The sequence below is a fragment of the Camelus dromedarius genome, chromosome 33, assembly GCF_036321535.1.
Source record: "Camelus dromedarius isolate mCamDro1 chromosome 33, mCamDro1.pat, whole genome shotgun sequence".
In the NCBI taxonomy this organism is placed as follows: Eukaryota; Metazoa; Chordata; class Mammalia; order Artiodactyla; family Camelidae; genus Camelus; species Camelus dromedarius.
In genome coordinates, this window is record NC_087468.1 from 4,181,425 (window position 1) to 4,253,513 (window position 72,089).

The 72,089-nt window shown below is 37.1% G+C and overlaps 1 protein-coding gene across 1 annotated transcript; it reads left to right on the forward strand.

Moving 5' to 3' along the window:
• Window positions 1-15,629: 15,629 nt before the first annotated feature.
• On the forward strand, window positions 15,630-51,810 carry LOC116156436 (early endosome antigen 1-like). The gene is given in 10 exon segments (XM_064481702.1): window positions 15,630-15,776; window positions 27,080-27,204; window positions 30,753-30,807; window positions 30,901-30,966; window positions 32,894-32,933; window positions 33,835-33,948; window positions 34,602-34,723; window positions 35,622-35,777; window positions 42,813-42,929; window positions 51,459-51,810. Coding segments are annotated over 10 exon segments (1,014 nt in total). The 3' UTR covers window positions 51,531-51,810.
• Window positions 51,811-72,089: the final 20,279 nt, after the last annotated feature.

Consider the following 72,089-nt stretch of genomic DNA (forward strand, 5'->3'; position numbering starts at 1 on the left):
TCATAGGGAAAAATGGTTGGCTGGGAAGTAAGGAAATAGAAACAGGGAGCACACACTATTATTCTTCCAAGATATATGGAGAAGAGAAAACTAAAATATTTAATATATAAATGTAATCTGTCATCCTTGGACAGCATCTAACAAATGCTTTTTATTTTTAAGGATTATAAACTTCATTTAATCAGTTTAAGTTGAAAGGATTTATTGTAAGGTTTCAAAGTGATCTAAGAACAAGAACTGCTGTACAGTTGAGTCTCTGGACAGTAGGACCTAGAATGGTGTCAGGGACAGAGGCGGCACTCTTTGTCTCTACAGTCTCATAGACCACTGGCCTTTTGTCTTTGCATCTCCGTGTCCATCCTCCTCACTGCTGCTTACTCAGTGTGCCCAAGACCTCAAATGGCCATCTGACCACATGATTCTACTTGCTTTTCACCTTAGCTTTGCATAGTCTGCTGGCCCAGGGTCTCGATTCCCAAATCCCAAGAGAAGAATCTGAAATGCCCTCCTCATCTTTCCTTTTTAGATCATGTGTAGGTCTCTGGTTGGCCAATAAAAAGTTGTTTTCTCTGGGTCATATGTCCACTGCTGGTTTGATCAACTGAGATTGGGAGTGGAGTGGGGTCATTTGATACTTAGGATTCCTTCTTTTAGGAATTGTGACACATGAAAGACATCTTTTACAGATCATTCTTCTAGAAATAAGCTTTACGGTGGCTCTGAAATAGTGATAATAGCTCTGATTAGGTTCATTTGATTCTAGCTAATTTTCTTACACTGTAGTGTTTTCTTCATACCTTCTGCATGCTCAGAGTCTATAGTCTTTTGAAAGTTTTGCTGGGTTATAATTTTGATTTGCTCAAGCCCCTCCTGTACTCTTACTTTACCTCATGACTGCACTGTGTTTCTATTTAGTACCAGTTTGTGTGGCTAGTTAGTCACTTCTTTTCATAGTTTGCAATTCAGAGGCCTAAGCATGGAGCTCAGCAGTAGTTCATTCTTCACATTGGGGTTTGTTTTGCTACTGAACCATTTTATTGGTTGCTGGCTAGCTTGTAAATGGCTACTTTTGGGTCCAGGTGATCACATATGGTCAGTTGTCGATAGACATAGGGTCATACAACCTGGCTGTTTTGGATGAGGGGTCTCAACATGGGCTATGGTAGGGTATCTTACTTTAGGATGGATCCATGGCCATTGCATGCACTATGATTGATTGACATATTTCATACAATAACATGAATAACTTAGTTACATAGATATCTGGTTAAGTGCTCCATGGGCCATAGCGGTAGCTGAAATTGAATAAAAACCACATTTTCTTCATCTCAATTTTTAATATCATGCTATGGCTAAGTTTTACGTAAGTAAAAAAGTTTTTCCAAAGTCTCAGTGATACTTTATTTGGACTTTATTAGCTAATTATCTAAATAATACTTGGAAAATGTTTTAAGAATTCCTGTCTTTATATAGTTCTATGCCAAAATAGACTGTAGTGAGGAATGGATTAAGAGGTAAATCATATAAGTTAGATCTCTGATAAGGAAGTATGGATTTATTTTGTTTGGCAAGACATTTTTCTGATATAACTTTATTGTATCTGTTTTCAACTTCTAAATATTTTAAGCAATGATAAATATTTAAAAATAATAAAAGAATATATTTCTGGTTATGAAAATAAATCATGTACATCATGGAAATCTGAAAAGTTCAGAACAGGAAAATTGAGAAGAAACATAGGGCTTGTAGCATAGGGGGTAGTTTAACACTTTGGAATCAAGTAGAATCCCAGCTCTGTGCATTATTATATCTGTAATCTTAGCTAACAGTTTATGTTAATCTTAGCTTAACAACTTTAACCTTAGTTTTCCCCCTTGGCTAAATGGAAACAATCCCTTTGACTTTATTCAAAGAATTGTTTAATTCTTTGATTAAATAATATAATGTATATAAAGATCTTGATGTTGTACCTGTCATAGAGTTTGTATGTTAGCTATTGTTATTGTTAACAGAAAGACATATTTCATTTAGCAGACTACACATAGACATTTCTTTAGTATAAAACTAAGGTTTTTTTTTAATTCTTTTTTTTTTATTGAAGTGTAGTTGATTTACAATGTTAGTTTCAGGTGTATAGCAAAGTGATTCAGTTATACATGTACATACATATATTTTTTTCTAGATTCTTTTCCACTACAGCTCATTATAAGAAATTGAATATAGTTCTCTGTGCTATACTGTAGGTTCTTGTTTATTTTATGTATTGTAATGTATATTTATTAATTCCAAACTCCTCATCTATCCCCGCTCCTTCCCCCACTGGTAACCACAGTTTGTTTTCTAGGTCCGTGAGTCTAAAACTCAGGTTTCTAGTGTGCATGATTTTCAAAGTACAAATGATCTAGGAGAAGATATTCTGAGCTTTACAGTAAGATTCATGCCTTAGGGTTATTCTGGTTTTGTTAAATTTTTGAGTATAAAGGCACCAGAGCAAGTAGAGAAATCACTGAATTTGGAATCAAAAAACTTGAGTTCAAGTTCTGAATTCTGCTATCAATGTCATCTTAGGCAAATCATGAACTTCTTTTGGCTTTACTTTCCTTGTCTGTCCAATGAGGGTACCATCTAGATGATTTCTAAAGTGCTTTTCAGAGTGCAAAATATTAGTTGAAAATTATAAGTACCAGGATTTTGAGTCTGCAGATCATTTGCAACCCCAGAGTAGCATTTTAGGTGTTACTTAACAAATCCTGATCTCTTTTATCCTGTTTCCTAGCATCTTTGCTGAGAAGAAAGCAAGGATTCAGTGGTAAAATTTGATAGCTCATGCAAAGTGACTGTCACAGCACCTGCTACATAGTAGGCTCTAGAAGATAGTAGATCTCTTTTTCTACTGAGTTCCCTCCCCCACCCCCTTTCCCCAATATAAAGCACTTTATGGTTATCTCAAATGCAAATAAGTTACGTTTGTTGTAGTGGATAGATTTCCCCTCTTCAGGATGGAAACATGTTCTCTTAGTTGCTTGGAATCATGGCTGCCTCACCAAAGTTTATGTCACCTTCCTGGAAGCAGCCTATAATTCATTACTGGTTAATGTAGGGCATACAAAGATTCATCCTCTTGCCTCGATTAGAGACTAATATGAAGGGTCATTCTAGCTTCATGACTCTTAGTCAGACTAACTGAGGCTGCCGTTCCAACTGTGTTATTTGATCAATACTGTTCAGTTTCTCCCTTGGCCCAGTCATGCTCCCCATGTGCCTGCACATGTGTTCTTGAGAGCACTCCCCAATAAACGTTCTGCTTGCAGATTTTAGTCTCGGAATCTGTTTCCTTGGGAGCCTGAATTACGAGTCATCGGCTATTTGGATTGTCTTTCTCAGGGATTATTGTATCATAAAAGATGGTAATATTCAGGATGGATTTTAATTTTATGAATTTTGTTTGAAACTGATGTTTTACATATCTTTTATAAGAAGAATCCATAGCTAGTAGATTAGAATTTTTGTTAAAGATACTGGAGTATTACATGGTAGGTCTTCAAGCACATTCTGGGATTTTGAACATGGCCCGCAGATAGTCTGTTCAGGAAATTTTATCATTAGCACCTTTCCCAGTTCCTTCAAGTGATTTTTAGACTTGAAGAATGAAAAGTGGCATCTTCTTAGAACTAGACTGTGAATTCTTATTTTGATGTATTTCTGCATCTGTCTATCCATATTTATTGAATCAAAACACCCTATACTCTAAACTTGCTTAAAATATGTAGATCAATTCTAACTGTGTTAGATATTTTATTATATGTTAGATATTTAAAAATTGTTAGATATTAACAACTTTTATTCTTTTACTTAACATCAAGTTCATTGTATGATGTCTATAAACCCAATTTAGTTACTAGTAGCTTGTCTATAATTAGTTTTGTGTAGTCTCAGTGACTTGGCTGCCTTTCTTTTTCTTTTTCTGATTTAACTGCTTTGAGAGGTAAATTACTTCATGTAACTATTAGTAACCAATAACTAAGTTTGAGTTTTGAAAGTATCCATAAAAAAGCTAAGCATATATAGAGACTGGGAATATATTTGACTTTATTTCTGTGTGCATGCTTTTAAGTTAGCCAGGTTAGGGCCCACATGAATCATGGAATATGAATTTTGGAGGCAGAAGGAACCATGATCTTGTTCTGTCCCTGTAATGTGTCATTGAAGAAGCTGAGATTAGAAAGATAAAGTGTCTTGATGGATATCAGAGAGATGGCCAAGAAACATTTGAGATAGCAGAGAGAATATTGAATTAGGACTTGGGAAACCTAAGTTTTAATTGCAACTCTCTCATTAATTAGATAGCATAGTGATGTCAGGTAAGCCAGTTATACCTTCTAGGGCTTCATTTCTTCATCTAGGAAGTGTTACATTTAGAACATGATTTCTGAGATGTTTTCCAGGTTTTGAATTTTGAATCTAGGTCTTTTCTGAGAGAGGTGCACTTAATAATAATACATTTATCTACTATTTATAGTATATCGACCAAATGCCAGGCGCTGACTAAAACAGTTTACACATACTGTTTCATTTAATCCTCACAACAATTCTGTGAGGCTGACATTAACAGTTTCATTTTACAAATGGGAATTTGGGTCTTAGGTTAAATAAATTTATAAAGCTTCTAAGTGGGTAAACTGGAAGTTGATTTCAGGTCTGTGTGACTCCAACCACTATATTCTGAATCACTATTCCTAGATTTAGATGTACTTTTGTTTTTGGAACACTTGACAGGCCCTGCTGAAAATGAGAGCCAATTGCATTTAGATAAGTATATGCTTCTCGCCCCGTTCTCTGGCATAGTGTAGTGTGTCAGTAGGTTAGGCAGGAAAGACTTAGGATGCAGAAGTACATTGTGTGGTGGTGCTTGAGAAATTTTGGAGTGGGCTAGAATCAGGTACAACAGGGGGGGTATAGCCTTTTAGAAGCCACTTAAAAGACAAATTGAATAGGGATGGTACTTAATTCAGCATTAATACTTTAATAACATAGATGGCTATTTGCATACTCACTGAAGTTGTAGATGGCTCTAAGTTAGGTGGAATTGCTCACATTTCAAAAAAATAGGAATTGTTTTCAGTTGAAAGCTGATATAAGTGAGTTAGGGTTGCATGTGGTATATTTTTAGGGAAGCTTACTATTGTATACGATTTTATGATGGATAGGAAAGCATCTGTAGAGTTATAATGGTAGGTCAAGGTCATCTTATGGAAAAGTCTGAGTAAGCCTTCTACATCAGGATTTGATATAGATTGGGATATATTGAGTTTTAAGAAGAAAGTGGAGAAATGAGAAGGAACTCAGGACAAAAAATAATTAGCAAAAATGAATTATGAGACAAGTTTAAAGGTGTTAGAGTTACAATGGAGATTAGAATGAAGAATATTAGTGGCTATTTTCAAGATTGAAGAGAGAGCAAGCAGGAAAGGACAAGAGACAAATTTTATATGAAGTTTGAAGCTGACAGGAGTTAGGGATTAGGAGTACAGAAGCTATAATATGAAAAGTAGAAGGTCCTTCCCCAGTAATCGTTGCTGATGGTTTCTTGTGTATTTTTCCACAATTTTTATGCATATGTCCATTAACATTATACAGTATAATAATACTCTTCATATGAGTTGAGTTCTTTTTTCCACTTAATACAATTTGGAGCTCTTTCAGTATTAGCATTTTCAGAATTGTGTCTTATATTATTTGTTTATTTTTAATAACTACATTATACTTCGTTATATGGATTATCAAAATTTAATTATTTCCCTATTGAAGGACATTTCATTTGTTTCTAATCTTGCTATTATAAACAACACTGCAGTGAACATGCCTGTACACATAGATAGGTCTCCCTTTAATGAATTTGTCCGCTGCATAATTTCCTAGCAGTGAGCCAGAGAGTATGTACATTTTTTGTATATAGTTACACTCCCACAAATAATGTATGAGAGTGATGGTTTTCCAATACCCTTTCTACCAATGAGTATTGTCAAAGATTAAAAAAAAAAAACTTGGTTTTACTCAAATACCCTGAAAACCATATTGACAGTTGTCATTTAGTCTTCTAATCTCTGGTTTAATTTAAGAAGTTAAAAAAGAAACAATGGAAGTAGAATAATGTAAATCTTGGAGTAGTTATATTAATTATTTTTAATGTTTGAAAACTATTGTGTGTAAATTAAACTCAGGTGGACACTTTTATTGTATCCTTACTAGGAATTGTGATGAATACTCACTCTGTATCAGGCTCCTGCCCTCAGAAAGGTTCCTTTTCTCTTTTGAGGAGAAGGTATGACATTATATCTACTGTATCTAATTGTATCTGTTGCTGCATGATAAACCATCCCCAAACTTTGGCTTTGGTTTAAAATCACTACCATTTTGTTTGCTTTAGATTCTGTAGATCAGCATTTTGGGCTAGGCTAAGCTGAGTGATTCTTCTGCTGGTCTCTCTTGGAGTTACTCATACAGCTGGAGATATCTGTGGTTTTGATTGGGATCATAGTCTACTGTGGCTTCACTCAGACTGCTGATTATATTCATTGAGCCACATATGTCCAAGGGTAGTATGGGCTTATATGGTGGCAGAAGAGTTTCCAGCAAGGAGTGAGCAAATCCCATTGTGCAAGCACTTCTCAGATCTTTGCTTTTATCTCATTTGCTACTCTGTCAATAGCCAAGGCAAGTCTGGCCAGCCCAGAGCCCACGTGGGAGAGGATTACACATAAAAATTACAAGGGCATTAAAACATAGGCACAATTCATTGAGGGTCATTACTATAACAATCTACCAGCACTTTCTTCCTCCTTGTATTATGAGTAAGTGTTACAGGAGAAGTATAAATAAAAGATATAATAGTTTTAAGAACAGAAATATTTCTTATCTAAGGAAAGGTTGTATGATGTTACCAAAGTTGGAAAGACTGATTTCATCGACAGTTGCAAACTGTTGATTTTCTAGATTTTTAACTGACATTTTTCTGTATTAACTGACATTTTTCTGTAAAGAAGTTTTCAGTATCTTTCAGGGCTATTTGGTTGCTGTGAACTTCAGTGTATACTGGATGGGCAGGATAAACGCTTAATTCTTTTCCTTTAATTATGAATTTTCAGAGTAAGAGTTGATACACTACTCTAATAGTGATCAGTGAGGCTTGCTTATTTGTCTTTTGACTTTTTCTTTCTTCGAGAAAAGAGAACTCATGGATTTTTAACATATTTCACGAATTCATGGATTTATATATATTTAGTGGGTTTCAGTCATTTGAAGTCAGTGTGATTTTTTTTGATGTGCAGATTGTCCCAGCTGTGGCTAGTGGAAGTACCTTGAAGGTGACTTGTTATTTTGACTGGACCCTAACAGTGTTTGATAGTCTCTTTGCTTTGTGGCATAACAACATGTCCCAGGTTTATCTTATAAAATTTCTCCTCCAGGCTGGAATAATCCATTTCTCCAAAGAGTCCTGGCTCTTTTAAATGGAGAATGCTGTTTAGATAGCGCTGTCTGGACATTTAGAGTGCTCATTGCTTCTCTGTTTTCATTGCTTTTAAGCTTTTAAGATTAGAACTAGGTTATATATACACATATACATATTGATAGATTTGAAAAGCAAAACAAGAGTTCAAATTTAAGATTATAAAATGCTTTTTCCTTATTTGAGTTTATATTTTTAAATTTTATACTGAATATCTTGGTTCTTAACATTAACACAATTTTCATAAATATATACATAAAATAGCTTTAAAATAACAATGTTAATATTGTTAATAAGATTACTGAATATGAATTTTACTTTTTTTTTTAAAGCAATTCTGTTTATCTTTATACTATTGCTCACTAAGGCTATATAGTCAAAACACTGTTCTTAAAACGCTTGAAATAATTATTTTCTTTGTGTGGCTATACCACTAGCTTGAGATTCAGTTAGGTTTAAAATTTTTTTTAAAATTTAAAAATTGTGGCAACATAAAATTCAGCGTTTTTATTTTAAAGCATACAATTTAGTGGCATTATGTACATTCATATTGTTGTGCAACCATCACAACTATTTCCAGAATTTTTTAAAATCATTACCAAACTGAAATTCTGTATTATTAAACAGTAACTCCTTATTCCCCTTACCCCTGGCCTCTGGCAACCACTATTTTATTTTTTGTCTTTATGAATTTGATTATTCTAGGACCTCATATTAGTGGAGTCACATATATTGGTCGTTTTGTGTCTGGCTTATATCATTTAGCTTAATACTTCCTAGGTATGTCCATGTTGTAGCATGATTAGAATTTCCTTCCTTTGAAAGGCTGAATAATAATCTATCGTATGTATATATCACATTTTGTTTATCCACATATCTATCAGTGGACATTTGGGTTGTTACCACCTTTTTAGCTATTGTCAATAATGCTTCTATGAACAGTGATGTACAGATACCAATTTGTGTTTAGTTAGACTTTAGCTGAGGTTTTCAATAAATGAGGGTTATTAACTCAGCTAGAGAACATGGGAGGAAATGAACTTTTTCCCTAGGATGGTAGAACATTGAGATCAGTGGGTTTGATTTTGGATATGATTCATTTGAGGTGCTTTGGGAAATAAATTAGAAAGTAACTGGAATTGTGGTGTAGAGATAGAGTGCTAAATTAAGTCTTTTTTATAGTCTAGGTGAGAGATGATGACACCTTGAACTGAGTTAACGGCAAAGGAGATGGAGAAGGATAGATTCAAAATTAATGTAGATGATTGTCTATTCTACATTTTGAAATCCCAGTCTATCCCTTCCCACCCCCCACCCCCTTGGCAACCACAAGTTTGTATTCTATGTCTATGAGGCTGTTTCTGTTTTGTATTTATGATTTGTTTGTTTGTTTGTTTTTAGATTCCACATGTAAGCGATCTCATATGGTATTTTTCTCTCTTTCTGGCTTACTTCACTTAGAATGAAATTCTCCAGGAGCATCCATGTTGCTGCAAATGGCGTTATGTTGTCGGTTTTTATGGCTGAATAGTATTCCATTGTATAAATATACCACATCTTCTTTATCCAGTCATCTGTTGATGGACATTTAGGCTCTTTCCATGTCTTGGCTATTGTAAATAGTGCTACTATGAACATTGGGGTGCAGGTGTCATTTTGAAGTAGGGTTCCTTCTGGATATATGCCCAGGAGCAGGATTCTTGGGTCATATGGTAAGTCTATTCCTAGTCTTTTGAGGAATCTCCATACTGTTTTCCACAGTGGCTGTACCAAACTGCATTCCCACCAGCCTCTCCAGCATTTGTCATTTGTGGATTTTTGAATGATGGCCATTCTGACTGGTGTGAGGTGATACCTCATTGTAGTTTTGATTTGCATTTCTCTGATAATTAGTTATATTGAGCATTTTTTCATGTACCTATTGATCATTTGTATTTATTCCTTGGAGAATTGCTTGTTTAGGTCTTCTGCCCATTTTTGGATTGGGTTGTTTGTTTTTTTCTTATTAACTCGTATGAGCTGCTTATATGTTCTGGAGATCAAGCATTTGTCGGTTTCATTTGCAAAAATTTTCTCCCATTCCATAGGTTGTCTTTTTGTTTTACTTATGATTTCCTTTGCTGTGCAGAAGCTTGTAAGTTTAATTAGGTCCCATTTGTTTATTCTTCTATTTCTATTGCTTGGGTAGACTGTTCTAGGAGAACGTTTTTGAGATGTATGTCAGATAATGTAGATGATTGAATTAACTTGGGATTGGATGTGACATTTAAGGAAGAGAATAGTTAAGGGTAATGCTTTGGATTTAGGCAAGATGAGTATGTGACGTTTTTGTAATTTGAGATAGAGAATGCAGACAGGTAAAAGGTTTGTGGAAAAAGATAATGGATTTGGTTTTGAACAAAATGACTTAGGGGTGCTTCCAAGGCACTCTGGTAGAAATATTTAGCAGGACAGGAAAATATGAATTTGAAGTTCAGCAGAGATCTGGATTAGATTTAGCATTTTGTTTTTGTCTGCATTGGGGGTTATTAAAATTAAAGGAGTAAATGAGATCACTGAATAGTGTACAGTAAGCTAAGAGATTGAGCATGAAAACTCCCTGGGAAGCCCTGGAATGCTTTCCATGACATAAAAACAGTATCATTTGCAAATATACTTCTCAGTTCATCTGAATGTGGTAAGGTCTTAGCTCTTAATAGTAGTAAAGAGGTAGTGAGGGCCCTAAGAAATCTTCAATTATTCTTTTTAGTGCAAGGATCAGGTAATGTATTTAAAGCACCCTTCTTAGGGTCTGCATATAAGTAGGTGGCTTTTCACATTTTTTGAATTTGTGAAAATTTTCCTAATTGGTTTCTATGGTGGGCTGAGGGTGAAATAGTGTGACAAAATCAGTGCTGAAAGTTACATTTTATAAGAAATCCTAATAGATGTCTTTTAAGTCCCCAAGGTTTTGAGGTTATATGTCATTTAATTTCTAATACTTGTATCCTTTCCATTTTCAGAAATAATTTTGCTAAGCATAAGGTGTGTTTAGTAGCCTATAACAATTTTTTCAAATATTTTTTAAAAGTAATAATTCATTTTTTAGTCAAGTCACCTTTGTGTGTGTGTGTGTGTGTGTGGCAATTAGTCTATTATTAACTCAGCTTTTGCCTGTTTGTCTTATTTCCAGTCTAGTTTCAGAGTGTTATGGGTTGTTTATTTGCTTAGTAAGCGTTTACTATGTCTCTTTTGTGTACAAAGATTAGTTATCCTTTTAGTTAGTTTTAGTGCTTTGAAGCTAGGTAGAATTTAAAGATGAGGTTCTTTATTTCAGTAGCAATTAGGTTGTGAAACTGAGTTATTTTTCCAGTGAAATTCTTGTTCTCTTCCTGCTTGATCTTCTCTGGAGTAGAGTCATAAATAGTGGTAGGGGTGGGGAGATTATGTTGAGTTTGAAAGCTCTGACTCAGTATATCACCAGATATTAGAAAAACTTCTGTTCTTCTATAAAATAGTTGTTTTTTTTATATGCTACTAGGCGTTTGTTTTGATTCTGGTCTTCTTTGCTATCAGATTTTCAGTCACAATTAGAAGACTTAGCTATTGGTTGCTTTGGATTAGAGCAGTGCAGTTATCATTTTCACAAGCTGATTGTTTAGATCAACTGAAATAGATCAAATATGCATTTCAAAGAAATTTCATGTTGTTAAAACTTGTATGATAGTGATACTTCCTTTCAAGGTATTGCATACAGTAAACAATGATAACTTCCCCCCCTGTGAAGTACTGTTTTTTCTTCAAAAACTTGCATGTGATTCTTTGAAAGCAGTTTTTGCAGATATTAATACAACTTTATGTTGATCTTATAGTTGTTGGTAGTAGGAATGTATTTTTATATTATCAGCAACCTAGGGTAGCCAAATATATAGCAGGCACCTGTTCTTATTTGGTTGAAGTAAATACTTTGAATACCATATACATTTTTTTCCTCATACGATATAAACTTTTTTCCTTATATTTTCAAATTTTGATCTGTTTGGTGGAGGCCGCTAAGGAATAATGATAGGTGTTGGATAAATATAATCATCTAGATCTTTTTGCAAGCCCCAATTTTTTTACATTTAAAAAAGTCTGAAAATTAGAATAATATGACCATGCTAATAAAAAATTTTTGGGAGGAGGTAGGTGGGTGATTAACAAAATCATTAACACAAATCTCATCCTTTCAATAACATAGGGAAAAAATAGTAACAACAACAAAAATAACCCTAGCGTAAAATGCATCAATCTCCTATGACCTTTCGAACTCTGTTTATGTCTTTACATAATTGAAGTCATAATATATGCAAATTTTGTACTTTTTACCTCTTGTACAAATTCAACATCATATCACATGTGTTGTAAATTTTCTCCACAACCTTCACTCTTGGCACTTTTAATTGTCAGGTTTGTTGAGTGTGTTTGTTACAATTTTGTTAACCTATTCTTTGTTTTGAAGATAGTCCACTTAAGATTTTATTATGTAAGCTTGGGTGTGCAGCTTTATAATTTGACATATGTGTTTATTACAAAGTGGTCACCACCCCAGGTCTAGTTGCTGTCAATCACCATACAGTTGACCCTCTTTACCTATTTTCCCAACCTTCTTTACCTCTTGTAACTACTCATCTGTTCTCTGTATCTGAGTTTGTTTGTTTTTTTTAGGTTTCACATATGAGTGAAATCATGTAGTGTTTGTCTTTCTCCATCTGACTTATTTCATTTAGCATAGTCCATCATGCGCCAAGGTCCATCCATGTTATTGCAAATACTGCAGAATTTCATTTTTTATGGCTGACTAGTAGTCTAGTGTGTGTGTTTGTGTGTGTGTGTGTGTGTGTGTGTGTGTGTGTGTGTGTTTATCGCATCTTCTGTATCCATTCATCCATTGTTGGACACTTAGGTTGTTTTCATATCATGGCCATTGTAAGTAATGCTGTAATGAACATAGGGGTGCATATATCTTTATGAATTAGTGTTTCTGTATTTTTCAGATAAATACCCAGAAATGGAATAGCTGGGTCATATGGTAGTTCCATTCTTAATTTTTTGAGGACTCTCCATACTTTTTTTTTCATAGTGGCTACACCAGTTTATAGTCGAATCACCAGTTTTCAGGGTTCCTTTTTCTCCACACCCTTTCCAACATTTGTTGTTTCTTGTCTTTTCTGACAGGTGTGAGGTGATATCTCATTATGGTTTTGATTTCCATTCGTCTAATAATTAGTGATATTGAACATCTTTTCTTGTGCCTGTTGGCACATGTCTTTGGAAACATGTCTGTTCAGATCCTCTGCTCATTTTTTTAATTGAGTTGTTTTTTGGTTGTTGAGTTGTGAGTTCTTTGTATATTTGGATAATAACCCCTTATCGAGTATATAATTTGTAGATACATTCTTCCATTCAGTAGATTGCCTTTTTGTTTTGATGATAGTTTCCTTTGCTGTACAGAAGATTTTTAGTTTGATACAGTCCCATTTGTGTATTTTTGCTTTTATTTCCCTTACCTTTGGAGTCAGATCCACAGAAACTGATGTCAGTGAAGTTACTGCCCATGTTTTCTTCTAAAAATTTCATGGTTTCAGGTTTTACATTCAAATCTTTAATCCATTTTGAGTTGTTTCATTCTTTTGCACATGGCTGTCCACATATGTGTGGGTTTACATTGCTGGGCTCTCAATTCTGTTTCATTGACCTGTGTGTCTGTTTTTGTGCCAGTGCCACACTGTTTTGATTACTGTAGCTTCATAGTATTGTTTGAAATCAGGGAGCATGACACCTCCATTGTTTTCTTCTTAATATTATTTTGACTATTTGGGGTCTTTCATGGTTCCATACAAATTTTAGAATTATTCTAGTTCTGTGAAATATGCCGTTAGAACTTCAATAGGGATTGCATTGAATCTGTAGATTGCTGTGGGAAGTATGGACAATTTAAGAATATTAATTCTTCCAATCAGTGACTGTGGAATATCTTTCCATTTGTATCTTCCTCAGTTTCATTCATCATTGTCTTTTGGTTTTTCACTGTACAGGTCTTTTACCTCTTTGGTTAAATTTATTCTTAGTTATTTTATTCTTTTTGATGTAATTGTAACTGGGGTTGTTTTGTTAGTTTCTCTTTGTGATATTTGCTATTGGTGTAGAAATGCTACAGATTTCTGTATGTTGAGTTTATATCCTGTGACTTCACTGAATTCATTTATTAGTGCTAACTGTGTGTATGTGTGTGTAGTCTTTCTGGTCTTCTATATATAGTATCATGTCATCTGCAAAAATAGTGATGGTTTTACTTCTGTTTTTCAGATCTGGATGCTTTTTTCTTTCCTTATTTTATTTTAAATTAAATTAAATTAAATTAAATTAAATTTTATTTTATTTTACTTTGCCTACTTGCTTTGGCTAGGATTTCCAATGGTATGTTAAATAAAAGTGTCTATAGTGGGTATCCTTGTCTTATTTCCTGATCTTAGAGGAAATGCTTTCAGCTTTTCACTGTTGAGTGTGATATTAGCTGTGGATCTGTCCTATATGGCCTTTATTATGTTGAGGTACATTTCCTCTATACCTACTTTGTTGAGAGTTTTTGTCATAGATGGATGTTGAATTTTGTCAAATGCTTTTTCTGTATCTATTGAGATAACCGTATAATTTTTATCCTTCATTTTGTTAATATGTATCATGTTGATTGCTTTGTGGATGTTGAATGATCTTTGCATCTTGGAATAAATCCTACTTGATTATAGTGCATGCTCCTTTTAATGTATTGTTAGATTCAGTTTGCTAATATTTTGTTGAAGATTTTTGCATCTATGTTCATCAAAGAAATTGGCCTGTAATTTTCTTTTTTGATCTGATTTAGGTATCAGGTTAATGCTAGCTTCAGTGGGGGTGTGACCATTGGCGCTAACAGGTTGGATGGAGAATTCCAAAATGGTGCCAGCCAGCACTGGTATTAGCAGGGTAGCCTGAGATCACATAAATGGCTCCTGCCAGTGACTCAGTCCCTGGGGGTGTGCCAACTGGTTCCTGCCCCTCCAGCAGATGCTTCAAGGCTAGTAGGTGAGTCCCCTTTACCCATTGTTTATGCACTTCACAGCTTGGTGTTTTTGCACTGGTTTTCAGGTCAAATGAGTCTTTGTGCAAGTCCTTTAAGAGCAGATTTTCTATTCCCTATAGTTTTCTAGTTTTCCCAGGCATATTCCCCATTGGTTTTCAAACCCAGATGTTTTGGTTCTCATCTCTCGTGCAGGGTGTAGGCGTTGGGGAGCTTAATGTGATGCTTAAATCCCTTGCTTCTCAGGGGAAAGATCTATTCCTTTGTGATCCCTCCCAATTGTGGCTTGCTGTAGTTTTGGTTTTGTGACTGCCTCTCCTATCCATCTCATTGCTGTCCTTTTAACCTTTGCTGTGGAGGTTCTGTTCATTCAGTTTCCGGGTCCCTTTCTGGGAGAACTATTCCATAGGTAAGTGTATATTTGTTGTGTCTGTGGGTGGAGGTTCGTTCAGGATCTTTTTACACCATCATCTTGAACCCTCCAAACTGTCTCTGACAATGGAATATTAAGTATTGGAGATAGATTGGTAATGGTTAGTACGGTGGTAGATGGATGGGTGACTAGATAATGTGTGGTGTGTTGATCTTTTTAGCTCCCCTCAAATTATTGTAGTTTAGTTGGTGTAGTAGAGAGCAATGCAAGAGGAATTAAAATTTTAGCATTTTGGTTCTGCTTCCTTTTTTTTTTTTTTTTAACAGTACAATTTTGAGAAATCTTTTAGCTGCTTTGTGATGTCTATTTTCTCTCTTTTCTTATCTATAGAGATAACATTATCCCTGCCTCTCTCAGAGATGTCATTGTGATTAAATAAGATATTCTGTGAAAGTGAGATAAGGATGATAAAGCACTATATACAAAAATAAACTTTATTAGTTTCAAAAAAACTAAAACTGAGAGAATCCAGGTAGAGATCTTGATAAAATATTAGGTACAGTCGGTCTCCAGTAAAGGATAGCTTCTACTACTGTTTGTTATTATTGAGAGGATGTCTACTTTTATGTATAAGGCTAGCCTTGATTACTGTTTAGGTTATTAAATAGTTTATGAATATATTGTTAATATTTAATTTGATTTTCCCCCTTCTGCTTGTGTTTCAGACTCCTGGGAGAGTTGGCTCTCAAGGTTCTGATTTAGATTCATCAGCAGCTCCTGTAAACACTGTGGATGTCACTAATGAAAGCTCTTCAGAGGTATGAAAATAAAATTTTACAATAAAATTCAATATTTAAGGAAAAATAGCAAATATTTCAAGTAACAACTGGTAATTTAAACTTTTGTAGAAAAAGTTCTCAGAAATCTTTCTTACAAATTGAAAAGCACCTTTTGAATCATATTTATGGATAGCTATTTGTGCTTAGTTGAGACTGAGAAAGTGTATATTAAGACCGAAAAATAGTAGTACCAATTTGTCTTTAATGTTAATGTCATCTCAACTTAATGAAGATTTTTAAATCTGTGAAGAATTACAGTTGATTAGTATCTAATTATGTTTGTACTGTCATGAACTACTAAGCTAATGAAAGATTAGATTAGATATAAAGTTTATACATTATTTGTTGTCTTCATTTATGACTTTGTAAGAACTTTTATCTTTGATAACTTATTGAAAATTAATGGATAAAGTAAATAAGTCTAAAAAAAACCCTCATTTTTCCAAAAGTCAGCCTTAGTAGTTGCTTTATTGTTATTATTAGTTTTAACAAACAATATATGATCATCACAGAAAAAGGAGGTAAGATGAGAGAAGAACATAAAAACCACCCATAATACTGCCCCTAAGAGATTGATACACTTGTGTTTCTGCTCTGACAGTTTTTGTCAGTTGTCCCTTTCTGAATCTAACTGTGCTATCTACCCAGTCCCCTTTTCTCTACTCTTCCCCACCTCTTGGTTGGTGAGTCTATTTTTGTGTTTGTTTCTGGGTATGTCTCTATCCATTCATCTTTCTGTTTTGTCTCTTTCTGGCCATCTGTCTTCATGTATATGTGTATTAACTGTAATAAGATCTAACAAGACTGTGAAAGTGAGAAGGAAAGTATCAGTTGAACTTTATATTATGAGCAAGTTTAAGGAAATATATTCAAGGAAAACATTCCAAACTGTGTTCATGATGTGATGAGCTCAGAGTGCTCAGTTGTAACCCTGGAAAGGAGTTTAGTAGTAATTGCTGACCTCATTCAGACCAAAAACAACAAATAATCTCCAAAAGGTAGTGAGCAGTGGCTGGTAATCCTGCTGTGCTTTCTTATCAGGGTCCCTTTTCTGTTGTCTGTGATAGCCGTACTCTCTCTGTTATCCTTAAATCTTCCGTGTGTCTTACCTTATTCTCACCTTCCTTTGGTCACCCTCTACATCATTGACAAAATAGGAACCATTAGATGAATGTGCTCATTTTGTCACTAAAAGCTATACTTGCACCTCTGCTCTTTTTCTTACTTTTGTATGTGAAAGACAGGTCTCTTTTGCTATCAGACGTCAGTCATTTTGCTTTTGCTCTGGATTCCATTCTCTCTCATATTCTCAGCTTATCATCTTTCCCTCCTACGATTTTGATTTTTACCCATGCCACAAATTATTCCCATCAGCGTATAAATACTGCTTTAGAGGTGCCATTAACCTGAGACTCCCTTAAATTAAGTTTGGTGCTTGAAATTCTTCAGATTACTCACTAGCGTAAAATCCAACTACCCACCCAAGGGTTATTGGTGATTATGAATTCTCAGGAGATGTTGTTTTTTCCGTTAGCCCATGCTAAGGTACAGACTCGTTTAAGATGTTGGTCGATGTCTCTCCCCCTCCCTCAGTCTCTTTTTTTCTTAATCTTTCTCTCAGGTTATTTCCCTTTTACTCTGAAGTTGGCTTCCCACTTTGAACAATCTCTAGGTTTTAACATTGTTCCTTTAGCAGCCATCTAAATGAAATTTGAAATATGGCTTCCAGGATTTTAAAGAAATAGAAATAAAGCAATACCTTGCTTTAGTGCTCATTTTTCTCACATTTTATATATTATTATGTATAATAATATATATAACTATCTTAGTATAGGCTATTATAACAAAAGCACTGAGTAGCTTAAACAATAAACATTTATTTCTCACAGTTCTAGAGACTGGGATGTTCAAGATCAAAGATCGGCAGATTCTTTGTCTGATGGAGGCTTGCTTCTTGGTTTATAGATGGCTGTCCTCACATGGTAGAAGGGGTTTGAGAGCTCTCTGGGGTCTCTTTTATAAGGGTACTAATCTTACTCATGATGGCTCTACTCTAATGACTGAATTATCTCCCAAAGATCCCATCTCCTAGTACCATCGCATTGGGGATTAAGATTTCAACAAATGAATTTTGAGGGTAGATAAACATTCAGTCTATAACAAATATATAATACATATAATATATAATGTAATAAGTGATTTTTTATGCCAGTTGTTCTTGTCAGGGTAGTTGTTCAGACTATTTAGTATATCACATTGCAGAAGCAAATGTCTTTATTTACTCTTTAACCCTTTCCAGTCTGGTTTCCATCCTTAGTATTCACTGAAAGCACTCACTAATGACCACCATATTACCAAATCCAATCTTCGTTTTTCTGCTCCTTTGGCTAGGGAGAGCAGCCTTTTCTTGTGGTGCTGTCCACTGGTAAGTGGTAAGGGTCCACTGAAGTTTCCAGGTTGCCGGCTTCTCTAGCACCTAGTTTAGAATATATGATGCAAAAAGAAAATGCAGAGTACTCACCACTGTCTCAGTCCTTGGCTTCTGAGCTCCTTAGCTGGTCTGCGTTTCTCTCTTTATCTGTCAAAATTGTCTTATGTTTGTTTTATATATAATGCCTAGGGATTTTAGCTGTGTTTAGCTGGAAGAATAAAGAAGGGTATCTATTCCATTTTATCTGGAACTGGAAATCTGACCACTTAAAAAACTGAATTATCTTTTTATTAATGAATTGTAAGATGACTTTATCTATTCTGAGTACAAGTCCTTTGTCAGTGTTTTGATTGCCTCCTATTCACCCCGTTGCTAAGGGAAGCCCCTCCCTAGACTTATGGGGATGGCTCAACACATAATTAACCTGACACTAGATAAGTGAGATCAACAGCAGTTTATTATTCACATATACTCACAGCCCAGGTGAGGAGGACACTGTGTGCCAAGTAGGGCCACACAAGGATTGCACTTGGGGAAGAAACGAACACTCAGGGGCTGTGAGAAGCAGTCATTATAGTATCAGGAAGGTGAGGTGTCTGCTTCCTACAGGAGATGTGATTGGCTTGTTTGAATAATTCCAGGGACTGGTAGGAAACTGAAACCTGCTGCTCAGGCTTAAGCAGGCCCTGTGTCTGCTCCCAGTGAAGAGGAGGGTTTTTGGGCTAGAGGACCTTATCTGCTGGAGCAGAGTAAGGAGGGGAGCTTGTAGTTAGATCATTGAAGCTCTTCCAGTTTAACCAGTTGTCAAGGCAGCATATAATATTGGGCCTTAATTTTAGGCCTTATACCACAATCAGAAATATGTGATGTGTATATTTTTTTACAATCTGGCTTGTTTTTCATTTTGTTAATGATGTCTTTCAAAGAGAAGAAGATTTAAATTTTGGTGAAGTGCAGTTTGTCATCCTTTTCTTTTATGGTTAGTGCTTTTTGGGTTCTACAAAATTTTTTGCCTACCCCAAGACTGCAAAACTTTCTCCTGATTAAAAAAATAAAACCCAAGCTACAAGGATACAGTGTACAACACAGGGAATGTAGCCAATATTTTATAGTAACTATAAATGGAGTATAACCTTTAAAAATTGTGAATCATACTGTACACCTGTAACATATAATATTGTACATCAACTATATTTCAGAAAAAAAGACTGAAGGATGAAAAAATCATTTTAGCATTTACATTTAAGTCTGTGGTTTCTTTTAAATTATTATGTATGGTGTGAGGTACTGGTTGAGTTTCATTTTTTCCATGTGAATATGGAAATCACATTTCCCCCCATATGCCTGTCAGTACCATTTGTTGAAAATGTTACCTTTCCCCATGGCATTAAATTTTTACTTTTGTGGGAAATCAGTCAACCTTATATATGTGGGTTTTTTTTTTTTTAAATGTTCTTTGATCCAGGCATAATGAACTCCTAATTTTAAGGTGTTCCAAGTTTTTTCTTATCTTTGGACTTTTGAATATGCTGATCTCTATGCCTTACTTGTTCTTGGCTTTTCATTTTTCTTGGTTAACATCTGGTTATCCTTCAAGTCTCATCGCAGATAATTACTTTTTTTCAGTAAACTTTCCTTGGCTCACATGTAGGATGGAGACTTCTTCCATGTTCTTCTATGGAAAAGTATTCCTTATCCTTTTGGTAATGACTATTATTATGAGATTCAGTTCTTGGTCGAATATTTATTATTGCCAGACACTGTTCTGAATGCTGAAGATATGGCAGTGAGTGAAATAGTAAAAAGTTTTTATCTTGGTGAAACCTATATTCTAGTGGGTAGAAACAGGCAAAAAACCCAAATCACACTAAAATTGTACAGAAGGAGGCAGTGTTATTTTGAAAAATAAAAGCAGGGAAGGGGGCACAGAAAGTATTTTGGGTGGGTGCGATTTCAAATAGGATTGTCAGGGAAGATGTTTCTAAGAAAGCGGATAGCTCAGAAAGAACTAAAGGAAGTGAGGAAACGAGTCATGTGAACTTCTGGAACAAGCATGTTGCAGGCATGTGGAACAAGTAGACAGTCTCCGAGGTGGGAGCATGCCTGGCATGATGAAAAAGCCAGGAAGCTTGTGTGGCTCCAGCACAGTGAGTGTGAGGGGAGGCTGGGATAGTGAGGTAATGAGGCCCACCTCATAGGGCCATTTGGCTTTTGTAACGACTTAGGTGTTTTACTCTTGGTGAGATGGGAAGTCACTTGGGAGTTTTGCGCAGTGAAACGACAAAATTTATTTACGTTTTTGTAGGATACACTCTAGCTGCTCTGTGGAAAATAAAATTGTTAGTGGGGTAAGGGTAGAAGCAGAGAGACTGTTGGAAGTCTATTGCAGTGATCCATGTACACTGTGAGGGTGGTTTGGATCAAGCGATAACAGTAAAGGTCCTGAGATTCTGAATATATTTTGAAGGTAGTTTTAATAGGATTTTCTGATTAGTGGAGTGTAAAATGTGATTATTTTCTTTAGTAAATTTTTCAAGAAACCTGCAAGCTTATTGAGAGTAGGGACTTCATTTTATTTTACCATTGTGTTCTCGGCACGGTAGCATAATGACCTAGTAATCACACTCAGTAAATACTTTTTGAATGAATGATTGAATGATATGCGGATGCTTACAGTGAAGAAATGAGTAAAATGGTAGGCAGCATAAATATATTGTGGTAAAAAATGCAACAGTGCATTCTTTTGAAAAATTATTGTGTAGTTTTAGTACTCGGGACTGTGGTTGCCTGGAAGACAGCACTTTCATCAGTAAAAAGAAAAAAAGTGAATTCATGTTCCTTACTTTCATCCCCTAGCTAGTCCCATTTAAGGGTTGTTAACAAAAGGAACAATGTTATTAATGATAGCTAACATTTATTGAATGTTTTCTTTATATCAGATGCTGTGATAAGCACTTAGCATTTATTATTTCATTTAATTCTCATGCGACTCCCCCATATGAAGTAGGTGTTATTTTTACCTCCTTTAAGATGAAGAAATTGAAGGTCATACGTGCTACTAAGAGTGGTATGAATCCAGGTTTCAAGCCCAGGACTGGCTTTTAACTGCTACCCTGCCTTGCTTCTCACTTTGGAACATTTGTTTGCAGTCTTCTTGCTTGCTATGGTCCTAAGTGATGTTAGAGACTCAAGGAACATCTTAGCCTCCCAGTTCTTAATGTTATCAGTGCCAATGATCTTTATTACCTCTTTTCTAGTTACTCAAGCCCATGGTAGTACCTTCCATCTTCTTATCAGGTAGAATAGTTTCATCTGAAATGTTAAATAAAATCGTATCTCTGCATTCTTTACCTTAACCGCTTGTCCTCGCAAAAACTTTTTCTCTCCTCACTACTTAACTTCTTTGGCCTTACTGAGTATTTCAGGTTTTTAATTTCTATTTTTTCTTCTAGTCTCTCAGCCTTTCTTAGCTTCATTTCCTTTACTCTCTAACTGTACATCCAATGACAGTTAATATTTGTTTAGCACTTATAATGTCTCAGGCACTGTACTAAGCATTTTATATACTATACAGTAACTCTAGAAGAAGAACAGATACTAATATCAGCCCCATTTTATAGATGAGGAAATGATATTTAGCAAAATAAAGTGACTTTTAAAATTCATATAGTCAATATTGGTTGTGACTCAAAACCACATCTATTTTTGACACCAAACCCATAACATTATAAACTTTATAACCTATTGTCCTTCACCACTGTCTTCATTTAATTTACTTTCTCCTTGATCCTCTCAATTCCTCTATCCTCTTATCCTTTTACTGTTCCTGTCTGACAAAACCCCAAACCAAAGATAAGTGTAACATCTCACATTTAAAATATAGATATTGTTAGGTATAGGGATTTTGGGAAATTGTTTTTAAATGATTTTATTTGGCTCATAAAGTTAGAATAAAAGGTTACCTACTAGAAACCTACCTACTGGAACACATGGGTGTGGACAAGAATAGTATCTTAGGCTAGTGGAATATGGTGAAGACTAAAAATTGCTTTCATCATAAGAATTTTTTTTTGTTGAGAATGTTATCTTACATAAAGGTATTTGTTAAAACTGCCAGTCATTTCTTGATCTAAAATAAAAACTAGTTTGCCAATAATGGCTCTCAGATAAGCAAGAACGAAGTATTATAAACAAAAAGAGTAGTTATATTCCAACTGAAGCAGCTGGTTACTATAATACTGAACCAGAGGAAACTTGTAGCATGAGGATGGAAACTAATTTTCAAAGTCCTACTTTGGATAGGTCTTTCACCTTTCGTGCAGTTACTGCTTAAAAATTTCCTTTCTATATACTAAAAAGAGATATACTAATTATTTTCCTGTTATGTCTGTTTTTACTGTCTATATTTTGTTTCATAAATAACTTTATGTATATCCTCCTAAAAGTTGTTATTTCACAGGGTTTCATCTGTCCATTATGTAGGAAAAGATGTATAACTGCTATTGATTTGTCGGAGCATTACCAGAAAGTGCACGCTGAAAATGAGACAAGAGGACAGGAACTTCTTAATGACTCCAGTGTTACTGTGGGTCCTATATATTTTGTTTTAGCAGCTTGGTTATGGGTTGCTCAAAATAGCTTTGTTTTTCCTGGCCTTGGTGTTGCTTAATTTTTTATGCTACAAGGGAATATGGATTGCTTTAATTATGCATGCTTTAAAGAAGCTTCAATAAGGAAAAGAGGCTCTTGGGAAGTTGGCTTGGCTATTCTTTGTGAATCTGTAAACAAATATAAACATTTAAGTTAATATTTTTGCATAAATTTTGCCATGAAATTTGAAATATAAAGTGAGTTTTTTATTCAATAATTATATCTTTATTAGTTAATGTTTTATCAGTGAATATATTACAATGTTTTAGATTAATGCTTTACTCTTAAAGACGACTTTGCATGTGAACTGTCACTGTCTTTATTTGGGAAAATACACTGCATTAGAACCTGGGTCTACCACTGTTTCAACCTTTGTTTTGACTACCCAGACCTGATGGAAAGAATGAGGCATACTTACCATGAACAGTGGGTCACCCAAATGTTTCTCTGTAGTGTGTGGGGCTGATGCATATCTAAGGCTAGGGGTGGGAACCAGTGAGGGGAATTGTTGCCAATTTTTAGGCTGGAAACAGTTTCTCAGATGATCCTGCTATGTCTCTTCCTTTGAAAATGACTACAGTATTCTATAACCAAATAGAGGCATAGATTTTAAAAAATTCTTCTATAAGTTTTATAAAAGAATGAAACTTTTTTTTAACCATGAAAGACAAAAAAATCACACTTACTTTTTCCTATGAGATAATGACATATAAGGAAAACAATCTCACCAAACCTCCACTTATTTAACACATTAATAGAGTACCTCTTATGTTCCAGGTATTTTGGTAGATAAAGGGGATAAAAAAAAGGTAAATAAGATATGATCTCTATGCCAGGAAGTTTCTATGATACATATTTGCAAAAGAGTGCAATGTCTAATTCAACTTAAGGGAAACTGCAGAAAAACTTTGGTGGGGAACACTTAAACCAGACATTCTCTAGGGTGATGGGGGAACGGGTGCCTGTGGGAGGATACCAGTTAAACTAGCTGAAGCAGTGTGAACAAAGATAGAGGCATAAAAGTCTTGGAACTCTGCTTAGCATTTTACCAGTTGTCTTTCTTCCAGAACATATGGGTCAGCTTTTCTTTATGGGCTAGCCAGAATCAAAAGTGACAACCTGTTCTCCCTGTCACTTAATAAGAACTTTCCTTTTGCCTGAAAGGATACTTGGTACAACAGGGTATCATTAGTATCAAGTTAAGATAAGCTCTTAGCTACAGTGGATCTGAGAAAGGGTTGCAGATAACTGAAAGCTAAGAGTAAGGTATTTAATTGCTTTTAACCTGTGTGTAAGTGTGTGTGTAAGTTGGTGAGAAATTTGGAATGATTAAGGGAAATAAATGTAGCTAGCTATTTTGAGTATTTTATTATTTGGTGTTTTATGCTATCTAGCAACTTCAGTCCCCTTGACAATATTTTAGAAAAAATAGAGGAATCTCTTAATATCCAGAATTAGTATCACAAAGTCCCATTCATGGGACATCTCTCAGATATTCATTCTGAGCTTATTTTACTTTTATTTTAAATCAGTGATATAGTTTTAATAGACTCCCCCCCCCCCAGTATACCCTTCCGATTCATATGAGGCTAGCATTGCTAGAAATAGCACGTGAATAATTTTTAGAAATGATTGTTGAAAGACAAAACAGGGTTTAGAAAAAACTGAAATGTGGTTACAGGAATTAAAGATGCTTGCCAGAATTAACAGAGTGGAAGATACTCATTCAGTGATTAATATTTATGCTGCTTAGACATTAAGCAAAGGTTTAATATCATCTATTTAAGAAGGTGAGAAAGTGCATATATGTACTTTAGGAAGATTTATTTTTATCAGAAATGTCCCCAAACTGAAGTTTTATTTAAACATCCATGAAAGCTCTAATCACATGGAAAATTTACTTAGGTGGAATATTTCTATAACTAAATATTTATTACTGAATTTCTAAAATTTCTCTTTAGGGATGAATCAGTTCATTCTGGAATATTAATCTGGTAATATTTAGAAGCTTTAAGAGGGTATGACATACTTTAATGTGATCACTAGCTTTTTGGCATACTTAGGTATCTAAAGCCAAAACCTGGAAGTAGAGACAATAGTCAAGAAGCCAAAGTTGTGAAGATTAAATAATGTAACGGGGTGTGGATTCCCTGAGGAACACTGTAATTTGCCTTCTAGTTACTAGAAGAAGCTGAGACGCAAAAGAGAGATGACAAGCTAAATATTATAGGGGTTTATGTGCTGTTGCACCAAAAGCATGTTAACTTGTGTGATACAGCAGTTACTGGGCAGAAGTTTGCAAGAATGCCAAATAAAGCATAATATAGAGCGGTTATGAAACATGATGGTAGATAATAGGTGGCTTTAAAAAAAGAGCATAACATCAGCTAGATTAACTCATAGATTGGGAGCATTCATTCATTCAGAAGACATCAAATTCAGCAGAGCATCAAATATCTGTGGATCCTGATGCGTTATTCTGATGTCCAAATGCACAGCCTCAGTACTACTGTCTTTGCTTATTTTAGGAGTTTCTTGGAGATCATTGCATTCATTCACCTATAGTGCCCCTGCCCTTCACTCTTGCTCTATAATCAGAACAGACCTCTGCTTCCTGAATGCAGCACGACTGTATTTCATACCATTTCCTTCATCTTTGTTCATGCTCCTCCATTTGCTTAGAATGCCTTTATTTCTGACAAGTAAACTTCTATTTAGTCTCTTTCCTCCTACTTATTCTTTAGTACCTAATTCTAATGTCTCATATATACATATCTCTACATATATGTATATATACATATATAGACAATATGTATGTGTATCTGTATTTTTTGTAAAGCATTAACTGCTACCACAGGCAAAGTTGGATACCTCTTCTCCTGTGTTCCTATAATCCTTTATATATACTTGTTACACCATTGTCTGGTAATGTTATGCTCAGTGAGCCTTGATTTTGCCATATAATATGCACAAATGATAAGTAAGGGTATATTACTTGTGTAACATCCAACAAAAGAGCACAAATTATTTATTTATTTTTAGTTTTTATGTATCCAGAGTTTTTATTAGTTAGCTCAATCTGTCCCTTGGAAGCTTTGTGATCTGCAAACTATTGAAGCTCTTCTGTCCCTGCCCCCCAAATTCTTCCCTGCTGGGTTTATTCATATTTCACTGAATAAATACACAGTATAGAAATACATGGTATGTTCAAAATACTACACTAGCCATTAGGGAAACATAGATTAAAATCTTTTTTGTGTTGTGTGTCGCAGTGAATGTAGAAACTTGACACACTAATAATAATGCTGGAGGAAAATAGCAATATACATACAAAAGGATAAAAATGTGAGATACCATGGTGTGTTCAGAGAAGCACAGGTACTTCAGTATAGTTGAGCCATGTTGTATAGAGTAAGGAAGGGTGTCCAGACATCAGACTGGTAGGTCACTCGGGTAATACACATGAAGGACCTTGTATGCCATAACCATATAGTCATTCTGGGATTATTTGTAAGTTTTTATTATTTTACAGGACTATATATATATAGACTATATATATATATTTTTTTAAGGTAATTCAAGAAACTTAATTTTTGAAGAGACAAATTACAGAAGTATAAATGGGGTATGGAGGAACCACAAGTTCTTAGAAGAGCAGTACAGGACTATATGTTAATTTAAAATTTTTATGTTAGTCTTCGGTTAGCATTACTGACTAGAATACTTCTCAACCATTGTAGATAACTCTGTGGTAATTATGAGTTATTTACATTACCTTTTTTCTCAATGATCAGAGTACTTCATGTTCTTAGTTTTTTGGTTATCATTCCTTTGAAGTAGATTGGAGCAGGTATTATCTACGAAGAGGATTATCTAGAGAGATGGAGGATATGAAGGCAAATCTTCTCAACTAGACTTCGAGATTAGAATTGACTTTTCAGGATAAAACTCTCTTACCATTAATTTACTCAACCTAAAAGAAGGTTGTAAGGGTTTTCTTTGTATCTTGTAAACTGCATCCAGGATAAGCAGTGACGTACCTTTGCGCAATACCAGAATTTGGACTTAACACCATAAATTAGAGTTTACTTAATGGTACCATTGGTGTGAATAATACATTTGACTGTATTTCATAACATACAAACGGTTATTCTGCAATACTAAAATACTATTTTGAAACCTTTTTCTATCTCTTTCTTAGGGTTTCATATGTCCCCAGTGTATGAAATCTCTTGGATCTGCTGATGAACTTTTCAAACACTATGAGGCAGTTCATGATGCTGGCAATGATTCAGGTCATGGAGGAGAAGCTCTTGCTCTGAAGCGGTGCAGTATAATAGTTTTGAAGTGTAATGTAGTGAATGTGTGTGATACCATTGTTTCATTGTGAATACTTAGTTTTTGAAAATAGTGTTTTTATATTATTTAATTTAAATCTGTCTTCATTTATTGTGGCTTCCTCGTTTATCATTTTTTTTTTCTTCCTCCTTTATTGTTATAACTTATTCTATCCTTGACCAATAACTATATCAGCATCTACAACATGGTTCAGAGGTTATGTTTTGAAAGAAGGTTGTGATTTATCAAAAGGTTAAATTATATTTAGCATACTCTGCTTAATAAAACATGATATACTTTATTTAGAAGATTTTATAGTAAGTTATTAAAATAATTAATTTAGCCAAGAGTTAAATTTAATAATTATTTTTAAAAATTTCTTTTGTAATCACCAATATAATAAGAAGCACACATACACATTCTGCTTCTTGGCAATTTTGCCTGACCATTTTAAAATTAAATCAAGCTAAAATATAATTACTTAGAAAGGCATTCAACAATATAACTTTCCTTTTCTTCTGCTATTGGTGAAAACTCTTTATCTTATATTCCCACTAAGGGAGAAATCTTGATTTTATTCTACTTGTAAAAAATTTGTTTCATGTTTTTCTTTAAAAAATGGCTCATAGTTGGTTATGACCACATTATGGTTGATAATAAAGAACTATAAAATATGGTTGTTTTAATTTGTTAAAATATGTGGGAAAACCAGTGCTTTTGGGATGTGTGAATCTTTCCTTTTCATGTGACTATTAATGCTCTTTAAGATTTTTGTGTATGAGTTAATAATTTTGGTACCATTCTTTTGTCATTTGTTAGGAAATAGATATAAAATATATATTTATATTAAATCATGTATAAGTGCCTTTATATTTAGTGTCAATTTAACAGAGCTGCTTTTCATCTACGAATTAGTGCCTAGTACGTGAATTTTCATTCAGTCTACCCTTAACTTTTCATCCAATGTTTAGCTCACTGAAACCTGGTTTCTGCCCTACCATGCTCTGAAACTATTCCCTCAAAGCCCAACAGTTAAAAAAAAAAAAAAAAGGATTATTTTCAGTTTTTATCTTAGTAGACCTTTGTTTTGGTTACGTATTACTGTGTAACAATCCACTCAAAACCTAATGGTTTAAAACGTTAACAGTGTATTACTTCTCATGATTCTTTGATTTGACTGGGTGGTTCTGCTTTAAGTTATGTAGACTTGGGTTTTGAAAAGGCCAGAAGGGCCAAAATGGCCTCACATTCATGACTGGGGGATATAACTGGATACTGGCTGGCAGCTCAGCTGGGGCTATATGTCAGGGGGCTCAGTTCTCCTTTATATGGACCTGTGTATGTGGCTGCTTTGACTTGCCCACAGGATAGCAGTTAGGTCCTAATAAAGAGCATTCCAAGAGGAAAGGAGCAGAAGCTGTCAGTCTTCTTAAGGTTTGGGTTCAGAAGTGTCAGAATGTCACTTCTGCCCTATTCTATTGGTTAAAGTAGCCACAAGACTGCTCAACGCCCGTTACGATTCAAGAGGCCAAGAAGTAAACTGTCTTTCAGTGAAGGGGTGGCTTTTACATATAAGAAGGGAAGAACTTGATGGCAGCCATCTTTGTAGACCATATGTCACAGTCTCTGCAAATTTGGTTTACTGGCTGTCTTTCGTTCTGCTCTTTTGAGACAACATACCATTGTTATCATTCTTTTTTGATCTGTTTAATGTATTCCTCTTCCTCTATATGTGTGATGATATCTACATCTATGACTTCCTCCTAAACTACATTCCCAACCTAGAATTATCTCCCAAGTTGCCTACTAGGTATCTTTTGATGTTCCAAAGGAACATCTCACTGTTGACATTTTGAAAACAGAGTTCATTATATTTCCTTCTAAACACTGATAGGCAAATTACTCTCACAAATTTGTTGAAGTGGCACTTTTTAAAAGATTAATTGGAATAACTAAGTTCACCCAATTAGAAACTGAATTGGATTATCTTCTTTGCAATTTGATTCAATTTAGTATGAGCCATTCAAGTATATTGTTATTAATTCCTTTCTTCATCATTTTAGTTTATACATGGATTTGGAAGATTAATAAAGAGTAGGGAAAACTTAAAACACACCCACAATTGTCCGTATGCATGTAAAGACTAAGTCTTCTCCAGTTGGCTTGTGGTCTCTACAAATAGATATGTTCCTAGGGCCAATTGGGAGAGAGGGAGGGATGGGGACGCACACACACGCACACACACACAACAGAGAAATGAAAATTAGTGAAAGTGTCAGATAAAGATAAATTTTAAGAGTCAACAAAAGACACAGGAATCTATTATCTAATTTTACTTCTGTTTTCAGAGATTAAAGACTTTACCTCAGAGTTTATCTCCATCATGAAGTGCTTTTAGGTAGAAGTGATCACTGTCTTTATGCCTCTGCTTTTATTTCTATCATAGAACTGATGATCATCTATTGCTTTTACTTGTTTACATGTTTACTTCCCCTGTTAAACTGAACAGCTTGAGAGTCTGGAGTAGACAAATTCTGTGGAACAATGAGTTAATTCTTTACTTATGAATGAGTACAAAAAATAGAGGACTCAATTCTCCATCTTTTACATTTTTCTTTGTTGGCAATTTCCTTCCTTTCCTATCATTAACTATGTTTCACAGATGAAGCTGATTCTGTCCCTTTACTCTCTACCCCCACCCCCATCCTAGAGAATAATTCTTCCACCAGTATTGTCCCGTTATCTTTTACCTTTCTCTTATGCTTGTGCTGTAGTGGACTTGGTCTTCCCCATCATTAGAACTGATCCTGTTCTCCTATTCCTTTTGTACTAGAATGAATTCATTTGAGTATTTTCAGTCTACTCATTTCAGTTATTGTGTCTTCTACCATGGCAGCATTGCAGTGGCATGGAGCAAGGAGGGTCCCTTTATCTGCTGTTTACAATCCAACAGGGGAAGATACATGTTTCTTATACCCCGAATAATAATCCCAAATGTGTTTTCTCATGGAATCTCTCCTGCATTAGGACTTCGGGTGGTCTCTCACTATTCTGTATCAGACTGACTCTTAGATGAAGGGAACAAAATGTGAAGTTTTGCCAGGAAATAGCATTTCAGACTCAAAGAACAGAAAGAAGCCAGTAATGCTGGAGCTAGATGAGTGAGGGGGAGAGTGGTAAGGCAGGGACTAGACTGTACAGATTTTATAGTCCTTATTAGTGAGTTTAGATTTTATACTAACTGCAGTAGGAAGCCATGGATACTTCTTGCTGGTAAATTAATGGTATTTTGTTTCTGGCTCAGGCATTTGACAGTTCTATCATTTCCGTGATAAAATGTTCTTCCATTTATAAATAACATACTCTAGGAATACAATTATTCTCCTAAGGGATTTATATGTATATTCCACTATGCATAAAATGTACAGTAGTTTTTTTAAGAATTGAGAAAACTAGAATACTAATATACAGTCACTAGCCATGACTTGTTAAAGAACATTAACTATTAATTCCTGTTTTTCCCAATGTATGTTTAGAGATGACATAACACTACTTAGACAAGAGGTCCAAGACCTACAAGCTTCACTTAAGGTAAGAATAAAAATGATTTTATGTGTTTATTTTCAATGTTTCAGATAAAAAAGTCTTAAAATTTACTAATTAAAAGGCATTTTTTCCCTTTAGGAAGAAAAATGGTACTCAGAAGAATGAAAGAAAGAATTAGAAAAGTTTCAAGGGCTACAGCAGCAAGTAATTGCTTTTAAATACTTGAAGTGTGTTTTTAGTTGTTTATTTTCATTGCTGAAAATTAAGCATAATATTTTTTTGTAAGCAGGTGGCCTGATATGAATAACTTCCTAATTTGTTTCTATGTGTTTAATATCCTGCATGTATACCCGTTTTAACATTAATGAATGCAAATGAATATAACCAAAATATGGGAATCTAAGATACAACTCTTTAAAGGTGTTCCACTAAGCATCATTTACCTATGTGTTGGTTTTTTTTTATATCAGGCTACATTATTCTTATTTTCTGACAATATATCTAAATGTTTAAAAAGTATAAATAAGTTCAGACAACAGTGAAACTCTTCAAAGAATTGGTGACAAATTGGAAATCACTAAAATGTCTGTTAGGAGGGAAAGAACTATTAACTGCGGATAGTTTATATTAGTGGAGATCGTTTGAAAGCATGGGAAAGCTCTTGTATTAATGTTAGATTTTAAAAAACTCAATAAAAATTTTTATGTGTCCTTGTACACACACAGATACATATGCTATACAACTTTACAAAAAAAAAATACATGAGGAAAAGAAAAGTCACTGTGGTAACAGAAGCGGTTATTTTTAGTGATTTCGTTTGATATCCTAGATTCTATATATATAAGTATATATATATATTTCATAATCTTTATAGTTTAATATATTTTCTAAGGAAATGTCTTAATCCAATTACGAGTTTTACACTAAAATTATCTTGACTTTTATACGAAAATTACATAAAGAACCCTAGAATAATTTTACCTAATGCATATATAGTTTTCATTTATAAGAATAAAGTGGATACCCTTTGACAGTAGCTTTAATATTTTTATAAAGGAATTAATAATCCTTTTGCACATTATCTTAGCACATTGTGACTCTTAGTCTTTTTGCCTTTTTTATCTTTTCATCAAAAATCGTCATTCGGACTAGAGAAGAAAAACAAATGGATAAAAAGATATGAGTCTTATTACTATTCAGCTTCTGTAATTGAGGATACATTAAAGAGGTTTTTAGTAATCTAAAATACTTATAGTTTACTTACTCATGTTTTATGTAGATGTTATTAACAATCAGAAATGGGCTATATTGTTTTCTGTACCTGAAAACACAGAGGAAATTGTTTCCTCATTTGAGACAACTGTTTTACATTTAATACATTAAATACATCTTCCACAGTGCAATTGCCTTAATAAGAAATTTACCATTGGGGAAAGTGTATTTTAAATATTGATGATTATTAATAGTCAATATGCTTAAATCAATGTGTAGGAAAATAAAAAGTCAGATACACTGTGAGAAGCCTTATTAAACTCTTCTAGATATATATAATTTTTAGAATATGGAAATAATGACCAGGTGGTATATTTTATTCCTAATGCATGTGGTAAATTAAATCTTATGGAATATATTCTTTATTTCTGCTTCTTTTAAAGACAGTTTATGATCCTGAATTAAAAATTTATGTTTTAAAAGCCATTTTTTAGTAGTGATTGCTTCATGGCCTATTTTAGCTTATGAAAATTTTCAAATATTATAGGACTGAATCTTACTTGCTAACTTGAGTATTTGCTTTAGAATCTATATTTATAATTGTAATAATTTATCTTATTTATCTGTTATTGGATTTATGGGATTTAAGATGCCATCTATTGCAAGACCTAAAAATCTAATAATATGTTAACATACAAAAAGTCTTAGAGGAACTGAGCTGTATTTAGATCTTTATGCCAGTCTGCTTAGTGTTACCTTAGTGATCTTGAAGAATGTAAGCAGGCCAAAATTTAATTTTCGTCAAAATCTTGCTACTTACCTGACAGATTGTGGCTTTCAGAGATTTTTTTTTTCACATTGGCAATTGTAACAGCATTGTCTTTTCCTTTTAATGCATTTGTCTTTTGTTTTCATTGAGGAGTCTAAACCTGATGGATTAGTAGCTGATTCACCAGCAGGTAACTTTACTTGAAGCTATTGTTTTTTCCATTTTTATTTTTCGTCTTTCTCATTCTTTCTTATTTCTTTTTCTCTGATGCCTGCTACGTGAATTTGTTTTGTGGATACTTCATGGCTCTAAAACAGTGAAGATTAACAGTCATATTCTAGGCTGAGCAGCATGTTTGTTGCCTGTGAACTTCATAATTTAATCAGTTAACGAAAATCTTAGTGTCTCCTTAGATCATTATATTCTGAAGTTATAAACAAACTTCTGGAATATTACATTAATATGGTTGTTTAGTGAAAATTTAAATCTATATTAAAGAGATGCACTCTTTTTCTCTTGAAATGAAGGAAAGATGAAACTAGCATCTTTGTAATGGACTTTAACTGGAGAAATGCTCAATGAATTAATCAGAATTATATTTTGAGGTTAGCTGTTGTATTTAATGTCCCTCTGATATCTCTTTTCTTTGTTAGAATGAAATAGTAGAAGTTTACTGCATATTTTAGTTGATTATTTTACATAAGGCCTTGATTGTTCTTAAAACATTTCTAATTACATTTCATATTATAGTACATTTTATCAGAGGAGAGAATGTATTCCTTTTTGGTCAGTTGACAGATTTAGGACAATAACTGAAATATGAAATCAAAATAATCTTTAAACAAACATTTATGTCATTTGGGTGTGATGCTGAATATTCCTTTCATTTGTTTTATATGTTTGTAAATTATGACTTTGACCTTAAATGAAACATATGCTTAATTTTTGAAATGTGAAGATACTCTGCTTGTAATTGGATAGTAGACTCATGTTGATTGTCTTTAATTACTACAATGATTAAAATATAAGTAATAACAATTTAGGAAATGTAATTAATATTGTGTTTCAATAGCTACTGTACTTTTTTGTAGAACTACAGTCTTTGGAACGACAATTAGAAGAAGCTCAAACAGAAAATTTTAATAGTAAGCAAATGAAAGACTTATTTGAACAGAAAGCAGCCCAACTTGCCACTGAAATTGCAGGTAAAATGAATCAGAATTTTTTTTTAGCCAATAAATCAGTCTCATTACCTTTTTACCATTGTATGTTTGAGAAATAAACATCGTATTTTAGTGTGATAAAGCATTTGTTAGACTTAATATGGTGATGATTAATGGAATTTAATGGTAAGAGAGTTGCTATAATGATAATAGAGTGCTCTATAAATTGTTTCATTTGTCCTCTCATCTCTGCCTTTCAAAAGACTCACTTTACAGAAGATGAATTTTCTTTTGGGGTATGCTTAAAGATTAACAAGTAACATTTTGAAGAAGTTAAATAATATAGAGTTAGTATTTGTTTATGCTATCAATTACATGTAATTTTTTCAACTACATGCTTTTGGGTAAAATATTATGTATGATTAAGTATACATTAAAATGCTAATTAGTAATTTAGTGTGTGGAATTTACGTAGACAAAGACATTTGATCATTTTAAATTTATCATTTACTGTAATTAGAAGCACAATTTTATTGTATATATTTATAGTTATCTAAGGAATGTGAATTTGAATTAGAGTGATATATATATATATAGATACAGATATAGCTATGTACTGGAATATAATTTATAAAACTGTTCTTCTCTAAAGTTAATGTCATGAAACTAATATTTATATAACTATCCTTAGTTAGATATAAAGTCAATATATGATGAAGAAAAGAGTCTTCGAGAAGCTGCTGAACAAAAAGTGACACATCTGACAGACCAATTAAATAAAGAGGCGACTGTAATTCAAGATCTGAAGACTGAACTGGTAATTTAGAAACCATTATTAGACTATAAACCTTATTTGAAATTGAAAATTAAAATATGTACTCTGATGAAACTTTTTAGAAATACAGCTTGAGTAAAATGGAGGAAATAAATTCTCCATAGTTTTACCACCTACATATATGATTTTTAAAGTAAAAATTGAAGTTTACAATACATAATTTATGATGTTAACATTCTTATTGTTTCTGTCTTAATATTATCTGTCTTACTTAGTAGTTTTCATATCTGCATCTCTGATCTTACCGTCCTTTGAACTTTGTTTTATAAATCCACCTACTTTTAGGATACTTTTCTAGCTTCGATTTCAGATTGGACAAGTGTAACATCAAGTCATCATATTTCCTCCATAACTATATTTCTGTCACTGGTACTACCCATTTTCAGCACTCTCCCCAGGCTTAACAACCTGGGATCTGTTCTTGCCTCCTTCCTGTCCTTTATTTAGTACTTAATAGATATATGAATAAATGAATCAACTATATTGAACCTGCAGCAGACTCTAATTATGCTTATATTTGCTCCTCCTTCATTTTATTACCAGTTTCCTAAGATAGAAAATGAAAGAATTTAGCATTTATCAAGTGATTGTTATTACCAGTGAGTGTACTTTGCGAAGGAAGGGAAAGCAATTAAAGCACTGAGGACAACTGTGAATTTGCTAGTTTGCACGTTGAGTGGTAATACTATTAAATATGAGGCAGAGCGGGAAAAGGAGAGGACTGTTGAAGGGAAGACATTAGTGTTTGATGTTCGGAATCTAATAATTGACATTAAAGATTATTTTTATTTTGATTTCTTTGTAGTAAAATTATTTTAAAAATATGTTATTTTAGTTTCACTGTAATTTTTAATTGAAATGGAAATGTGTTGCTTCATAGCTTCAGAGACCTGGTATAGAAGATGTTGCTGTGCTAAAGAAAGAACTGGTCCAAGTTCAAACGCTAATGGATAACATGACCTTGGAACGTGAGAAAGAATCTGAAAAACTCAAAGATGAATGCAAAAAGTTACAAACAGAGTATGCTAACTCAGAGGTAAGGAAGTTCACTGCACTTAAATGAGATTATTGTTAACTTGTTTAGTGTATACTGTTGAGTAAAGCCAGGATTTGAGATTTTTTTCTGAAGACCTATCAAACAGTATTTGCCTTTCTTTCATTTGGTCTGAGTAATATTTGTATATAGTCAGTATGGTTTGATAGTATTTTTTATTTTTGTTTTATGAAGCTAGAAACTTAGAGACGAATGTTTGCATTAAAGAGTATTATTCTATTTAACAAATGGTATATTGTGGAGAAATGATATTTAAAGTTAAATTTGCTCCAGGCTAGTTAATAAGTTTTAATTGAATTTACCTAAATTCAGTTTGGGTAAAGGAAGTGTGATTTAATTTTCTTCAATTGTATTACCAATATTTAGAAAAAAATATTCAAGAAAGGCTTATTTTCTAGTAGACTTGTTTTTTGTTTATCAATTATTGAATTATGTGGTTGAAAGGAGTCTTAAAAATCATCCAGTCTAACACTGCATCCAAGAATCCCCTTTATAGCATCTCTGATAAGTGATTTACAACTCTTGCTGGGTGATACATTTCTTCATAAGTCAACCATTCCATTGAGTTGACATTTGTTTCCCTGTAATTTGCATGCACAGGTTCAGTTTTCAGCAATTACACAGAATAAATTGTTCTTTTTTTCCACATGAAATATTTGAAGACTATTCATATTTACTCTGAGTTTTCTGTCTTCCAAGATAAACATTCTCAGTTTCTTCTATTGCTCACGTGACTTTGGCCTGTAAATCCCTTATGTAATTATGTCAGTGTATGACAAGCTCTGGGATATGTAGTAAATATTTCTCTTAAAAATCCTAGCCTTTGTTCTTTTTTTACTGTATTATAGGAGATATTTTATTATAACTACTACTATGTGCAGTTCTTAAGCTCCCTTATGTGATGTGGATGTTTGTTTTTCATGTTTTCAGTTTAAAAAGTTAAGTTGTAGTGATATTTTAATTTGCATCTCTTAGAGTTTTTCAGCTTGTGATCTAAAAGCCACTCTACTCATAATTGGTAACATATTAATAAGCCAATGAAGTATAAATATTATAGATAACGTATGTCACTCTTTAGTTTACTTCCTCCTATATCTTATCAATGGGGGAATGGTAAAAGTTTATGGTATAACACATATAGGCATGTGAGAATTTATGATGCTTAACACGTCAGACTTCATGAACCTCAGGTGTAGATTTCCCAAAAGTGATCTTTGTAGCCCAGTGACATTTAATCTCACAACTTTTCAAACAATTTCAGGGAGTTCATGAATTTATCAAAGCCAGATGAAAGCTCCCAATGTATAATTAAGGAGAGTCTGAATCAAAGAATCTCATGAGGAAAAGCCTGATTCAAACAATGCTAAAGTAGAAATACTTGAACCTAGGTGAATCTAGTCATTTATTTCTGTGGTTCAATAAGAATTACTTTTAATTAAATCTGCCTGATTACTAGTATTTCTCAAATACTAGTAAAAAAAAGTTACACTCTTTTGATTAAAAAATTCCTTTAATGTTATTTGAAATTTCAAAATAAGTGTAATAGGGTGACTAAAATTGAATCACAGTAATGGTAGTTTTAGAATACATCTATTTTAATGTGCAATCCTCTTTGACCTTTTCCAACTGAGAATTATGGAGTTATACATACACATCTTATATAAGTAGAGTTTGACCAAAGAGAAGAAACTTACATATTTTGGGAAAAATATATGTGGGAAAATATATCTAAGTAATATTTTACTTAAGGATTACTCTATATGGGACGGTGTAGTTCAGTGGTAGAGTGCATGCTTAGCATGCCTAAGATCCTGGGTTCAATCCTTAGGCCCTCCATTTAAATAAAAAAATAAACCTAATTACCCCCCCCGCAAAAGAATTACTCTAAGTTTAATATGGAGGATTTTTATAAATTTGTTTTTATTCTTGTAGATTAAAATATGTTTATATATAATGAGAATAGGTCATTAGAGATGAGAAAGTTTTAACTAGACATAAAAGATTTGAGGTGAAAGGGTTTAGTATCTTCCCACATTGTCCACCTGTCAACATGGGTGATGAAACAATGATTTGTTTTAATTTAATTTTTTTTTTTTAAATATAGTCAGTTTACAGTGTGGTGTCAAAGTCTGGCATGATGTTCAGTCGTACACATACATACATATGTTCCTTTTCAAATTTTTCATTATAGGTTACTATAAGATACTGAATATAGTTCCCTGTGTTACACAGTATATATTTGTTTATCTATTTTATATGTAGTAGTTAGTATCTGCAAATCTTGAAATCTCAATTTATACCCCTTGGTAATCATAAGTTTGTTTTCTATGTCTCTGGATCTGTGTCTGTTTGGAAACAATGATTTATTTTTTTCTCTAGAAAAGATATTTCTGAGAAAGAAGAAAAGTGGCTTAGAAATCCATTCTTCACATTTTAATTTCTTTTAAGTTTTCCTAAAATGTATCTTTCCAAGTGTTTTGAAATAAATTTTAAAATACAGGGATTTGTTCTTTCAGAGTAATTGTTGATTTAATATTTCAGCATATTTTTAATAAAACAAGGATACTATTTACTCGCTGTTCAGTTAATAAATATGTAGTGATCAAGACCTCAGATTATGCTGAAATATTTTGAATAGCTTTAGGAAATGGTAGCTTGAGAGTCAGAGCAGTATATTGTTATTAGAAACAAACTCTTTTTGAGCACTTAGGTTTTGGACACTATGCTAGGCACTTTAAATATGTGGTTTCATTTGTTTCTTTTATCCCTGTAAGTTAAGTATTAAGTTTGTTTTAACCATGTAAGTTAAGTACTAAGTTTGTTTTATGTGTAGGGAATTTGGGCTCATTGAAGTTAAATAACTCATTCAAGGCCATGTACCTAATATAAAGAAGGTAGCATTAGATCCCAGGTTGTATACAAAGCCCGTGTTCTTTTTGTATCATGTTATCTCCCATTTTAGGTGATCTGATGATTGCCTTGTAAGTAAATTTGTGCTATTAATCTTTACTTAATACTTATTATTATTACTTTTTAAATTTTGACATATTGTATTGAATATAGCTTAAATACCTTTGAGTTGTGTCTCATACCATTTCCATATGAAAAAAATTACCATCTTAATCTTCCATCTCATTTATTTGTTTATAACTCTTTTAGCTTCTGCTTACTCTTTAAATATATGACATGTATTTTATTAATTTATTAAAATTCCATTCTATTTATTCTCAGTTAAACATGCTAATAAATTATAGCACTGAAGGAACTTAATAGAAAAAATTTTTATTTTTTATATTGCTGCTTTAACTGAACCTAAATATTGACATCAGAAACAAAACACATTAAAAGAATTAAAGAAGTGAAAAATGCAGTGGTTTATTTGATATTTCTAGTTTAGGCTGAAGATATATAATCTGGTGTACATTGTTAAATATGTTCCATTACTGTCATTGAAAATATACCTTATGCATTTGTAGACAGTTCATTTTTTTGGTCCAGATATTTTAAAAGGCATATAGAAAAATAACTCATTTTAAAGCATTTAAAAGGGCTTTATAAATAATTAGCTATTCTTTAGATCAGAAATTAAGGCTTTAAAGGTTAATAAAAGTATTATTTCCAAAAATCTGCATTTTTGAAAATATCAAAATGGTAATCAGCTTATTTGGTGTGGTCTTTAATGAAATGATTCTTTAAAAATTTTATTTCTATTCCAAATATACTCATTTGAGTCCTAATTTTTAAAGCTAAAAAGTTTAAAAAGATACGAAATAAGTAATATTACACTCATGCATAGTTATGAAAGAGCATTTGAATATCTTTTAAAAGTATGCTAGTGTAAGAGATCAGAGATTAGTAGTGTGTTTGGACTTTTTATCGTGTGTTCAATGTGTACTTTTGTCAGTCTTGTCTTCCACCTTTCATCCATCATTTTTTTTTTTTTTCTGCTTTCTAATGGAGATGCTTAAACTTGAGGTAATGTGTTTTTGGAAGGCTTTGAATAATAGTAATACTTCTAATATAGCACCTTCTTTCATTGTATGGCAAATTTTGTGTTTCAAGGCAATATAAGAACTTCAAAGATATACTCATTTTTGTTTTATTAACCAAGCAAACTTTTAACCATCTTTAAAATAATTATTTGCTAAGAGTAGTAGAATTTGAGCACAATAATTATAATCCTAAAGCACTAGCAGGATGTTTGCTTGAAATATCATTCTTTAATTCTTTTGTAATTTATAGTTTTCTAGTAAAATTTGATGTTAAATTCAATAACATGGCTTCAAGGGAATGCAGGCTATTTTATAGGATCTTATATACTGTTTTCATGGGAACAAATATTTGTTAACTTCTAGGATATAGAGTCACTCATCCCTTTAGTGAGTATTTTTTGAATGCCTGAGTGCCAGCAACTATTTTAGGTGTGGGGAGTACAAGAGTGAATTAAACAGAGTGCCTGCTCTCATAAAGCTTATCTTCCTTTAGCCAAATAATATGTAAGTAAACCAAATCATGATAGAAAGTCGGTTCATGCAAAGTGCTATAAAGAAAAACAAAGCAAGATACAGGCAGTAGTGGGGCTGGAAGTAATATGGGACAGTTTTAGAATGATCAAGGAAGATATCCTCAACGAGGTTACATGGGAAAGAATGAAGTAAGCAAATAGTATGGTGAGTAACTGGGAGCAGCATTCTCAGGAAGAGCGAATGCAAGTGTTACAGCCTCCGGGCACAGATGAGCTTCGCCTGTTAACTAGTAAGGAGTGTCAGTGTGGCTTGAATCTTCTTTGTTTGAATTTCACCATAGTGATAACTAAATAGTGAATGTATTTATTTTCTTTGAAAATTTTGTCTTTCTTCAATCTGTATTTTTTCTTAACTAGAAACATAATACATGATCATTGTAAAAAATTAAAATGACTCATATTGTGCAGTGGAGAAAGTGAAAGTTACCTGTAATTCACTCCCGTTTCTCCTCTTCCCCACAACTAAAATGTACCTTTAGGTATATACTCTTCCCACATCTTTCTTTTTTCCCTCTTTGAGTAAATTAAATTTAAAAAAATTCTTGCTTTTATATTTTTAAAAATATGAATTATAATTTTAAAAAATACATATTTAGTGTACAAAGGATACATTATAAAATTATGTATAAGAACATATCTAAAAGCTATAAAAATAACAAAATTGGGATATGTTTTCTTTGTTTAGTTTCTTCTGCATGTTGGAATTTATCAGCAAGATAGACATGTTACATCTTACAGACTTTAAAGTGGAATCAGGGTATTTTAATGAAATATACTCAAAATTTGCACTTTAGTACATACTGTTTATTATTTCTGTTTATTATGTGCGAGATACTCTAGTCATTCCTTTGATAGGATATTTACAAGTAGGGATTTAAATATAATTTCTTTTCTTGTGTGATAAGTAGGCATTTGTGTTACATGATTAAAACATAGTAATTTGAAATAGCCAGGTTGTTTTAATGTTTTTATTAATATCCATAGTGTTGCTAATAGAAAATGATTCTGAGATTCAGAGTTGTTAGATACAGCAATTTGAAGTAAACTCTTAATACCTATAACCATGTGAAGGATGCATGACCATTTTAAGACAGAAGGTGTTAGGATATACTTTAAATTGAACACAGTTAAAAAGACATGAATATTTAAACATTCCCTTTTTTGAAATATATGATATATATATATATATATATTTTTTTATACATATATTTTCCATAAAAGGTAAGGCCATGAACATATCTCAGACATGCTGCCATTCCCCAAAACATTTTCAGACCTCTTTTAGTTGACTTTAAACCAGTTGGGAAAACACTCAGAAAACTAGTTTCATTAATTTATGGTTATTAAATAAGATAAACCCAAGTGTTTGATCATTCAGTTCACCTACCTTGTTTACTAGTTTGTTTCTAAAACTTATATATTCATCCATTTATAGTGGATTTGGTTTTGTCACTAGTGAGAATCTTTAAAAAGAAAAAAGGTGCCATGCATTCTGGAAGGGTTTCCAAAAGAAATAGCAAAAGATCTTTTGGCATTATTTTTATAATAAATTAGTAGCCTTCTAAGGTTTCCCCCTTGATGATGAAAGTACTCATTTGTAATATATAATATAGTAACTGCTGATGTATTTGTTAAAATTTTTAAAAAAGTTTACCATATTCATATTATAAAGTTTATTTACTAACAATGTAAACAATGAATTAGAAATACAAAGTTCTTTTCAGTTGTAGGAAACCATACTTTAAAAACAGTACTTAGTCTCTGTAGTGGTTAAAACTTTCATGTATAGAAAGTTTGTATTTCCAAGATCTTTGCTTATCTTCCTCTTATATTATTTACTAAATGATCAAATCATTGTTTCAATAATAGACATTAATTTTATTTAAAAATGTTAAAATGTATTAAAGCAAATTCATGTCCAGCTATTATCCATGATCATAGTGTGATCCAGGTTAGTGAAACTACATATAATTTCTGTTTGATAACTTCTATAGACAGGTACTTTCAATTACAGTGAAAAAGATGATTCACCACCTTTAAAGGTGTTTCTGTGTTGGTTGTTTGCATTTAACGTGATTTTGAAGTAAAAAGAAAAGGCTATGCTATAGAAGTTGGGAGAAAATACAGGCATGACTTGCATATCCTTTTTAAATTCAGGATTAAAGTATAGAATTTAAAGCCAGTAAATTCAAGTTTGCAGTTTGATGCTTACTTCAGACACATAAAATAGGATGTCAACTTTTCACTTACTGTATTATTAAATAAAGTTGTTCATTTTGGATAAATTTTAAAAATTAATTTTCAGTCAAAGAAGTTGTGGGGTGGCAGTAGAGGGTGGTAAGATAAAGAACCAAGTTGAAATTTCTAAGGATTATTTCAATTTAACAACAACAATGACAAAAATCTATGGAATCTTAAAACCTCTGGATGCTTTCATTTCCTTTTTCATTTTAGTTTGCTCTAATTTTTTCTTTTCTTTTTTTTCTTTTTAGGCCACAGTAAGCCAGCTGAGAAGTGAACTTGCCAAACGCCCCCAGGAAGTTGCTGTATATGTGCAGGAACTACAGAAACTTAAAAGTTCAGTTAATGAATTAACACAAAAAAATCAGGTGAGAATTTAAAAACTATATATAATGGGGAAGTGATTTTGTATATCTTAAATTTTAATCTTGTGTATGTTATTTATATATTGGCACAGTACAGTGGGAGTTAAGTTTTTTGTTGTTTTTTTTTTTTTAATGTTACGTACATTCACACTGTTACGCAACCTGTCTCCAGAACTCTTTTCATCTTGGAAAACTAAAACTATACTCATTAAACAGTATTAAACAATTCCCCATTCACTGTCTCCCCTGACCCAAACCTTTTTTACTTTCTATATCTATGAATTTACTATTCTAAGTAACTCATATGAGTGGAATCACAGTATTTGTCTTTTTGTGCCTAGTTTAGTTCACATGGGATAATGTCCTCAAGGTTCATCCATGTTGTAGCCTGTGTCAGATTCTCCTACCTTTTTAAGGATAAATAATATTACATTGTACGTGTGTTATCATATTATCTATTCATCTGTTGATGGATACTTGGATTGCTTCCTTCTTTGGGCTATTGTGAATAGCGCTGCTTTGAACATGGGTATACAAATATCTGTTTGAGACCCTGCTTTCAGTTCTTTTGGGTATATACCCAGAAGTGGAATTGCTGGATCAGATGGTAATTGTTTTCAATTTTTTGAGGATTTCACCGTACTGTTTTCTATAGTGGCTGTATCCTTTTAAATTCCTATCAGCAGTGTACAAGGATTCAACAGTTTCTCCATATCCTTGCCAAAATTTGTTATTTTCTGTGTTTGTTTTTGTTTTTGTTTTTTTTATAGTAGCCATCTTAATGAGTGTTAAGGTGGTATCTCATCATGGTTGATTTGCATTTCCCTAGTGATTAGGTTGATGAGCATCTTTTCATATGCTTGTTGGCCATATAATTTTAGTTGGGTTGTTTGTGTTTTTGTTGAGTTGTAGGAGTCCTTTATATGCTTTCGATATTAATCCCTTATTGGATACATGATTTTGCAAATATTTTCTCTCATTCTTTAGGTTGCCTTTTCACTCTGTTCATTGTGTCTTTTTGTAAAGGAAAAACACTCCTGTGTGTCTCCTCTACTCTCAGTACTGTACTTCAACTTCACATCTGACATCAGATGTGTGGGTGTTCTGTATATCAACAATTCTGCGACACCAGCTGGGTGTCTGACAGTTTAACTCAATTCTTACACTATTTACCTGGAGCTGGCATCAGATTAAGGGTGCAGTCCCACCAGACTGTGCCTGAACACCCGTACCTTCCCCACACCCCAATTCAGACACCAGTTCAAAGTCCATCTTGTTACTTGTACTTCTGAGCAACTGGCTATAAATGGGAGGTTCCCAGGCCTCTGCCTCTGGTTCAATTAATTTGCTAGAGTGACTCACAGAACTTGGGAAAACATTTTACTTATTACATGACTGGTTTGTTATAAATGACTATAACTCAAGAACAGCCAGATGGAAGAGATGCATAGGGCAAGATACGTGGGAAAGTATATGAAGCTTCCATGCTTTCTCTGGGAGCTCTCCACACGTTCATCAACCTGAAATCTCTCACATTTCTTTCCTTCTTTACATAGGCACAGATGATCAAATCACTGGCCATTGGTGATTAAATCAACCTTTAGCCCCCTCTTCTCTCCCTGGGGAGCAGGTAGGGCTAAAAGTTCAACCCTTCCTTCAAGTTTGGTGCCCCTAGCACCCGCCCCCATCCTTAGAGCTTTCTAAAGAATCACCTCATTATTAAAAACTCATAGGTGGCTGAAGGGGGCTTGTTATGAATAGCAAAGGATATCTTTATTGCTCTTATCACATAGGAAATTCCTAGGGTTTTAGGAGCCCAGTTCCAGAAATGGGGACCAGGACCAAATGTATATTTTACAGTATCGCACCTTGGATGCACAGAAGTTTTAGATCTAATCCAATTTGTCTGTTTTTACTTTTCTTGCCATGTTTTTGGTGTCATATCCAAGAAATCATTGCCAAATTTTGTCATGAAGCTTTTCACCTGTTTTCTTCTAATAGTTTTGTAGTTTTAGATCTTTGATCCATTTTGGAAAAATTTTTTACAGCATAAGGTAAGGGTTCAGTTTCTTTCTTTTGTATTTGGATATCCAGTGTTCCTAGCACCAGTTGTTGAAAGGACTGTCCTTTTTTCTATTGAATGGTCTTGGCACCCTTGTTGAAAATCATTTGACCATGTGTGAGTATTTATTTCTGGGTTCTCTATTCTTATTCTGTTGGTTTAGATGTCTTTTTAAATGTCAGTACCACATTGTTTTGACTACTGTAGCTTTCAATAAGTTTTGAAATCAGGAAGTGTGAGACCTCCAACTTTGTTCTTATTCTGTATTTTTTTGTAATGTTAATATTTTCCACTTTGTTTCTTTAAAGATGAGCAACAGATAATATTTAGTTTGGAGGCAGGGCAGGCATGGTATTAATACTTTTTCCCCCCATGTCTTTACTTTTTTGTTGGTGGAATAATAGGGAGTTATTAAATCTTTTTACTCAAAGGTATGGTGAATTTGTTGGCTTTGCTTTAAATAACTTGAACCTAGTATTCTGATGAAATATAACAAGGAAAAATCAAGACAGAAAGTAACATGGTAGAAGGGAAAAAGAGATGAGAATAATTGGTTGTAAATAGTAAGCTTCTTGTCACAGCCAGGTGAATGAACTTGGGAGCACATCCTCCAAGTCTTGTCAAGTTTTCAGAGACTATAGTTCTGGCCCATGGCTTACTATAGTCTAAGAGAGACCTTGAGGTGGAACCATCCAGCTAAGCTGTTTCTGAATTCCCTGACCCTCAGAAAATGTGTGAGATAATAGATAAAATTTACAGCTCCTAAGTTTTGGGGTGTTTGTTGCTTGTGCCCTTGCACAGTATTTCTCAAACTTTTTGATCTCAAGACTGCTTTATATTCTCAAAAGTGTCATGAACCCCAAAGAGCTTTTATTTATTTATTTTTTTGGTTGCATCTATGGACAGTTATGTCAGAAATTAAAATAAACTAAAAATATATGTTCATTATTTTATTTAGAAAACAGTAACCATTAAATATTAACATAAATACCATTTCTTATTAAAAATGTCTATTTTCCAATATAAAAAATAGTGGTAGTTTACATTTTTTCAGTCCTCTTTAATGTCTAGCTAATACAGGACAGATGGATTCTTCTATCTGCTTTTACCTTTAATCTGTTGTGATATGGTTGAAGTGTGCATAGAAAACTTAGTTTTACACAGATGTAGTTGGAAAAGGGAGGACTAAATAGCCTTTTCAGATAATTGTAGCTATTTTTATTTGATATTGTACTGAAATTAGATAAGGTATAGTTTCTCAAAAGTTAGTTGCAGTGTAGATTCTGAAACCATATCAATGCAGTTTTTGTACTTTGTAACACTGAAATTCACTCCTCTGTCTTGCCTTTTGAATAGATCTTTCCTATGCATGATTTTTATAACATAATGCATTAGTCATGTGAAAAATACTGGTTCACTGAGTTATGCAGATTTCCCAGATATTGAACAGTTCACTGTACAGTATAAAACAAGTCACATTTGTCAACATCACCATCAATCTCAGTACAGGCTTTAAGCATAAGGAAGTGTCAAGCTCGTGGTGGTAGATACAAGTTTTCCAAAATTCTAAGCTTCATCTTGAAGCTTCAGTTTTATCATTGGCAACCAACGGGATCACTTCTATTCTTTGACATGACAGATTCTCTTCCTACCCAAGTCTGAATAATGATAGTTCGTCCGTGATTCTTTCCAGTTGAAATAGCGTTTCAAGGAAAAAAGCAACTAGCTCAATTGCATAAATGCTTTTCTATGTGACAATTACATTATTCTTTGGTATGCAGCCAAAGTGATCCATATATACTTCCTATTTTTTCACACAGTTTTTCTTTTTTCTTGTTACAAGTACTGCAGCTATGAACTTTCACCATAAATCTCATGCATTTGTGCAGGAATTAAATTGTTATGTACTCTCATGTGAAATTGCTGGGCTACTGGCTACATACATACTCATATTTACTAGGTGATCCCAAACTGTTTTCCAAAGTAATTATACTAGTTTACCATTTTCTATTTCTCCATCAACACTTGGTGCTGACTGATTTTTAAAATTTAATCTTTTTATGGCTGATAAAAACCTCCCTGCCTCCCTGTCCCTCCTTTTTTCTCCTGTCAAACTCTATGTAGAAAACATCTACATACACTTTAGTTTTATCTTTGTCCCTCAATTTGATTTTTAATTTCTTTTGAGATTAGAGTTGACCTTCTGCCTCTTGGAAGTTGGCCAGATGTGTACATGCAGCAGATGTTTATGATCAGTGTAGTTTGTTACGTATTTCTGAAACATCAAACCGTTAATATTTATGAAACAAACATCATATATATATTATATATATATATATTCACACATGCCTACATACGTGCACATACACTGTTAAAGGAAGTACTCTGTCTATTTTATGAGCACTACAGGGAATCAAGATGGTTTAGTGTGGTAAAAATGGAATTTTTTATTAGGGGATAAGAGGATTTTCTACTAATCTTAATAATCTTTACAGAAGTGTAATACTTGACAATTTTTTTTCAAAGTGTTTTCCTGCTTAGGATTTTTTTCACCAGTTAGAGCAGGAGCAAGCAGAGAGGTGCATCTATCTATCGCTCGCTCTCTCTCTTTTTTTTTTTTTTTTTGAATTTTTGCCTTCTGCCTCCCTCGCCACTCCTCACCCTTTGTCCTTGATAAATCATAATTGTTGACAGTGGTGATATCCAAGTGTTGTAAATTTGGAAATCTCTATGCTTGGTCTTTTGAAGGCTATTACATGAAATGCCTTGGCAGCTTTTGTGGGTCATAGGCAGCATCAGGGTGGATAGATTACATTTTAAAATATAATGAATGGGAAAAATAGTTGCTTTTATGTTAATGTCAAGTTCTCAGCATTAAGCCAGTGTTTTTTTAATTACTGACTTGGAAAACTTAAAAACGAGAGGAATATTGAGGGAGCCTCCTTCTTAGTTTCTAGTAAGAATCATATTCTGACATTTAAACAATTCTGCAGCTTAGTTTAACTATTTCTGTATGATTCTGAACAAAATCATATGTTTATTTAAAGCTACTGATGTGATTAACATGGGTCACTGTAAGAGACTGACTGTTTTCTGGGTTACACCTCTTATCCATTTTCCATTCTTCGTTGCTCTCCACTTTCCAGCGGTCCCAGTATTAAGGTGCTCATAGGCCAGAGCGAGAGCCAGATGTGGCAAGTAGTTGTATCGCTGTGTATTACCACTGTGTTGCCAAGTGGTATACTGACATGAACAGAATAGTACAGTGGTCAAAAGCCTGTTTAAATCTCAGCTTTGCCACTAACTGGTTGTGACACACAACCTCTTAAAGTGTGTTTCCTCTTCTGCTAAGAAGTACTGTTATATCCATTTGCCTCTTAGGATTGATGTGAGTATTGAATACATTAATAGATGTTAAAGTGCTTAGACTAGTGTCTGGCTTTTAGAAAGCACCTCAATGAATATTTGTTGTCACTGTTTTTATTTGGAAGTGTTGTGATGCCGAGTTGGATCAAGACCACGGTGGATGTTTTCCTATCTTACTGACTAGTAAATCAGGAAAGGCGTTTGTAGAAGACAACTTTATTTAGCTTAGTCTTTAGGGATGCTAAGGAGCGTATCATGTGGCAGAGGGGTTAATGGCATTTCATTTTAGAGATAGATATATCTATAGAAGGCATGGGAACATGTAAGAGCACAAAATACAAGATGTTGGAGAGCTACAAATAGTTAATTTGTTCCTTCTCACAAAGCTGTTTTGAGGAACAAATGAGATCCCTGAAACTACTCTGTAAGCTCTCAAGCTATAAAAAATACCATTCTTTTTGCATTTCTTCTCATTACCTGGCTAGTAACAAGTGGATAATAGAGCCTAATACAGGGAAATTGTCTCTGTAAGAAAATACGTTGAAAGAACAATTGGTGAGGAAATCAAAAGAGGACTGGACATTCAGAAGGAAAGACTTTTGCCTACTCAAATGATAATTGTTATAAACCAATCTTAACATTCATTTTATATTTTAAATTTGAATAGTATAAGTTTGGAGGAGCATGAATTGACTCACTGAGTGTCTGAATTTTGTTGTGGAAAGTTTATTGGACTTAGAATCATAATACGTGACTCTGCCACCTGGCCAAGTCATATCAAGCTTTTGACTTTAGCTTCTTCATCCATACAATGGGGATGATAATATCTATCTCATTTTTTGTTGTAAGGATTGATACAGAGAAGAGAATGTGCAATTATTGATTTCCTTAATGGATTCTACTGCATTAAAAAATCAATCTTCAAAAACCATGTTTTCACTATACTTTTTGCTTCAGATTCTATGGGAAGATGATAATGAGAATGAAAAGTTTGTCATACTAAATTCAGTTAGCCTTTTGCATGTAAAAATTACATCATGTGAGTGTATTAGTTTCTTTTAAAAAGAAAGTAAGTGATTTAGGTTCTTTTAAAATTTAATTAGCTCTCATCTGTGCAGTAAAGCAGGAAGATTTTGATTAATTTTTTAGGCAGGTGAATTTTAAACAGTCAATGGTTGTTATGTATTTTTTGCTTCTTAAAGAGCGGAGCTGTCTGAGGGATTATGTGTAGAACTAGTGGGATTACTTGGTTACTTTAAGCCTATGGGGAAGAAGACTTACTACCTCATTACTAGCCTTAATTTTAGTAGCATTAAAAAAAATTATATCCCACCCAAGTTCTCAGTATTAGTGTAGTTGCATTCATAAAATTTAGTAACTTGGACTTTTCTTCAAAAAGATACAAGATATCTATAATGATCAACGAATAGATTTAGCTTACGAATTCTAAAATAAATGTTATCTTCTTAAAAGTATAAAATTATGTTAAGAAAGATGTGGAGTTACTAACAAGACACAAATGTTTATATAAAAAAAGAATTTTCCTAATATACAGATTGACTCAAAATTACTATTTTTTTCTCTAGTCTTTTGGCTCTGTCTCTTTTTTTCTGTTTCTGTTGGTTGGTCAAGACACATCTCTGCTAATTTTGCCCAGAATTTATGGTTGTTCTTTTTACTTTGTCTCCCATCTTCTCTTTGTTATATATATACTTATATCATCTTTCTGACATTGCTTTTTCTATAGTATATTCCTACTTGGTAATTTATATTAACGAACTTCTCAGACGGGTGTTCAAGAATCATTACTGCTGCCTGCCTTTCCCACTTTGGTACCTAGACTTATTACTCCCCTCGAGGTAATAAATAGCATTTGTTATTTTCCCTCATGCAACTTGTTTGTTCCTTTGTGACTTTATCTATTTATGTCTTCTTGTATAGAGCAGATAGCATGAGTCATGTCTACCTATTGCTTAACTCCTCTCACCACTTTACCAAGTTAAAAGTTTATTTTCATGTGATTTTTAACTTACTAGTTAGTCCCACTCAACTTTACTCATTTTATTTAAGACTATATACTCAAGAAATTTAACACAGCTTTTCTATTAATCCATTTTTGCCTATGCATTATGTTTCAACTTTGTTAGAAAAGTTTTTTTTTTTTGATATGTGTGTTTCATTTAGATTAGTCTGTTTAAAGGTCAGAGGCTTTGCTAGTCCTCCACTACATCTGTAGTATCCCCTTCTAGCACACTGCATATAAAAAGTGAGCATTATAAATGTCCATGATTGACTCATCAGGTGCTCACCGTGGCTTCTTATCCTGGCTATCTTTGTTACAGAATTGAGTTAAAATTCTGATCCATACCTTATGTGTACATATGATGACTTAAAAATGTTCAATATTAATTGTAACAACCCCACTAAGACCAGACTTTGACATTTGATTAGGCTGACTGATCCAGATCTTTGATTGGAGGTGTCAGTTTTTATACTTTATACTTGATAGTACTGAGTAAAATAACAAAACATGAGATAGGTTAGTGAAATTTTTAGATCACTGTTTTTACATACCTAGAAAGAACTCTGAATTACTCCTAAAAATAGTGTTTGTTAAGAAGAGCAAAAACTAGGAATCAGTAGAATCAGGCATACTACAGCAGTGAATGGTATTGTTAAGCTAAAACTCTTACCAACTATGAAATTGTAAAGCCAGAAATCAGAATTGCTGTAGTATATTGTTATGTAAAACAATTTTTGATGATAGAGGAGTAGTTTTAATTTTTAACTCAAATGAGAGAATGTAAATATTTTGCATACCTTAAAGAGTCTAGTTAGTAGATTTTAGTGTTTTCATTTTATGTCAAAATTTTGTTAGTAGTTCTTATTACACTAGTACTAAGAGCTTAGTCAAGTGGACCAATAATAAAATCATAAGTTAGTATGTAATGATTTAATTCTTGGTTGGATATTTTCACTGTTTTTATATTGTAATAATGACTAAAACATTTAGTACGAAATGATACTGCTCTAAAGATTGTTTGAATAATTAGAATAATTGAAAGTATTAGGAAAAGAAATACATTGTTAAATTGATATTTCAGGACTTGACTGAAAAGTTGCAGAAGAAAGAACTGGACTATACTCAGAGGAGAAACACAATGAAGAATGTGTGAGTAAAAAGAATATACAAGCAAGCCTTCCTCAGAAAGACTTAGATTATCAACAGCTTCAGTCAAGGTTATCTGCATCTGAAACGTCTCTGCAGAGAATACAGGCAGAACTAGGTGAAAAGGGAGAAGCTACTCAAAAGCTCAAGGAAGAACTGTCAGAAGTGGAGACCAAGTACCAGCATCTTAAGGCAGAATTTAAATAAACTTTTAATGAACGTTCGTTCATCTAGCACAAAGGGAATGGGTTGCGTCCCGTCCCAAAGGTGGAGACCCCTTTCTTTGCGCTTCTGCACTCTGTCTGTCCCTGTCCCTCCTGGACACTCTGTGGAGTCCCATCCCTTAGGTGGGTGTCTCCATTTGTTTACCCGCTGCAATAAGTCCCTGTCCCTCCTGGACTGTCTGTGGTTTCCCATGCCTGAGGTGTGGTCTCCCCTTCATTGACCCCCTGAAGTCTGTCTGTCCCTGTCCTCTTTGACCCTCTGTGGAGTCCCGTCCCTGAGGTGGGGTCTCCCCTTCATTGCCCCCCTGCATTCTGTCTATCCCTGTCCCTCCTGCATCCTGTGTGGCGTCCCATCCCTGAGGGGGAGTCTCCCTTTCACTGCCCCCCTGCTCTCTGTCTGTCCCTGTCCCTACTGGACCCTCTGTGGGGTCACTGAGGTTGGGTCTCCCCTTCATTGCCCCCCTGCACTCTGTCTGTCCCTAACCTCCTGGACCGTCTGTGGGGTCCTGTCCCTGAGTTGGGGTCTCCTCTTCATTGCCCCCCTGCACACCATCAGTCCCTGTCCCTCCAGGACTGTCTCTGGTTTCCCATCCCTGAGGTGGGGTCTCCCCTTCATTGCACCCCTGAACTCTGTCCCTGTCCCTCCTGGATCCTTTGTGGGGTCCCATCCCTGAGGTGGGGTCTCCCCTTCATTGCCCCCCTGCACTCTGTCTGTCCCTGTCACTCCTCGACCCTTTGTGGGGTCTCTGAGTTGGGGTCTCCCCTTCATTGTCTCTGTGCACTCCATCTATCCCTGCACCTCCTGTACACTCTGTGGAGTCCTGTCCCTGAGGTGAGGGTCTCCCTTTCATTGCCCCAATGCACTCTGTCTGTCCCTGTCCCTACTGGACCCTCTGTGGAGTCGAATCCTAATTGTGGGTTCTCCCCTTCGTTATCCCATTGCACTCTGTCTGTCCCTGACCTCCTGGACCCTCTGTGGGGTCTCTGAGTTGGAGTCTCCCCTTCATTGCCCCCATTAACTCTGTCTGTCCCTGTCTCCCTTTCATTTCCGCCCTGCACTGTATGTCCCTGTCCGTCCTAGACCCTCTGTGGGGTCCCTGAGGTGGGGTCTCCCCTTCATTTCCCCCTTGCACTCTGTCCCTGTCCCTCATGGACTGTCTGTAGTTTCCCATCCCTGAGGTGGTGTCTCCCCTTCATTTCCCCCCCTGCACTCTATCTGTCCCTGTCCCTCCTGGACCCTCTGTGGGGACCCAGAGTTGGGGTCTCCCCTTCATTGCCCCCCTGCACTCTGTATGTCCCTGTCCCTCCTGGACCCTCTGTGGGGTCCCATCCCTGAGTTTGGGGTCTCCCTTTCATTGCCCCCCTGCACTCTCTGTGTCCCTGTCCTCCTGGAACACTCAGGGGTCCCTTCCATGAGGTGGGGTCTCCCCTTCATTGCCCCCCTGTTTCTGTCTGTCCGTGTCCCTCCTGGACCCTCTGTGGGGACCCATCCCTGAGGTGGGATCTCCCCTTCATTGCACCCCTGCACTCTGTCTGTCCCTGTCCCTCCTGGTCCCTCTGTGGGGTCCCAGAGGTGGGGTCTCCCCTTCTTTGCCCCACTGCACTCTGTCCGTGTCCTCCTCAACCTTCTGTGGGGTTCCCATCCCTGAGATGCGGTCTCCCCTTCATTGCCCCCCTGCACTGTCTGTCCCAGTCCCTCCTGAACACTCTGTGGGGTCAGATCCCTGAGATTGGGGTCTCCCCTTCATTGCCCCCCTGCACTCTGACTGTCCCTGTCCCTTCTGCACCCTCTTGGGGTCCCTGAGGTGGGCTCTCCCCTTCCTTGTCCCCCTGCACTCTGTTTGTCCCTGTCCTCCTAGACACTCTGTGGGGTCCCGTCCCTGAGGTGGGGTCTCCCCTTCATTGCCTGCCTGCACTGTGTGTCCCTGTCCTCCTGAACCCTCTGTGGGGTCCCGTTCCTGAGGTGGGTGTCTCCCTTTCATTGCCCCCTTAAACTCTGTCTGTCCATGTCCTCCTTGACCCTCTGTAGGTTCCCATCCCTGAGGTGGGGTCTCCCCTTCGTTGCCCCCCTGCACTCTGTGTTTCCCTGTCCCTCCTCGACCCTCTGTGGCCTCCTCCGCTTCCTCAAATAGGTAGATAGTTAGATAGACAAAGTAACCCCCTCCTTCAACAGACAGAAAAATAAAAAGAAACACGAGCCTACTCCTATGCCTCATCTAGATACATAGACAGATATATAGATAGAGAGAGTGAGAGATACATAGATAGGCAGGCAAGGAGACTGACATGCTAGGCTCCTCCTCCTCCGTTAGATAAACAGACACACACATAGACTACCCTCTCCCTTCCTCCAATAGATAGGCAGTCAGGCAGGCAGTCAGACAGACAGACACACTGACACACTAGAGGCAGGGTGCGGTCTGGGGACGGGGTCGGCGTCACCGACAGGGGACACGGGTGCCCATGACGAGCCAGAGGATTTTCTCCAATGTCCCTAGCGGCCTGGCCTGGGGGCGATCTCCGCTCCCCCAGGTTCGCCAGACTGAAGCCTTTGAGGTCAGCCTGCTCCTGGGAGCGGGCGTGGTGCTGTCGGGGGAAGAGGTCGGCAGGCCGCAGAGGCGGAGGCAGCCCAGCAGCAAAGGGGGATCCCTCGGCGAGTTGCTCTTTTTCTTCCCATCTACCCGTCTCCTGGCCTCAGGGTGGCCTCTGCTACCCCAGATTTAATTCTCCTTGTCAGCCAGGTACTGGGAGGCAGTCGAGGTGAGCTCAGGGGACAGGGACGTCGCAGGGAGCAGACTGCTTCGAGGGAGCCGATCAGTTTGCTCCCATCTCCACAAGGGCCTGGCCTAGGGGCGGCCTCTCCTGCCCCAGGTTCCTGGTATGCATGTTTGCAGGTCAGCCTGTGCCCGGGAGGAGGGCTCGCTGCGCTCATGGGCAGCCCCACCGACCCAGTGTACTTCTTCCCATGGTACTCAGTCACTACTTCTCCCTATGCTTTATTTCTATTTTAAAATAACTTACTGAGATATAAGTGATATTTAACAATGCACATATTTAAAGGGTACAGTTGGACAGCTTTTGACATAGGAATAGACTCGGAAAACCGTCACCACAATCAAGGTAATGAACACACGAATCGTCCCTAGCAGTCTCCTCATGCTCTCTTCCAGCCCACCACTCCTGTCCCCACCACCTCATCCCCTGGCAATCACTGAGCTGTTTCTTGTTGCTATGCACTGGTTTACGTTTCCTAAAAGTAAACGGAATTACACACCGTATCTCTTTTTGTTTGGTTTCTTTCTCTTGATGTAATGTTTTCTGAAAGCAATTCTTGTTGTAGCCTATAATGTATTCCTTTTAAATTGCTGAATAATATTCTGTCTCAGAGTTTGTGCACTTACCTGTCGATGGACATTTGGATTGCTTCCAATTTGGGGTTATTACAAATAAAGCCACTATGCTTATTTGTGTAAAAGTTTTTCTATGGACATGTGTTTTCTATTGCCTTAGATAAATGCCAAAGAGTGGAATGACTGGGTGACAGAGTTTATATGTTCATACGGGTTCTAAGTTTAATTTTTAAGAAACTACCTAAGTGAGGTTCAAAACAAATGCTGTCATTGTACATCTGCACCAGCAACGTAAGAGGGTTCCAGCTGCTCCACATCCTTAACAGCACCTGATAGGGTCTTTTAAATTTTATCGTCTCTACTAGTGGTGTCTCATTGTAGTTTTAATTTTCATTTTCTAACTGACTGCTGATGTTGAGCTTTTCGTGTGCTCATTTGCCATCCATATGTCTTCTTTAGTGAAGTATCTGTTCACATCTTCTGTCCATTTTTATGGTTGGTTGTTTTCTCAGTAGTTTTTGTGAGCTCTTTATGTATTATGTACACTAGTCTGCTTTCTTTCTAAAACTAAGGACTATTTCAAATCTGGGGGAAATTACAGATAATACTATAAAAATCCTATACACTTGTCACACATATTGAATGCATGATAACATGTTCTTATATTTGCTTTGGGTTTTATTTTTTAAAATAAAATCTCACCGATAAGGGACATTGGAAGCCCTTTTCTTATCCCTCTCTAATTCTCTTCTCTTCCTCCTCAAAAGTAAACATTAATCTGAACTTGGTGTGTATCTATGGCTTTGTTCTTTTACTACACACACGCACACGCACACACTCATGCAGACACTTACATACATACACCTAGAGTTAACAATGCGTTAATCATCCTTAAGCTTTCTTGCTTTTGGACTTTCTACTGGTGCAATCCTACTGTGTATATTCTATGTGATTCCTTTTGTTTATATCATGTTGTTGAAATTTATCCACTTTGATTCAGGTAGCTATGGATCACTTGATTGCAGATTTCCATAATGATAACCAACATTTATTTTTCTTACTAGTAACGATGGACATTTTGGTTATTTTCACATTTCTTGTGTTATCAACAGCACGGCTAGAACCTTCTGTGTATGCTTTCTGGAGCATGTTTGTCAGCGCTGCCCTAGAAACAGGGTGGATGGGTCAGGGAGCGTGCTCACGCTCCACTTTACCGGACTAGGTAACACCTGACTGCTTGAACAGATTTGCAATTTCACCAGCAGCGATGACAGTTTCTATTGATTCACATTCTCTCCAGTACTTGGTGTGGTCAGGCTTTATGTTTTTGCCGATCCGGGAGGTGTTGAGGTGGTATCTCAAGATCTCTTATTGACAATGTGTCCAACCTAGGTAAATCCTCTCCACTGTCTTCTGGATCCTGTTGCTACTATCAGTTCTTTTGTAGATGATCTGTTTCATTCCTTGAGATCCTATACAATCTTCTCTCTCCTTTTGCTGTTCTGCAGTGCCACTACGATATATCTATACGTGGAGAGGATTTTCTAAAGTTTATACTGAAAGTTCATTCAGCTTCCTGGATCTGAACATTGGTGTCCCTCAGTAATTCTGGAAAATTCTCAGCAACCAACTCTTGAAAAACATTCCTCCTCATCCTCCATTATTTCCTTTCAAACTCCAGTTAGACATATAATTGACCTGCTCACTTGAGAATCTGCATCTCATATATATATTTAATTTATTTAAATATGCTCAATTATAAAGTGCCAATTTCTGGTGTACAGCATAAAGTTTCAGTCATACATATATTCATTTTCCTATTCTTTCATATTATAGGTGATATAAGATACTGAATATGGTTTCCTGTGCTCTACAGAAGAAATTTCCTTTTTTTAGATAGTTACTTGTACACTGTACTTGTTTTTAACTTTCTTTAATTGCGTAATAGTCATTTTATAATGTTGTGTCAGATTCCAGTGTAGAGCACAGTTTTTCAGTTATACATGAACATACATAGATTCATTGTGACATATGTTTTTCACTGCGAGCTACCCCAAGGTCTTGTGTATATTTTCCTGTGCTATTCAGTATAATCTCGTTTATCTATTCTACATTTTGAAATCCCAGTCTGTCCCTTCCCACCCCCTGCCCCCTTGGCAACCACAAGTTTGTATTCTATGTCTATGAGTCTGTTTCTGGTTTGTATTTAGGGTTTTTGGTTTTGTTTTTTTAGATTCCACACACGAGCAATCTCACGTGGTATTTTTCTTTCTCTTTCTGGCTTACTTCACTTACAATGACATTCTCCAGAAACATCCATGTTGCTGCAAACGGTGTTATGTTGTCATTTTTTGTGGCTGAATAGTATTCTACTGTATAAATATACCACCTCTTCTTTATCCAGTCATCTGCTGATGGACATTTAGGCTGTTTCTATGTCTTGGCTGTTGTAAATATTGCTGCTATGAACATTGGGGTGCAGGTGTCATTGTGAAGTAGGGTTCCTTCTGGATATATGCCCAGGAGCAGGATTCCTGGGTCATATGGTAAGTCTATTCCTCGTCTTTTGAGGAATGTCCATACTGTGTTCGACAGTGGCTGCAGCAAACTGCCTTCCCACCAGCAGTGTAGGAGGGTTCCCTTTTCTCCACAGCCTCTCCAGCATTTGTCATTTGTGGACTTTTGGACGACGGCCATTCTGACTGGTGTGAGGTGATACCTCATTGTCGCTTGCATTTGCATTTCTCTGATAAGTAGTGATATTGAGCATTTTTTCACGTCCCTATTGATCATTTGTGTTTCTTCCTTGGCAAATTGTTTGTTTAGGTCTTTAGCCCATTTTGGGATTGTTTTTTCATCTATTTTATATAAGGTAGTTAATATTAGCAATTCTTGAACTCCCAATTTATCCCTTCCCACCCCTTTGCCCCCAGTAGTCATAGGTATGATTCTTATGTCTGTGAGACTGTTTCTGTTATGTAGGTAAGCTCATTAATGTCTTATTTTTCCTTTTTCATTCTTTCTAATTTTTTTTTAGATTCCTCACATGAGTGATATCATATAGTATTTTTCTTTCCTTTTCTGGCTTCCTTCACTTAGAATAACAATCTCCAGATCCATTCATGTTGCTGCAAATGGAATTATTTCATTCTTTTTTATGGCTGAGTAGTATTCCACCGTATAAATATACCACACCTTCTTTATCCAGTCACCTGTCGATGGGCATTTAGGTTGTTTCCATGTCTTGGCTACTGTATACAGTGCTGCTGTGAACACTGAGGTGTATGTATCTTTCTGAATTAGAGTTCCCTCTGGATGTATGTCCAGGAGTGGCATTGCTGGATCGTATGGTAAATCAAATTTTAGCTTTTTGAGGAATCTTCATACTGTTTTCTTTAATGGCAGCACTGAGCATCCACATCTCTTGACTACCTTTTGTTTTTCTTTGTTTCTCTGCAGTGTATTCTACATAATTGACCTAGTTCTACCCTCCAGCCCTCTCCCAATTCTCTCTCTACTTGACTATAATCTAATGTTCATCTGCCCACTGTGCTTTAATTTAACCCAAGATTTTTTACGCCTAGAAATTATTTTGTGCTTTTTAAGGCTATCCAGATATTATTTATAGTGTCTTGTTTCTTGATCATATTTTCAGGCTTCCTTTAAAAATTACTTAATAACACGATTAATTTAAGTTCAGTTTCTGTTCACTTCAAAACCTGTAGGCTCTGGCAATCTCTGTTTTTACAAATATTCCAAGTGACCCTGATGCAACTGTGCCTCAGAACATTACTTGAGAAACATGGGTATAATTTAAGAAAGATAAAAATATCCACTTTATTCACTGGATTTTCTCATCAAATTTTCCCATAATTTAACAGGAAAAACGATATGTTCAGAGAATTTAAGAATAAAGGCAGGCTTTTCACATTAAGCAAAACGTTAGAATCTTCTCCTTAACATGCTGGCAAAATTCGTCTTTGGTAAGTACCCTCAGTGTATCACACATGAACTCCTATGTAGTATCGTAGTAAACTTAGATCAAAAGTTAGAGTTTATGGCTAGTAGGCTAGAAATACTGAGGCTTCCTATGGAAGCACAGAAAGACTCTCAGAATTCCAGTTTCATGTATTCTGGAGTTTTTAGGGCCAAATGATTTCTTGAATCTCTACAAAATTGACTGCCATTTATTCCTCTTAAATTACATAGACCTACAGGCACATAAAAATTCACAGAACATTTAAAGGGTGACTTCCGTTCTTATTTTTTGTGGAATTAAGTCCAAAATGTGAAAGTCAGTAATAATAACATTGAATGACTAGATAGTCTTTACCATGTTCTCCTGACAACAGCTCTGTGGGGTAGGTATAATTATTAATCTTATTTTATAGATGATGGAACTGAGGCACAGAGAGGTTAAGCAACATGTTCAAGGTCACACAGGGCATACTAGAACAGGATTAGAACTGTAGCAATGGGATTCCAGCACCTGTGCTCTGAACCTCTATGTGACAACATACTGTAATATTTTAACCTCTTTGTATGTGACTGAGCTCTGTAAGGTTGTAGATTAGCATGTTTAAGGGGTCCGTGATGGGACAGGATGAAGCGCTACCTTGCATGTATAAAACTGAATTATCATCTTGCATTTTTAATGCAAGAGATTGTTGCTACATAGTGGACTAAACATTAGGCTCAATCACATGAAATTGCCAAGGGTTAATCATTTTCAACCTAAGAAAAGACAGCAACTGAGGTCAAAATGGTTGACTCTTGGCAATTTCATGTGGCGCAATCAAATACAAAATTTACACCCTCCTGGTGCTTTGCAGCTTACAAGAGCATGTATGTAATTCTCACACCCTGTGGTCTCAAGACTTGGGTAATGCATTGTTATGACCCTGGTTTATGAAGGGGGAAGTGGAGGCCGTGTGAAGGGCTCTGTCCCCAAGGGCACTGCACACCTGGGAGGTGACAGCACTCATCTTTAACCTGGTCTCCGGGGACTGGTTCTGCTGCTCCGTCCCTCTTCTGCTGGTGCTGGCCAGTGGCTGCTGATCAGGGGCCAGTATGCAGGGGGTTTGGGCGTTCCCTTTATGTGGACATGCTGAGTCCACCAAATACAACTTAGGAGAAAAGAGAGGAGCAAAAGTAGGAGGGAGGGCGCTGACCACCTAAATAAAGCAGGTGCTACAGTAGGAGCAGCAGCAACTCGTCACATGGTTATCTGTATTTTTTTTAAAGTAATTTATTGAGTTGACATTCACATCCCGTAGAATTAACCACCTAAAAGCGCCCCAAATGCAGACATGCTGCCGTGTGATGTCAGCGGCAGCGCGCCGGCCTCCGGTTCCGGGCTGCGCACCTTGTCCGCCACGCGGCCAGCCGGTCGCTGAGCTCGCGCGGCTCCTCCTTCTGCAGCCGCGACAGCCGCGCGGGGCTCCGCGGCGCGGCCGGGCCGCCGGCGGCGGCGGCGGCGGCGGCGGCGGCGGCACGGGGGCGCGGTCGCCACGGCGAGCGGCGCGGCGGGGAAAGCGGGGCGCGGAGGCCACGGGCAGCACCGGGACGCGGAGGGGGCGAAGCGGAACGGAAGGCACGACCGGCGACCCGCGCTCGCGGAGAGGCCGGCGCGGGGAGGAAGCACGAAGCACCTGGGGTGGCGGGAGACGGGTTACAGCACAAAGGACCAAGGGGGCGGACTACGAATCAATCGTAAAACGCCCTTTGTAGGAAAGCACGCACACACTCACACACGCACGCACACACGCTCGGGAAATACGGGGCGAAGGTGGCCCGGAGCGCCGAGCAGAGTCCGCGGCCGCCGCCGCGCAGTCTCCCGCCCGCAGCACTTGGCTTCCTCTCGGGCGGCGCGGGGCCGCGGGCGGAGGGGCGGCGGGGGGCGCGGATCGCGGCGCCGCGCTCCCCAACATCACTTTCGGTCTGTTTTATGCCCCTCTTTTGATTTGCTTAAGACCGAATGATTTTATCACATAGAATCTGTACGCGTCTCCATGGAGAGGAAGTGTTCCCGCAAGTGCGGCAGCGCTATCAAGGGAATGAAAGGGAGCAAGACGAGGAAATCAAGCTGTGTACTGGTGTGTGTGTCTCTAAATTTACTTGAATCGGCGCATCTCTCGATTTGCTCTCCCTTCCCACTCACTGAGCCCGAGCAGGGCCTGTGATTTATGCGTCCTGCCAGCGGGGCTGTCCAGCCCTTCCTTTCCACCCGCAGTGAGTGACCTGAATGAGTGCAGGCTGGCGGGGCTGGACCGCAGCGGCTGAGTTCCAGCATCATCACCTGCGGTCTTGTTTGGGGATTAGACTCGGAGATGTCACAGAGCGTCCTGGAGCCCCCAGATAAAGGCTTCATTCTCGGGGTAGCAGGAGCCTGAGCGCCAGCCTCCCAGAGGATGAAGTGTATGCAGCGTCATACGACTGCCCCCAAGCGTCCTTCTGTGGGAGGGGAGCACAAAGGAAGCGGGATGCTGCTGCCTCCGCGGGGAGAGGGGCTCTGGGGGTGGGGAGACTGCAGAGGCGAGCCTGGGAGACAGATGCGGGGATGCTGTGTGGAGAGAGCTCAGTGGGACCTGTGCCTGCTAGGGGACAGCCTTTCAACAGCCAAGTGCCCCAGTCATGTTTCAGGGCCGCGGCCAGCTGTCAAAGGTCCGTGTTCCCCTGTGGGACAAATAGCTGTCCTGCGCCGGTGCCCTTCTGGCCCGTTGTGCTCTTTTGTGTCAATTTGACAAAGGCCCCCTTTCCCTGGGGACTCACTCCCTTCGTGCCCCTAGCCGTGCACCCAGCGCGAGTTGAGATCCCAGTGCCCTGTGGCTGGGCAGAAACGGAGCACCCTGCGTGGTGGCCCTGCAGGTACCTTGCACACTCATCCTCCACCCAAGTTGGCGAAGGATGAGATCCTCAAAAAGCTGGAGCGTGAGCTGAGTTTGCTGTCCCAGAGCTTGGAGCTCTTGGCTGACCTGCTGGTCTCCATCCTCCTCCTCCCTCCTGGCCAGCTCAGACCAGCTCTGCTCATTTTCCACACTCTTCCTCCAAAGCCCCTTTCCCTAAATTCTCCATTTATTTCAGCTATCATAGATTTAATTCCCAGGATCATTTCTTAATCTGTGATTGCTCTTTCGTATGCCAAATGTTCTTCATTTATGGCTATACTGTCTTCTGTTATTTCTCTAAATAATCAGTGACCGTTTTTCTAAGGTTGTGTTTTGTTTTCTGTCTTGTCTCCATTTTCTTCTGGTTTAATCTTCCTCGCTCCCCCTCCTCCTTTCCCCACCTCTCCTCTCTCTTTCTTTTGGCTCTCTCTTTCGTATTGGTTAGTTTCCTTACAAGCGTGGGAAGCCCTTATCTATTTGTGTTAAAGAGACAGTGAAGAGAAAGCTGACTTCCAGGGGCAGGTTGTTTACCCCATGAGGGCTGCCCTGCGGGAGGCATCACATGACGAGCGAATTCCCTGTGTATCTCTCCGGGGGGCCCTTCCTCTCCCTGAAGTCGAATCCACCAATAGTGAGCCGGGCCGAGCCTGACCGCCAGCACTGCAGGAGCAGAGCGGTGGGCGTGGCCGGCAGTACTGCAGCAGCGGGCAGAGCGGGGTGGGGAGTGCGTCAGTGTCTGAGTGCTGAACAGGGAAAGTGACCTGCTGGTTTGCAAACCTTTTCGTCCAACGACTTTCTTTTATACCTTCCCACATCCCTGGGCCACCCAATTCCTGAAACTTTCTGGTATTTTGAGGAGAATTTGCTCAATTTTGTTGGAACTCTCTGCGTTTTTATGGCTTGTGCCTTCATCTGCCTTGGTAGTCAGTTACTACTTCTCCCTATGCTTTATTTCTATTTTAAAATAACTTATTGAGATATAAGTGATATTTAACAATGCACATATTTAAAGGGTACAGTTGGACAGCTTTTGACATAGGAATAGACTCGGAAAACCGTCACCACAATCAAGGTAATGAACACACGAATCGTCCCTAGCAGTCTCCTCATGCTCTCTTCCAGCCCACCCCTCCTGTCCCCACCACCTCATCCCCTGGCAATCACTGAGCTGTTTCTTGTTGCTATGCACTGGTTTACGTTTCCTAAAAGTAAACGGAATTACACACCGTATCTCTTTTTGTTTGGTTTCTTTCTCTTGATGTAATGTTTTCTGAAAGCAATTCTTGTTGTAGCCTATAATGTATTCCTTTTAAATTGCTGAATAATATTCTGTCTCAGAGTTTGTGCACTTACCTGTCGATGGACATTTGGATTGCTTCCAATTTGGGGTTATTACAAATAAAGCCACTATGCTTATTTGTGTAAAAGTTTTTCTATGGACATGTGTTTTCTATTGCCTTAGATAAATGCCAAAGAGTGGAATGACTGGGTGACAGAGTTTATATGTTCATACGGGTTCTAAGTTTAATTTTTAAGAAACTACCTAAGTGAGGTTCAAAACAAATGCTGTCATTGTACATCTGCACCAGCAACGTAAGAGGGTTCCAGCTGCTCCACATCCTTAACAGCACCTGATAGGGTCTTTTAAATTTTATCGTCTCTACTAGTGGTGTCTCATTGTAGTTTTAATTTTCATTTTCTAACTGACTGCTGATGTTGAGCTTTTCGTGTGCTCATTTGCCATCCATATGTCTTCTTTAGTGAAGTATCTGTTCACATCTTCTGTCCATTTTTATGGTTGGTTGTTTTCTCAGTAGTTTTTGTGAGCTCTTTATGTATTATGTACACTAGTCTGCTTTCTTTCTAAAACTAAGGACTATTTCAAATCTGGGGGAAATTACAGATAATACTATAAAAATCCTATACACTTGTCACACATATTGAATGCATGATAACATGTTCTTATATTTGCTTTGGGTTTTATTTTTTAAAATAAAATCTCACCGATAAGGGACATTGGAAGCCCTTTTCTTATCCCTCTCTAATTCTCTTCTCTTCCTCCTCAAAAGTAAACATTAATCTGAACTTGGTGTGTATCTATGGCTTTGTTCTTTTACTACACACACGCACACGCACACGCACACACTCATGCAGACACTTACATACATACACCTAGAGTTAACAATGCGTTAATCATCCTTAAGCTTTCTTGCTTTTGGACTTTCTACTGGTGCAATCCTACTGTGTATATTCTATGTGATTCCTTTTGTTTATATCATGTTGTTGAAATTTATCCACTTTGATTCAGGTAGCTATGGATCACTTGATTGCAGATTTCCATAATGATAACCAACATTTATTTTTCTTACTAGTAACGATGGACATTTTGGTTATTTTCACATTTCTTGTGTTATCAACAGCACGGCTAGAACCTTCTGTGTATGCTTTCTGGAGCATGTTTGTCAGCGCTGCCCTAGAAACAGGGTGGATGGGTCAGGGAGCGTGCTCACGCTCCACTTTACCGGACTAGGTAACACCTGACTGCTTGAACAGATTTGCAATTTCACCAGCAGCGATGACAGTTTCTATTGATTCACATTCTCTCCAGTACTTGGTGTGGTCAGGCTTTATGTTTTTGCCGATCCGGGAGGTGTTGAGGTGGTATCTCAAGATCTCTTATTGACAATGTGTCCAACCTAGGTAAATCCTCTCCACTGTCTTCTGGATCCTGTTGCTACTATCAGTTCTTTTGTAGATGATCTGTTTCATTCCTTGAGATCCTATACAATCTTCTCTCTCCTTTTGCTGTTCTGCAGTGCCACTACGATATATCTATACGTGGAGAGGATTTTCTAAAGTTTATACTGAAAGTTCATTCAGCTTCCTGGATCTGAACATTGGTGTCCCTCAGTAATTCTGGAAAATTCTCAGCAACCAACTCTTGAAAAACATTCCTCCTCATCCTCCATTATTTCCTTTCAAACTCCAGTTAGACATATAATTGACCTGCTCACTTGAGAATCTGCATCTCATATATATATTTAATTTATTTAAATATGCTCAATTATAAAGTGCCAATTTCTGGTGTACAGCATAAAGTTTCAGTCATACATATATTCATTTTCCTATTCTTTCATATTATAGGTGATATAAGATACTGAATATGGTTTCCTGTGCTCTACAGAAGAAATTTCCTTTTTTTAGATAGTTACTTGTACACTGTACTTGTTTTTAACTTTCTTTAATTGCGTAATAGTCATTTTATAATGTTGTGTCAGATTCCAGTGTAGAGCACAGTTTTTCAGTTATACATGAACATACATAGATTCATTGTGACATATGTTTTTCACTGCGAGCTACCCCAAGGTCTTGTGTATATTTTCCTGTGCTATTCAGTATAATCTCGTTTATCTATTCTACATTTTGAAATCCCAGTCTGTCCCTTCCCACCCCCTGCCCCCTTGGCAACCACAAGTTTGTATTCTATGTCTATGAGTCTGTTTCTGGTTTGTATTTAGGGTTTTTGGTTTTGTTTTTTTAGATTCCACACACGAGCAATCTCACGTGGTATTTTTCTTTCTCTTTCTGGCTTACTTCACTTAGAATGACATTCTCCAGAAACATCCATGTTGCTGCAAACGGTGTTATTTTGTCATTTTTTGTGGCTGAATAGTATTCTACTGTATAAATATACCACCTCTTCTTTATCCAGTCATCTGCTGATGGACATTTAGGCTGTTTCTATGTCTTGGCTGTTGTAAATATTGCTGCTATGAACATTGGGGTGCAGGTGTCATTGTGAAGTAGGGTTCCTTCTGGATATATGCCCAGGAGCAGGATTCCTGGGTCATATGGTAAGTCTATTCCTCGTCTTTTGAGGAATGTCCATACTGTGTTCGACAGTGGCTGCAGCAAACTGCCTTCCCACCAGCAGTGTAGGAGGGTTCCCTTTTCTCCACAGCCTCTCCAGCATTTGTCATTTGTGGACTTTTGGACGACGGCCATTCTGACTGGTGTGAGGTGATACCTCATTGTCGCTTGCATTTGCATTTCTCTGATAAGTAGTGATATTGAGCATTTTTTCACGTCCCTATTGATCATTTGTGTTTCTTCCTTGGCAAATTGTTTGTTTAGGTCTTTAGCCCATTTTGGGATTGTTTTTTCATCTATTTTATATAAGGTAGTTAATATTAGCAATTCTTGAACTCCCAATTTATCCCTTCCCACCCCTTTGCCCCCAGTAGTCATAGGTATGATTCTTATGTCTGTGAGACTGTTTCTGTTATGTAGGTAAGCTCATTAATGTCTTATTTTTCCTTTTTCATTCTTTCTAATTTTTTTTTAGATTCCTCACATGAGTGATATCATATAGTATTTTTCTTTCCTTTTCTGGCTTCCTTCACTTAGAATAACAATCTCCAGATCCATTCATGTTGCTGCAAATGGAATTATTTCATTCTTTTTTATGGCTGAGTAGTATTCCACCGTATAAATATACCACACCTTCTTTATCCAGTCACCTGTCGATGGGCATTTAGGTTGTTTCCATGTCTTGGCTACTGTATACAGTGCTGCTGTGAACACTGAGGTGTATGTATCTTTCTGAATTAGAGTTCCCTCTGGATGTATGTCCAGGAGTGGCATTGCTGGATCGTATGGTAAATCAAATTTTAGCTTTTTGAGGAATCTTCATACTGTTTTCTTTAATGGCAGCACTGAGCATCCACATCTCTTGACTACCTTTTGTTTTTCTTTGTTTCTCTGCAGTGTATTCTACATAATTGACCTAGTTCTACCCTCCAGCCCTCTCCCAATTCTCTCTCTACTTGACTATAATCTAATGTTCATCTGCCCACTGTGCTTTAATTTAACCCAAGATTTTTTACGCCTAGAAATTATTTTGTGCTTTTTAAGGCTATCCAGATATTATTTATAGTGTCTTGTTTCTTGATCATATTTTCAGGCTTCCTTTAAAAATTACTTAATAACACGATTAATTTAAGTTCAGTTTCTGTTCACTTCAAAACCTGTAGGCTCTGGCAATCTCTGTTTTTACAAATATTCCAAGTGACCCTGATGCAACTGTGCCTCAGAACATTACTTGAGAAACATGGGTATAATTTAAGAAAGATAAAAATATCCACTTTATTCACTGGATTTTCTCATCAAATTTTCCCATAATTTAACAGGAAAAACGATATGTTCAGAGAATTTAAGAATAAAGGCAGGCTTTTCACATTAAGCAAAACGTTAGAATCTTCTCCTTAACATGCTGGCAAAATTCGTCTTTGGTAAGTACCCTCAGTGTATCACACATGAACTCCTATGTAGTATCGTAGTAAACTTAGATCAAAAGTTAGAGTTTATGGCTAGTAGGCTAGAAATACTGAGGCTTCCTATGGAAGCACAGAAAGACTCTCAGAATTCCAGTTTCATGTATTCTGGAGTTTTTAGGGCCAAATGATTTCTTGAATCTCTACAAAATTGACTGCCATTTATTCCTCTTAAATTACATAGACCTACAGGCACATAAAAATTCACAGAACATTTAAAGGGTGACTTCCGTTCTTATTTTTTGTGGAATTAAGTCCAAAATGTGAAAGTCAGTAATAATAACATTGAATGACTAGATAGTCTTTACCATGTTCTCCTGACAACAGCTCTGTGGGGTAGGTATAATTATTAATCTTATTTTATAGATGATGGAACTGAGGCACAGAGAGGTTAAGCAACATGTTCAAGGTCACACAGGGCATACTAGAACAGGATTAGAACTGTAGCAATGGGATTCCAGCACCTGTGCTCTGAACCTCTATGTGACAACATACTGTAATATTTTAACCTCTTTGTATGTGACTGAGCTCTGTAAGGTGTGTAGATTAGCATGTTTAAGGGGTCCGTGATGGGACAGGATGAAGCGCTACCTTGAATGTATAAAACTGAATTATCATCTTGCATTTTTAATGCAAGAGATTGTTGCTACATAGTGGACTAAACATTAGGCTCAATCACATGAAATTGCCAAGGGTTAATCATTTTCAACCTAAGAAAAGACAGCAACTGAGGTCAAAATGGTTGACTCTTGGCAATTTCATGTGGCGCAATCAAATACAAAATTTACACCCTCCTGGTGCTTTGCAGCTTACAAGAGCATGTATGTAATTCTCACACCCTGTGGTCTCAAGACTTGGGTAATGCATTGTTATGACCCTGGTTTATGAAGGGGGAAGTGGAGGCCGTGTGAAGGGCTCTGTCCCCAAGGGCACTGCACACCTGGGAGGTGACAGCACTCATCTTTAACCTGGTCTCCGGGGACTGGTTCTGCTGCTCCGTCCCTCTTCTGCTGGTGCTGGCCAGTGGCTGCTGATCAGGGGCCAGTATGCAGGGGGTTTGGGCGTTCCCTTTATGTGGACATGCTGAGTCCACCAAATACAACTTAGGAGAAAAGAGAGGAGCAAAAGTAGGAGGGAGGGCGCTGACCACCTAAATAAAGCAGGTGCTACAGTAGGAGCAGCAGCAACTCGTCACATGGTTATCTGTATTTTTTTTTAAAGTAATTTATTGAGTTGACATTCACATCCCGTAGAATTAACCACCTAAAAGCGCCCCAAATGCAGACATGCTGCCGTGTGATGTCAGCGGCAGCGCGCCGGCCTCCGGTTCCGGGCTGCGCACCTTGTCCGCCACGCGGCCAGCCGGTCGCTGAGCTCGCGCGGCTCCTCCTTCTGCAGCCGCGACAGCCGCGCGGGGCTCCGCGGCGCGGCCGGGCCGCCGGCGGCGGCGGCGGCGGCGGCGGCGGCGGCACGGGGGCGCGGTCGCCACGGCGAGCGGCGCGGCGGGGAAAGCGGGGCGCGGAGGCCACGGGCAGCACCGGGACGCGGAGGGGGCGAAGCGGAACGGAAGGCACGACCGGCGACCCGCGCTCGCGGAGAGGCCGGCGCGGGGAGGAAGCACGAAGCACCTGGGGTGGCGGGAGACGGGTTACAGCACAAAGGACCAAGGGGGCGGACTACGAATCAATCGTAAAACGCCCTTTGTAGGAAAGCACGCACACACTCACACACGCACGCACACACGCTCGGGAAATACGGGGCGAAGGTGGCCCGGAGCGCCGAGCAGAGTCCGCGGCCGCCGCCGCGCAGTCTCCCGCCCGCAGCACTTGGCTTCCTCTCGGGCGGCGCGGGGCCGCGGGCGGAGGGGCGGCGGGGGGCGCGGATCGCGGCGCCGCGCTCCCCAACATCACTTTCGGTCTGTTTTATGCCCCTCTTTTGATTTGCTTAAGACCGAATGATTTTATCACATAGAATCTGTACGCGTCTCCATGGAGAGGAAGTGTTCCCGCAAGTGCGGCAGCGCTATCAAGGGAATGAAAGGGAGCAAGACGAGGAAATCAAGCTGTGTACTGGTGTGTGTGTCTCTAAATTTACTTGAATCGGCGCATCTCTCGATTTGCTCTCCCTTCCCACTCACTGAGCCCGAGCAGGGCCTGTGATTTATGCGTCCTGCCAGCGGGGCTGTCCAGCCCTTCCTTTCCACCCGCAGTGAGTGACCTGAATGAGTGCAGGCTGGCGGGGCTGGACCGCAGCGGCTGAGTTCCAGCATCATCACCTGCGGTCTTGTTTGGGGATTAGACTCGGAGATGTCACAGAGCGTCCTGGAGCCCCCAGATAAAGGCTTCATTCTCGGGGTAGCAGGAGCCTGAGCGCCAGCCTCCCAGAGGATGAAGTGTATGCAGCGTCATACGACTGCCCCCAAGCGTCCTTCTGTGGGAGGGGAGCACAAAGGAAGCGGGATGCTGCTGCCTCCGCGGGGAGAGGGGCTCTGGGGGTGGGGAGACTGCAGAGGCGAGCCTGGGAGACAGATGCGGGGATGCTGTGTGGAGAGAGCTCAGTGGGACCTGTGCCTGCTAGGGGACAGCCTTTCAACAGCCAAGTGCCCCAGTCATGTTTCAGGGCCGCGGCCAGCTGTCAAAGGTCCGTGTTCCCCTGTGGGACAAATAGCTGTCCTGCGCCGGTGCCCTTCTGGCCCGTTGTGCTCTTTTGTGTCAATTTGACAAAGGCCCCCTTTCCCTGGGGACTCACTCCCTTCGTGCCCCTAGCCGTGCACCCAGCGCGAGTTGAGATCCCAGTGCCCTGTGGCTGGGCAGAAACGGAGCACCCTGCGTGGTGGCCCTGCAGGTACCTTGCACACTCATCCTCCACCCAAGTTGGCGAAGGATGAGATCCTCAAAAAGCTGGAGCGTGAGCTGAGTTTGCTGTCCCAGAGCTTGGAGCTCTTGGCTGACCTGCTGGTCTCCATCCTCCTCCTCCCTCCTGGCCAGCTCAGACCAGCTCTGCTCATTTTCCACACTCTTCCTCCAAAGCCCCTTTCCCTAAATTCTCCATTTATTTCAGCTATCATAGATTTAATTCCCAGGATCATTTCTTAATCTGTGATTGCTCTTTCGTATGCCAAATGTTCTTCATTTATGGCTATACTGTCTTCTGTTATTTCTCTAAATAATCAGTGACCGTTTTTCTAAGGTTGTGTTTTGTTTTCTGTCTTGTCTCCATTTTCTTCTGGTTTAATCTTCCTCGCTCCCCCTCCTCCTTTCCCCACCTCTCCTCTCTCTTTCTTTTGGCTCTCTCTTTCGTATTGGTTAGTTTCCTTACAAGCGTGGGAAGCCCTTATCTATTTGTGTTAAAGAGACAGTGAAGAGAAAGCTGACTTCCAGGGGCAGGTTGTTTACCCCATGAGGGCTGCCCTGCGGGAGGCATCACATGACGAGCGAATTCCCTGTGTATCTCTCCGGGGGGCCCTTCCTCTCCCTGAAGTCGAATCCACCAATAGTGAGCCGGGCCGAGCCTGACCGCCAGCACTGCAGGAGCAGAGCGGTGGGCGTGGCCGGCAGTACTGCAGCAGCGGGCAGAGCGGGGTGGGGAGTGCGTCAGTGTCTGAGTGCTGAACAGGGAAAGTGACCTGCTGGTTTGCAAACCTTTTCGTCCAACGACTTTCTTTTATACCTTCCCACATCCCTGGGCCACCCAATTCCTGAAACTTTCTGGTATTTTGAGGAGAATTTGCTCAATTTTGTTGGAACTCTCTGCGTTTTTATGGCTTGTGCCTTCATCTGCCTTGGTAGTCAGTTACTACTTCTCCCTATGCTTTATTTCTATTTTAAAATAACTTATTGAGATATAAGTGATATTTAACAATGCACATATTTAAAGGGTACAGTTGGACAGCTTTTGACATAGGAATAGACTCGGAAAACCGTCACCACAATCAAGGTAATGAACACACGAATCGTCCCTAGCAGTCTCCTCATGCTCTCTTCCAGCCCACCCCTCCTGTCCCCACCACCTCATCCCCTGGCAATCACTGAGCTGTTTCTTGTTGCTATGCACTGGTTTACGTTTCCTAAAAGTAAACGGAATTACACACCGTATCTCTTTTTGTTTGGTTTCTTTCTCTTGATGTAATGTTTTCTGAAAGCAATTCTTGTTGTAGCCTATAATGTATTCCTTTTAAATTGCTGAATAATATTCTGTCTCAGAGTTTGTGCACTTACCTGTCGATGGACATTTGGATTGCTTCCAATTTGGGGTTATTACAAATAAAGCCACTATGCTTATTTGTGTAAAAGTTTTTCTATGGACATGTGTTTTCTATTGCCTTAGATAAATGCCAAAGAGTGGAATGACTGGGTGACAGAGTTTATATGTTCATACGGGTTCTAAGTTTAATTTTTAAGAAACTACCTAAGTGAGGTTCAAAACAAATGCTGTCATTGTACATCTGCACCAGCAACGTAAGAGGGTTCCAGCTGCTCCACATCCTTAACAGCACCTGATAGGGTCTTTTAAATTTTATCGTCTCTACTAGTGGTGTCTCATTGTAGTTTTAATTTTCATTTTCTAACTGACTGCTGATGTTGAGCTTTTCGTGTGCTCATTTGCCATCCATATGTCTTCTTTAGTGAAGTATCTGTTCACATCTTCTGTCCATTTTTATGGTTGGTTGTTTTCTCAGTAGTTTTTGTGAGCTCTTTATGTATTATGTACACTAGTCTGCTTTCTTTCTAAAACTAAGGACTATTTCAAATCTGGGGGAAATTACAGATAAT